The sequence below is a fragment of the Gobius niger genome, assembly GCF_951799975.1.
Source record: "Gobius niger genome assembly, chromosome: 13".
NCBI classification, from domain to species: Eukaryota; Metazoa; Chordata; class Actinopteri; order Gobiiformes; family Gobiidae; genus Gobius; species Gobius niger.
Genome location: NC_136864.1, coordinates 23304392 through 23365339, shown reverse-complemented (window position 1 = coordinate 23365339; position 60948 = coordinate 23304392). Strand labels below are relative to the sequence as shown.

Sequence of the window (60948 nt, the reverse complement as noted above, 5' to 3'; positions counted from 1 at the left end):
GCATTGCACTGGTCTATAGTCTGTAAGCTTCAGTCGAGAAGCTTTAACATTTGGGTAAAGCCAAACTGGAGAAAGTGTGCTCTGCTTAGGCGGGGGTTAAGAAGTTAATCAAATGGCCACGCTACAATGAAGGCCTTTTAGCCATTTATTTTCTTTGATCGCCTCCGTTTTGTATCTTTTTAAAGTCATGTGCTGATCCCTGCTCTGAAGAGCACCAAAGCAACATTCAATAAGTATATCCAAGAATCACTCAGTTTTTTGTATGCCTCTTCTTTGCTTGGTAAGTATGAATGGCATGTGTTTGCTTAGTTGAATATTTCAACTAAGCAAAGGATTCCCAGGTCACCAGGTAGATCAACAAGCAGAGTTCGTTGAGTCAATACAGCCGGACAAGTGTCAAGATTGCTTCCAAAATGTTGAACAACTAACACGTTTGTTAAGTGGTGACGTCACAGCTCTACTCCCGTTTTTCGCAGATGTGCGAGAAGTAGAGCTGTGACGTCACCGCTTAACAAAAGTATCTAGGCTCGGTGTACGGAGTGTAGCATAGCAACATGATGCTATCTTCCGAGGGTAATAACATGTGTTTTATTTCTATGGAGGGTTGGCCGTGTCTCTTTGAAGTAAATAAATATTTAAACAGGTCTTAGCTGATCACAAGGGATGTAAATACTTCACTGGAGGGGACTTCTGTGTATTAAACTGTAGCTGTTTTAGCCTTGAAGCTAAAGGCTAACATTAGCGTAACGCTAACGAATGACAAAATAGCAACACCATCTAAAATATTATTTATGAAACACACTTAGCTCTACATTTGTTTAAATTGCAAGTCTGTTTTTTTTAAGCTTATTATGCTTTTGATATTTAAAAATGCGGACAGGAAGTCGTCTTAATCATACACTGGCAAACAGGAAGTTAGCTAAAAACATTCTGTGCACCGGAAAATGTCCTGATGCATCTCGATTTCAACGGCCCCGGTTTAATATTGTGCTTGTGCTGTAATTTCACTGAAATGTGAACTACATATAAACAAACACTGGATTTTTTCCCCCTTTTCTTTTAAAAACATCAAACAATGAAAGATAAAATAAATGATAGAGCCCAAAATGGAGCAATGGGACAAAGTGATCCTTACTTTGTCACTATGTGTTTGAGATTTCCTCCTGCATAAGAAGTCCTGGATGGCGACAGTTTGCTTCATGTTTCTCCCCAGTCCATTTCGACAACTCCGTCCCGACTGTAAAGCCTACAAAAAAATTCTGGTTGGTTTTTTGGGGTTCAGACTGATGTGTGGTTTAATTTCACAGCAGATTGTTGAGACTTTGAAGCCATCACTTACCACATGGCGACGGTGAAACGGTGTGTTTGATATTGTCGCTCCAGTCGGCAGCCACTCCAGTTCTGAGCCCGAAACCTCTGCGTGGAACTGCTGAGGGAACAAAGTGAATATGGATGAAGAGAGTGAGTGAGCGCACGGGCCGCTGGCATATACGAGAGGATTCAGCACTGCTTTATATAAGCCTTTCATCTGATTCTGGTCTGATAACTCCCCGTTTTAATTATAAGGGCAGCATCATAAGGCTCAGCGGGCAAAAAAGAATTTAGTTATTGAATATAGGAAGTAGTGAGACTCCATAAGGAGACTCCAAAAACTGATGAATCAAAGGGAATTTGAAGCTTAGAGTCTTTAGATGAGAAACATTAGTTTATCAATGTTGTTTTTCAAGAAATAAATCATTTTCACATTTTGTTTAGGATACATCACTCATAAAGCTGCACATGGGATGGCCTTCCTTTTAGTGCTAGTCTGTAAGTTTGCAATCAAAATCCTCCACTCTTGGACCAGAAAGCCCTTCTTAGTGTGGATGTATGTGTCTCCATGTATTGTTTTTTATGACCAGACAGCAGTGAACAGAATTGCCCATTGGGATGAATAAAGTTGTTTTGATTTGATTTGAAAATGAGGAGAGCAGAAACTAAACTTTCCCCCTCCCCCTCCCTCCTGATTGGACATGACAGGCTGGTTCACAGGAAAAGCTCGTCTCATTGGTCGACACGGGAGGATACTAAACTCTGATTAGTTGCTGAAATCCGGAAAGGAGGGACTTTACAAAAAATAATAAAGATATATTATTTAGTGCTGTCAATCAATACAAATATTTCATCGCGATTAATGTCAAGAATGTCATAGTTAACTCATGATTAATCATCTATTTTAAATGTCCCTTGAATAATCATTTTAATACTCTTATGGGGTTCCTCAAATATGCGGCTAACTTCAGAGGCTTGCAGGTTAGAAAGCACACTTTTCTTTCTCCTTTACAGTGTTTTCTTACAACATGAAGTGCATTCTTATCCATAAATGCCTCTCAAAGTATAGGCTTTGTTTTGTTGAATGTCCAGTTTTATGGGGTAAGCATGTCTTAGTATGTTTTGTTTTTTCAAGTTTAGATGTAGCCGACAGCTCCTCTGCTCCAAATGCGGCACACCAGCAGCAGAGCTAAAGCACAGGCGTGAAAGGTACATGTGATGAAAACAATGCTGCAGCAAGAAGCAAGGTCCACTCAAATAACAACACGACAACTTGTTACTAACCTGAGGAAAGCTTCACAAAGGCTGCTCTACTTTAGTCCAAACTTTTTTTGGTTTGACAAAAAGTCAGAGTAAGTAAAATTAAAGCCTCGGGAAAGTTTCTGCTCCTTGTTTCCTGATAAGTCTATAAGCGATTTCAAAGGTGTCCTCAGTCAGTGGTGCAATAGCAAAACATACCATGTGCTATTTCTCCTGTAAACCCGCCGCGGTCATGTGACGCGCTCCCGTTTGAGCAGCAGAGCAGCTCAAAAAAATGTATGCTGTTAAAATTGATTTGCATTAATTGGTTAATAATGCGATATTTTGGACAGCACTAATATTGTTACTTACTTTACATCAAAACGCAAGACCAGGTGGTCAATTTTGCACATTTTATAAAATTTGTAAAACATTTAGACTTCCAGACTATCACTTTAAAGCAGTACTAAGTAACTCATCCCCCTAGAGCCCATAAGCACCACTGCAGGTGTCGTAGTATGTTGTGTTTTTTTACTCATTAATTGAGAATAAATACTACGCTGACAGAAAAGACAAAGGGAGAGAGGGATATTGTTCATCCAATTACACTATGGAGATTATTTTTTTCACTCAAACTTGGCTGTAAATATTGTCTAACAGGCTAACGGGTTAGCTTTACCAGTTAGCTTCTTCTTTGTGATTCCATTTGTGTGAATTGGTGACTTCGACCCGTAGGCAGGAAAGCTGCAATTGTGGTTTTCTGGCCAGAAACACCAGGGGGAGATGAAAGAGCATCTCCCCATTAGCACTTGTATTACCCCCAGAGGGACTACAAAAAGGATTTATTAAGGTAACCAAGTTACTTAGTACTACTTTAAAACTTCCAAACAATTTATTGGTAATTCATTCCCTAATCAAATCACTTATTTATCATATATTTGACAGCCTGCTCAATAGTAGCATCCAGAATGCACTGCTTGAGTCTTGACTAGTACAAGGAAATAGGAGTCCAGTGCTCAGGTGCAGCAGTTTATGTTCAACAACTACATTGGAAGTCTAATCGCATTCGGAAAACTTTAGCTATTTCTAAAAACGTTGAACATTTTCATCTATCAGAAATACCAGCACTTTTCGATTCACACGAGAAGCAAGAATGCGCAGCATAGCTTAGTAATTACGCAGCCGTCTCCCGCTGTATAAGCAAAGACCTACAGCCAACTGTGCCTCTTCATCACCAGGCGCGCTTTTCTAACCTATAATGATGTGAGTGGCGTTTCCATCCAGACACCGTCACATCCTATTACAGCAGACACAATGCATGAACGGCACTCCGGCTAAATATTTAGATCACAGGCAGCCTGCCGTTTTATTTGCACCACCACAACCCCGCTGCGTCCGTGCCAAAAAAGACATAGATTCAATTTTCCCAAGAAACAATGGAGTGGAAAAGTACAACTCGACAAAAATGAAAATCTCCCTCCGTTCCGTCAGGAGGAAGAATGCTTTGTGTACAGGCAATGTTTGGAGAACTTATTGCAAGAGTGGCAGAGGTTGACGAACTGAATATTAACTGTAATGCTGTTTTAATTAGGTGAGTCTCAGGAGAGTACATGACGCCAACAAACCACTTAGCCCCCAGACTAATTGAATTGTACCTTTACATTACATAGACGTTCGTGACACAGTGAAGAGCTGTCAGACGCCGTTTATTCTCCATTGGTATAAAATGTGAGAGCGCCGCAGTGGTCGGAAAGCTTTCAGAAACAGCACCGAAAAGGGACATAAAACTAATGAGAGAAATAATGTTTCGTCAAACAACAGCGGTAAGCGTCTTTTCTCACCGGTGAAGCTAACGAAAAATGCTGTACTAATAATGTTTAAAAATTATTAAAAATGTATCGTTATCCATTGCTCTCCAAGAATGTATGCTATTTATGTGGCCACAGCTGGAAAGGGGCAGCCTACACAAGCTAGAGTCTCATTGGCCCCTGGATTCCTTCTTTTCTGATGGCGCGGACATATTCCAAGACGACAATGTATCTTTTGACCTTGTAGAAACAATGGCACAGAAACTTTTTAACTTAATAATTGCTACAGCTGGAACATTGAAGATGTCTTGTCTTGTCATGTTATATTACTGTTGACATTATCGAGAAAAGCAAACGCAATCATACAATCAGATCTTGCGAACCAATTCAAATCCACTCATAAACCTACATGCTGTACTTAAAGGGATTTTTCAAGTTTATTTTCACAGGGCCTCATTTCCCAGTTATCTAGAATGTTGTGTATTTCTGGAGATATATATATTTTTTTGATTAATGCAGTCCTTATATTTGAAGAGTTTCGTGGTGCTAGGCTAGTGCTAGGCTAGCGCATGTCTATGGTAACTATTAGCCTGCATTAAAAACAGTCTGACCCAAGCACAGTGCACCTGAGGCAAATCACCTGTAACACCAGACTATTGATATAAATGTCAGTGTTGACTGAATATTTTTTTTTAAATATAGCCATTTTGCATTTAAATGAACTTATATTTGAGCAGCACCAACTTCCTGGTTGTGAGCTACGCAGCTGCGGAGTGATCTGCTCGGTTACCGGATCTACAGTAGTTTGTTTACCTGCGGCCGGCATTACTACACGTGGAATTCACAAAGGAGCTTTCTACAAATCAGATATGGCAACGTTTGGAGGACGACCCCATGATTTTGAAGAGGTTTATAAAACAGGCTACTAGTTACCATAGACTGCTATATAAACTCTTCAAATATAAGGACTGCATGAATTTTAAAAATATATATCTCCAGAAATCAACAATACTCTGGATAACTAGGAAAAGAGGCCCTTTGTCAAAAATCCTGAAATATCTCTTTAAAGTATATACTGCCAGTTGACTTGATTTGGCACAAGCACTATCATTTGGTAGTGAGTTATTTAGATCAAAGCGTATGTTTATGTTGATTGCAAAGTCGTTTGAGACACAAGATCTGGCAACCCCGAGTGTGAAGCTCTTTCTGTTCTTGGATCGGATGAACCGCATTTAGAATTTCGCAAAATCTCCTTCACTCCCGTCAGTGTTAATTTCGTCGACTAAAATATTTAGTCTTAATTTTAGTCAAGGTGTTTTTTTTGACGACTAAAATTGGACTAAAACTAAATTAAAAGTTTTTCATGAGACTAAAACTATGACTAAAATGTCCAGATATTTTAGTCAACTGAAACAAGACTAAATAAAAATGAAAAGGAGAGACTAAAATCACCCAAACTTCTATTGACCGTCTGAAAGAGCCTCAGATCATATAAATTCTCTGCCAAAGGATCAGCTCTGAGCTTTGTTCATGTAGAGCAGCTCCATGAAGCAGAGGACCAAGATTAAATATGATTATAATGAATATTATCAATGCAAAGTCGACTAAATTCGTCTTAAATTTAGTCCACTAAATTTGCTTGCAAGTTTAGTCGACTAAAACTAGACTAAAATTGAAGATATTTTTTTGACTAAAATTAGACTAAAATCGAATTACATTTTCGTCAAAAGACTAAGACTAAACTAAATTAAAATATGTTGTCAAAATTAACACTGACTCCCATTGTCTCCATCATCATACGTACTGTAGCTTGTTTCAGCTCAGCCGCTCCAAAACAAAATGTGGGAAGTGTGAAGTTGCTTCATTTTTTCGGTGTGAAATTAGACTTCATTTGCAAATAATAAATTCACAGTTTACATTTTCTTTCTTTTTCCTTTTTTCTTTTTCTTTTTTTTAAGCGAGGCTCTAAAGAAACAAGACAGACCCCACAGAGGCTATTACGCAAGACAAAAATCCTAATCAAGTGGCAAAACACTGGGTGGTGCAATAAACCCACGCTGCTTTTGGCAGAGGAGCTCATTTCAGACAAAACGTGAGAAATTAGACCATAACGCATTTCAAGGGATGTGAAAAATGATACTCTAATGGTGCAGATAGTTTAGAGTTGATTTTGCTACTACTTTCACCAGCACAACCCTGGTGGTTAAAGGAACAGGCCACCCACCGTTTTTTACATACTGAGATATGTTCTCACCTGAGCTTAGACGAGTTGATGCGTACCTGTCTGGTCTTTGTGCGTGCGCTCAGTCACGCAAAACGACCATTGATGTTGTTAGACATTTGGCCTCTCCCAGCAAATTCCAATTGTTCCAAACGGGGGTGAAGTTGGAAGCTACCACGAGCTTCCAGGGGCACAAAGACCAGACAGGTATCAAGCTCAGGTAAAAACATATCACAGTATGGAAGAACTGTGTGCCCTCAGTTACGCAAAAAGACCAAAGATGTTGTTAGCATTTGGTCTCTCCCAGCATATCCCTATAGCCCGGGGTGAAGTTAGAAGCGACCAAGCTCTTCCACGGGCACGCACAAAGATCAGACAGGTACGCATCAACTCGTCTAAGCTCAGTTAAGAACAATTTTTCAAACTGGCAACAATAAAGTACCTTGACCCGGGCTCAATCTTTATAATTCACATACAGTTACTTCAGGACTCATAGTGCTTATACTTTTCACCTACACAGTTTCAATCAAATGCTCTTTCATACTTGAGGTTATCCATTTCACCTTTAGTTCGGGCATTCCATGGAGACATTCAGCCACACAGCTCTGCAGGCATTCACTGCACCTACGCTGTCATTGACTTTGTAGCTGCCAAAAGTTTCAAGAACCAATTATAAGTGCAAGTGTCCAGGTGTCGATTGTCCGCTTTATGGACAGTCATGGACAGTCGCCAGAAACTCTATTCACAGCAACAGTTTACACATCCTCCTCCATCTGCGTGATGTCTGGATGATATGTCAGTGAAGTACACGTCCTGTTTGAAAAGCGTTGTCAAATTCCAAAAGGCGCACTGTGCACTCCGTGGCGCTTACTCCGTGGCGCTTACTCCGTGGCGCTTACTCCGTGGCGCTTACTCCGTGGCGCTTACTCCGTGGCGCTTACTCCGTGGCGCTTACTCCGTGGCGCTTACTCCGTGGCGCTTACACCGTGGCACTGCTGTACGTACTGAATAGACAGTTATAGCACCTTTGCTCCACACAAAGCCATTGGATACCACTGACATTGGATTCACATGTTTCTATTAATAACAATGGAGACTTTTCAATGTGAAACGTCACAGTCACCATGGGATACCCTATGGAAAGAGCAAGCAAGGACGACATACACAGCTCAATAAGTCCTAAGTCCCTCGTTCTCAGTTAGCATTCATATTGATGTATTTATGTACTTTCAAGTGGATACACATATCAAGCATTACTGAGGGGTAAAAGAAATATTCTTTTGGGTACCCCGGCATTGATATTTTGCATTTTATTATTTGAAGTAATATCCTAAAAGGGGCTAGATGCAAGTTCGCCATTTTATACTCACTACTGCCACCTCAGGTCATATGTTTAACTGCACCTTCTATATTAAAGGGGGGGTATTATGCAAAATCGACTTTTTCGAGCTTTCCATCATGTTATTATGTCATTCCCTCATTAAAAACATGCCTGAAGTGTTGCCTTGGCACATTCACGTATTTTTGAGTAATCTGTAAAAACTGATGGCGGCCATTTTAGGGATAGCTTTGCCTGAGTCCTCCTAGGAACGCCCCCACCTCCTGGAGACGCCTCCGACCTTTCGTCACCAGCCGAGTAACCAACCACTGCTCCTCAGCAGAACCCCCTCCCCACTGATGCCACAGACAGCGTGTGGAGGTGGCGTGTCGGAAAGGGTCAGAGGTTCTTAAAGAGACAGAGGCCTATTTCAAGACATTCGCTACAGCCATTTTCAAAGAGCAATTTTATACAAGGCAGTTATTCTAATTTACTGCATTTACAGACCAACAGAAGGTTTCATCATCATTGTAGTGTGATATAGACTGGTGCAATGTGATTGAAAAAAGCATAATACCCCCTCTTTAAGTGCGTGCATGACGGCAACTCGGACCCGAAGTGACACCGTTTTGAGTGACAGTGCAGGATTTTAGAGGCAGTTGTGGTGAACAGGTCTGAGCTCATTCTACACCTTAGGACATTGTTGGAACATGTATGGGGATGAAAATACAGAATTTTACCATTTTTAAACTCTCTATAGTCCCTTTAAGTCTGTTTGAATGGGTATTTTATAAGGAAGTCTCAAAAGAACAAAAAAAGCTCTGTCTATTTGTGATCATCTCTACAGGAATACAAAGGGACAGGACGCAAAACCGAGCTCATGTCATAAAACAGTTAATTGTTATGACGACATTTCTGCCTGAGGTTTTAGCTGTAGCTCTTGTTTATATGAACTGTTGATCACCACTAAGCAACACTTCAACATTGAGTTATTTTTTGAAGTTTCTTAGTTCTTTAATTGTACTTGTTTGTTCCTTACTGAACCAATTAAAGGCAGCCTGAGTGAATAGATTAACATGTGTTTTTTTTTTTTGGCACGTCCTTCATATTATTCCTCACTCACAAATATACAAAAAGGAATCTGATAAATGCACTTTACACAGTATTATTCATCCATTGTTCTGTCACTCTTGTTTTTAGTTTATAGTATACCAAAAGCTCCTGGTGAGATATTCCACACTGGAACATGTCAGACAGCTCCTTCTGCACCAACAGTACGGGTCCATCATGGCCCTACATCTCACACTACAGTTAATAATACAGTTATTGGAATGGTTATTATAATTCATAACCACCGTTTTTCCATACTGAGATATGTTCTTACCTGAGCTTAGGCGAGTTGATGCGTACCTGTCTGGTCTTTGTGCGTGCCCGTGGAAGAACCTGGTTGCTTCTAACTTCAACCCGTTTGGAGCCATAGGAATACATTGGGAGAGGCCAAATGCTAACAACATATTTGGTCTTTTTGCGTGACTGAGCGCACGCACAAAGACCATATAGGTACGCATCAACTCGTCTAAGCTCAGGTAAGAACATATTTCAGCATGTAAAAACGGTGGCCTGTTCCTTTAACATAGTCATAAAAGTAGTTCCCACAATAATATTAATTATATTTCAATAGTGTCCCACCTTACCCAACTACAAGTGTCCCACCTTAGCCATAGCATATTGAAAAAATTGTCATTGGACCAACATGTGTTTGAGGCAGAATTCTGTGTTAAATATTTCACTTTTTAAAGCTTTTAAAATATATATAACATTAAAGACTTTGGCATTTTATTCTGAACAAAAAATTAGGTAGAAATAGAAATTTCAAAAAGTGTCCCACCCATATTCGCCCGACAGCCTTTATGAGGAGTCATGGGACAGATTAAAACACGGCTCTAACTCATTTTAAAAGCAGTTGTTTTCCCTCTAAACCAGTCTGGGAATGACTTACACGACAAGTAATCAGTTAAAGCTCACATTTTAACTGCTCACTAAACACTCAGGTCGTGTAAAGTTGACATAAGGTCCGTGTAGGGTTCCGTTTTGGAGGGCGGGGGGCGGGCGGGGGGTTTCGCTCCCCGGCATCTGATGTTGATTCCCATTCATATCCCCCATAAACGAAAACCAGTAGCCGTCTCGGGGGCTGAAAAACTGCATTCATCAATTCCGAAAACATGTGCTCCGGAGTCAGGCGGGCAAAGATCGGAGGTCACAAAGTCAGCGCGTCTTGACGTTTCAGATGGATGTTTGGATGAGGTTTTTTTTTTCCTCCCTTTTTTGCGTGTTTGTTAGTAGTGTGTGAAAAAAAACGAGGTCAAAAACTTCCGCGGTGGTGCGTGCTTTGATGCGTAAACCACACAAAAGTCGTGACACGTCATTTGTCATGGCCGTTCCCTGCGCAGAATTAACCCGGCGGTGTAAACTGTTATGGCTGGTGTCATGTCTTATCAGCATTGGTATTTCGCAGGCTTCGCCATTGGCCCGGCGCGCAGGTTTACTGTTTGCATTGCTCTTGAAGGATTTATGCTTAAGCCTTATTTGCAGTCCGCTCTTCGTGTGAGAATAAAGGCTTTACGCGAGTCCAAGAGGTGGAAAGATCAGGCTGGGAGCGGAGAGCTGCCTGTCGTGTGCAATTATAACACTTGGATGGCATGAAAAGAAAAAAAAAAAGCGCCTTTTTTTATCATGTACTGATATAATCGGGTTAAAATACTGACATTTTTTTATTTATTCATTTTTAGTCAATTCTGCAAGACCCGAGTTTGACCAAAGTTTAAGATCAGCCGTAAGTGAACACATCTTTTTGCCATTAATGTTCGCCATTAGTCATGAACAGTGGCCTTTTCCTTTGAAGAAATGTACAAAATGCACACTGTTGCTGCTTTTATCATGTTAATTAGAGAGCCATTATGCTTTCAGATTCTGGATTTGATATTTTCATCTTTTCATTCCTGGCAGCGAATGCGGCGTTTAGCCATTTTGACCTAAAACCATCTCTGACCCGACATTCTTCATAGCAGCCTCTTTTTTTTTTAACCACTGCGTTGCAACTAAAGCGATGTCGTGTGTTATCAGCACGGGTCTTACGCAGGCTTTGCTTTTGGGCCGCTCATGTTTAACTGCTGTCATACATCACTGACCGCTCTGTTTGCATCGCTTACAAATGATTTGTGTGCAGGTCATGCAAGTGGGGATTACGTGGTTTCAGAAAGAATGGAGATGAAGGGGGGAGGCGGTGTATAATCACTATAATGATTAGTAAACATTTGGGTAGCACTTTATAATGACAACACCTTGTTCATCCATAATAAAGGATGAGTTAACACTTAATTCATCATGAACAGTTCATTAGTTAAGTGTGGCTAACACTTTAATAATGAATACGTGAAGTATGTGAAGAACTATTCATTCTGAGTCAGGCATTAACTGTAGTAGTTAAGTAGTTATTAAGTGTTAGTCACGCTTAACTAATGAAGTGTTCATGATGATTTAAGTGTTAATTCATCATTTATTAGGGCTCAATAAGGTGTAGTTATTATGAAGTGTTACCAACGACTGTGTATTGCAGACTTTGCAGTGGTTCTCAACCTTTTGGAGCCCCATTATAACCCCCGCCCGGGTCACACTGTGGGAAATAGGGACAGTAGCCAATATCTATTATAGAAAACGCTATCTTAATGGCCGCCGCCTGGGCGCCGCCATGTTTATTTCCCATACCGACTTTGAAGCTAAGCAGGAAAGTGCCTGGTTAGAACTGGGATGGGAGACCGTTCCTCCGATGCTAAGCAGGGAAAGGCCTGGTTAGGACTGGGATGGGAGACCGTTTGGGAACACCAGGAAGCCTGGCGACAGTACTGAGTGTGTGCGTGGTTGGTGTTATTACATCCGCGGCCGGGCCCCACGTGACGAGTCCCACCGCTCGCGGGCATTGACAACGGGTCCATATGGACCGCGGTGCTGCTGTCCGAGGACAACCCGCTGTCACAAAAACCCGAGTGCACGAGATCTGACTGCCGTGCGTGTGCGCGCGTACAAACAGGGCGATGTGTGTGTGCGTGTGTGTGTGTATGTATGTGTACGCGTGCGCATCCAAACAGGGCCATGTGTGCGTGCGTGTGCGTGTGCGTGTGCGTATGTGTGTGCGTGTGCGTGCGTGCCCAAAACCTGCTCAAACACGAGCCTCTAATCACACGCGCTGCTCCGACTGATTTATCCTCCGTGTGAGTAACAGCGAAAATGACACTACAACTTAACAAGCGCATGGCCTGCACTGCGTAGTTTTTTTTCTTTTTATCTTTTTTTTTACTGCTGTACCTTTTGTTTTCTATTTTGCTTTCACGTATTGAGCCCAGAGGTACATTTTATTCTAAAGCAGCTTGGAAAGCATTGCCAATTTTATTGTAAGGTTATAAATACTGTCTAACTACGATAATTAGGCTATTTCATTTCTAAACCTACTCATTATTTTTTGGATTGTAAACTACCGTGATGCACCAAACCACGGGTCCTGCACTTTGAACCAAAGCGTTAGAGCTGAACCCCTAATATTTATCCATAATTATTCCACTGTCTCTTGAATTCTATTCCCTGAATTTAGCGAAAATATTGTCGTTGTAGTTTATAAGAAAAGAGTACGGGTGCATCAAACACTCCAATTGCAGTTTGTTTGACATTTTTTTTTGCATTCATTCTTTTACTCATTTGTAGTGGCCATAGTTTTTGGCATGGGTTGGGAACCACTGGTCTACAGCTGAACTGTGTGACGGGTTGGACATTTCTTTGTAATCACTCATAATCTCAGAATATCAAATGTGGAGACTAGCGAGGCCCGGCCGAAGGCCGGGTCTCAGCTAGTATAATTATAAAAAAACAAAGGAAAGAATCAAATAAATCACATTAAGAACAAACAAAGGCACTTTGGTAAAATAGCACACACATGCTACCATAAAATGATAATAATGTATATGTTTTTGTCATCTACATGATCTGGAGTCTTTGCATGTGTAGCTCATTCTGTCAGGAAGGGCATCTAATATATAAAAATGTGTATATATATATATATTTTTTTCTTTACAAAGCCTTCTCTTTTTATTGCTTTTACATGCGGGCTTGCGTGCTGTTGAAGAGGTTGTGGTTGGTGGAGACGGCACACATTTAAAAGAGCTTACCGCTGCGGCTCTCACTCTGGCTTTGATTGTCTCCGGGCTTTGATCTGGTTTCGGGGCGGCCATGTTGTTGCGCCCCGTTATCCTGCCCTAATCTCCTCTGCCATCGTGCGGTGGAAGAGACATTGACTGGAGGGTGTCTGGGTCCCGCCGGTGCCCTCGTCGTCCCCTTCCGGGAATGAATCACCTTATCTATGAATAGGAATCAGGCAGAAATTTATGCTAGGCTGCCCAAATGCAAGTGATTTATAGTCGAGATAACTTCACCAAGGTCTTTATATATTCAACACTACTTAGAGTCTACTTAAAAAAAAAGTTGCTCTAAAGCAAAACTTGACCCCAAAGAATAAAATCTTTATGATGAAATATCGGCTTTTGAATCAGTCTTAAATTCTTCCACAAGTTTTGACCTGACCTCGTTCTGCGGCGCGGATCATTTTTAAGGCGCCCATCTTTTCTCATTTGGATTTTGCCACTGATTTAGGGCAAATGACACAGCAATTATTCACGAATGCTAATAATAAGATGACCAAAATATTATTTAAGTCCCTCGGTAAAGACCATGATATTCATGAAAATGCCTTTAGCGAGCTGAGCATAATCCAACAAATGCGTACATTTGGTTGCTGCTTAAATTGAGTATACTATAGAGTTCGGGAATGTGACGTCATATCGCTAAGTATTATGGGATTAGCAGCAATTGTAAACTAATGGAGATTTTAAAAGTTAAAATACAGGAGTTATTGTTCACATTAAAACACTTGGGCACCACAGTGAGTCCGATGTATTTACCAGCAGTAACTCAGCAGCTAGAGTTGTTCCACGGCTTTTTTCTTCACTTTTTATACTGTTTAGTCAATGGAAATGTATGCTAACAGCTGCAAAGATGGTGGATCTCCATGGTAACTGTGGAATTTCCCGAACTTTATAGTTCTATAGTATGCTCAAAACATTTGCTCATAACTTGCTATGTTTGATGGCTAATGCTAACGGCTATAGTAAAAATGGGTGCGTTTCCCGGGTGCAATTTTTTTTCCGTAGGTGAGTTGGTACATCAACCAATCACAAGTCATGAGAGTGAAACATTATAATCAGCTTAACCCTGACCCTGACCTAGCCACTAACCTTAAAGGAACAGGCCACCGTTTTTCTATACTGAGATATGTTCTTACCTGAGCTTAGATGAGTTAATACGTACCTGTCTGGTCTTTGTGCGTGCCCGTGGAAGAGGGTGGTAGGCTTCCAACTTCACCCCATTTGGAGCTACAGAAACATACAGGGAGAGGCTAAAGGTAAGAACATATTTCAGTATGTAAAAATGGTGGCCTGTTCTTTTAAGGATAGTGGGCTGGTGCTTAATCTTAATACATCAACGTTACCCCACTTCTATTGACAGGGGAACATAGGTACCGGGGACCCCGGAAAACCACATTGAGCAGGCTAACAGACTCTGGACTAGCTGACTTGCTAACTGTCCGCATACATTCAGACACTGCTTCTCCTTTTAATTCATTTGGTAAAGAGACAACTTTCTGTCCACATTTTAAATAAATAATAATTATTTTTTAAATGCACAAAAGCGAACTTAAAGCGTCAACCCGAGTGTTGTTAAGATGGCTGTGCTATTTTATATGATAGCATTAATTAACGTTAGCCTGTTAGCTTCAAGGCTAAAACACTTACTGTTATAAAAACACCTCCTGTGAAGTCCTCAGTGAAGTAACATGTTATAAGTGACATTCCAACAGCTGCTTGTTTTCTGCCACGTACTGTTTAAGTATACATTGATCTATATTCATTTCCGTGAGAAACAGCTAGCTCTCCATAGGAATAAAGCACAGGCGGGAAATCCTTCCACAGAAACCAGATGCTGCGTGCACAGAGCCAAAAAGCACCAAATACATGTTGGTGATAAATATAAGACGATTGCAGGATTTGTTTTTCTAAATTTTGTGATTTCAGAAACACTTAGGGGCGCATCAAGACAGGTGCTAAATAACAAGCGCATGCTGGAAAATAGTCGATGGCTATTAGAGGGCATGTTGCGCCTAATTTACTATTCAGCATTGGCAGTAAAAAAAAATTCAAATTAAAAATCAGCAATGGGAGCGCTGCACTGGGTCGTGATCCGTGTGTGATAGAGTAAAAACATCAGGTGCTCTTCAAGGACGAGGGCAGTGGAATATTTGTCGGTGTTCAAATCGCCTGTATTTAAGTTTTAGGGCCACCAATCGTGAATGAGAGAATACTGTGTGACAAAAAAAAGAAATCAGTAATGACTCTGCTGCTGCTTTTCCCCTTTTCACCTTCTCGTCTTGCACATGAGCAAACACTTGGTAACTGACCTCTTTAATACCGTGCTAAAGCTGCACCTCCATGATTGTAATGAATATTGTGCTAATTCCCATTGAAATACAACTCATGCGGCATCAAAAGTGTCCGAAAGTGAGAACAGATGTCACAGATCGCAGCTTGTTTTCCAAAAGCACAATAGAATTAATGCCTCAACGCCACAAATCATAACATTAGAAGAATTATGTGACTTCCTAAAGAGACAGCTGTTATGCCCCACCCGTTTAAATGATTGGTGATTGAACCGAGGGCCCCGGGGGGTTATGGCCGTACGCATTTTGGCAACGGGACCACATTTTCCCGACCCCGCAATGCGCCGCTCCGCTGGAAACGGGGCTTTTCTGTGTGTTGACATCATGACCAGAATGTAATACGCTTGACATATTGACAAATTGCAGATTGAAACCGTTTGGAAACAATGACCGCAACAATAGGCGCCAGGAGATGCATTCGCTCCAACTTGGCAAATTCAAAGCTCTGTTTTATTTGATGTGGTTACGCGTCTTTTATCAAATTCGGCATCGTAACTCCGAGCTTGTCCACACGCGCACGTCATCTGCAATGTATATAAGCTGTGCATAACGTGCTAAGTGTTGGCGAAAATGTCAGCTTTAAAGAAGTCGGTAACCAAGGTGGAAAAAATGTCCTTCATGACATGCAGGAGACAGGCCGGATCGCCCAGCCCGAAGCCGCCGCCACACGAATGCATCACAAACATGAACGTATCTGCCAACAATTTTATTCAGACAAATAAAAAGAAATTGGAGGGGTTTTCCGCTTTTCCAGTCAAACCAGTCGCATTTTTACTGTCAAATAATACTTGTTATGACCTGACTTGCCCCAACAACGGATCGGAAACCACTGATCTAGACCTACACTTTGGTTTCCCCATTCACCTAAAACAAATTACAGTGGACTTAATAGGACAGACAAAAGGTATTATTACGCCTGACAATATAGTACCCCTTTTCATTTTATGTTTAGTTTTCTGCGACTGGACTTGGATCGTGTAACTCTTCTCGTAACCGTATTTAAAAAGAGGAAACGCTTCCAACTTCAACCCCGTTTGGCCCCATAGAGGAGAGGAGGAGAGGCTCAATGCTAACAACATCTTTGGTCTTTTTGCGTGACTGAGTGCACGCACAAAGACCAGACAGTTATGCATCAACTCGTCTAAGTTCGGATAACAAAATATCTCAGGATGGAAAAACAGTGGCCTATTCCTTTAAAGGGACTATATGGAGTTTAAAAATGTTATAATTAAGTATTTTCCTCCCCCTACATGTTCCAACAATGTCCTACTGTGGAGAATGAGCCCCGACCTGTTCACCACAACTGCCTCTAAAATCCTGCACTGTCACTCAAAAAGTTGTTACTCCGGGTCCGAAGCTTGATATACAAGCTGCAGTTACACATATGACCTGAGGTGGCAGTAGTGAGCAATGACCAACTTGCATCTAGTCTCTTTAAAGAACATTTTATGCGTGTGTTTGATTATAATCCCAAGTCTTACGCATTTGTTGGTTAGAAAATGCAATATTTATCTAAAAGAGCTGAAACAAAATGTCGAGAAGTCTCACAGCAGTTTCAATAAAGAGAAAGAAAAAAAATTGTCCTTGTGGCTCATGTGGCTATGGCGGGTGTTTTTACACTTCAACGAAAGGATCAATCTTAGCAGATGATCGAGAGGTGAGGAGAGCATTTCCTGGATAATGTAGGACCTCAGGAGGGGCTTTTCGGGGGCTGTTGCTGCAGTGCAAAGAATAGCAGCTGTAAAAGATTCAGAGATTGCTCAAAGATGCGCGAGCGGCTCGAAACGCAGATCCAGGTGTGTTTTCTTTGAGAACATTGGAACATGGTGAAAAGTACATTTTTAAACCGCTGCGAGATTGCTCTTTTTCTATCATCCATTTTTCATGAATACACGATATGTAAGCCTTCAAATGCCTCTAAGACATGAACAATAGAAAACTTTATCCAGCCACTATAACACTCTGCAATAAAAAGAAAAAAAAACGTTTCGCTTCGGCTCTACTTCGGCACGACTTCAAAGGGAAAAGGTGCACCCATCCCAATTTAGATGCGTATACTCAACTGTCTATACTTCTCATCATTTCGACGAGAATGCAATTATACTGGCGTTCTATTTTGTATGGCGCGTTACCCCGGCAACAAACAAAAAAACAAAAAAAAAGAGACTGTGAGATTTTGGGCCCATTCAAGACGAGCCTGTATGTTTTTCAGCTCAACATTCCCAGACAGGCGTTTATATGCTGTGTATGATACGTCTTCTCGGTGCCCAGAGCGGCCTCCGAAACGCACAGGAAAAGGGCACAGGCTGGTTACATTAATACTTCATGCCTTGAACAAAAGAGAGAAAGAAAAAAAAAGAAAAAAAACTACAGCAGCAACAAGAGTGAAACGTACCACAGTTTTGTATTGGGAACGACACAATAGTACTGCAGATATTTCTCTTGAGTGTGAGTTTTGCGCGGCCGGACAATGAGGTGATTTTGGGGGGCTATTGCGTGCTTTGTGTGTGGATTACCATTATGCCTAAGAGCCAAACGTGGTAAGGTTTGCATTTTTTCAGACCCTTTTTCTTTTTCCTCTTTTGAAAAACTGTTGTCAAGACTTGAGAAGTAAAAGAAGCGTCATGCAGTCCCTCTAGCTGTATATTTCGGAGAATACTTAACAAGGATATTTGATCCATTTTGTTCCGTGCTTAGAAACATCCTTGAACAGCCGAGCGGTTGAAATAATTTTGAAGGAAAGAAAAGGTGCTTAGTTATTGCCACCATTAGATATCTTAGTGAAAGTCAATTACATGATGAAATAAATGAAAAAGATCGTGAAAATACAGGACCACGGTTGTAAGAATAAACATAGCCTTTTGACTTAGACTTTCGATGCATTTTCGTGTAAAGTTAAGTTGCAGGAAGTTGTACATTTTGCCGATGGCCTGAGTGTCCGAACTTTCGCATACCGCTGTAAATGTAATTCTGTCAAACCACAGGACCACGTTGTAGTTCACTTTCCTTGTCCTGCAGGCAAACACAGACAGAAAGTCAGATATCCCGCTGTTAGGGAGTGATAAAACCTAACTAGGTGTTCCTTACAAAGTCGAGGCCCTTCGCAACACATCATTTGAGCCACTTGTCCGGCGTCCAAGAACCATTTTCACCAGAAATGTATTCAGTGGGAGGCTCTGTCGATGTGCTGACACATCTTTGGAGGAGCCCACAGTGTTCGCACTTGATTCATATCACCTGCATGCCATTACATTACAGTACAGAAGCATAAGTAACTCCACCGAAATGCACTCAAATGCATTTAATCCTATTTGACTTACAGTTTTTTGGTGATGTTTTTGTGTACCATTATCAAACAACACTTCTGTCAGAAATCAAAAAAGACTGTTAAGGTTATAAGCCAACTAACTGCGTTTTATTCTTAAGTTATTTTGCAATTAAATGTGTGATTTATGCTTAATAACGTCAGGGGAAGGCAAGTTTGCTTTGTGACGGGCCAATTTTCTTCCTTGTCAAAAGTCTGGGGAACAAACAAACCTCCCAATTTTCGCCCCAAAGCAAAGCCCCACTTTCTCAGAACCCCAACGTAGTAATGATTTCAAACACATCTTGAATCACTGTCTGTCTCATAATTTTGTTTGTTAGAAAGGCGCTGTATCGATCCAAGACTTTGACTGGCACTGCAAATCGCCTCTGTCCCTTTAAAAGCCCCGCTCTGCCCCCTAGTGGAGGAGTGTTGTATGTCAGTATAGTCAACCCCAAAGTTACTCAATAAAACTCCAGATCGGACATGACGCTCGTTGATATGCCAAACATGGCAGCCATCTTGTGACTGGCCTACAAGGCCGATGCAAGACATACAAGGAGCTAAATTTTCATTGATCCAACGACAGAATGTGAGACGTGCTCATTGTTTATGATTGATTTCTCACTGTGTGAAATGTCTGTTTTTGTAGTCGTGTTGTTTAGCCGTGTTAGCATTGTTTTCTCCATTGATTCCCGGGGTTCAGTGGTTAGCATTCCTGTGGTTAGCATTCATTGTATCAGTGTCCCATGTTCAATAAATATTGGTCATGTGGTGTGAAAAAGTACAGAAATACTGTTATAAATGTGTTATAAATGAAACAAATGTTATATTTGATAAAAACTGAAAAGTGAATTTGAGTGTTTGAAAATCTATGAACAAATGTAGCTAAATGTAGCTCTATGCCTCCTGAAAACTGAAATAACATTTGAAACACTGCAAAAACATTTTTTTTCTTGCCAGATATGACATAAGGTCAGTCACAATGATCCAGGAGTCATGAAAACACTCAAAATAGGTCAAAACAGTATCAAGGAAATAAGTGGTGTTTCCATTTGTTTCCATTGCACTGGGTTAGAACATAGAATTATATACTGTACAGAAGCATAGGTTAGAAGGGCCAGGCATACGATGGCAGCCAGAACTGCCTTGTCCTATCTAGAGTTTTATTAAAGATCTTTGAGCCAACCTACAGATAAGCCTAAGACTATTCAAATCTGTGGCCTAAACATGGCTCCAAACACACGTCCAAGTGTGTTTTTGATGAAAGACCATTTTAATGTGGCGAAAAAGGGAAAAAAAGCTCTAAAAGTTTATTGTGCGTAGCATCCCCTCTTTACAGTTGTGACTTTGTTGAGTTCAAGGAATCACGTATTTCAGAACATTGAAGCTATAAGATTAGCACATTTTCAACATAAAACCTCGTCGAGACAGGATATTTTTGTATTTGCAAAGTATATACAAGTGCTGCCAAACTGCTAATTGCGAGGATTCAAATTATTGCCAACCTGCCGAATCCATACTACCGGAAGGTCCCATATGGTCAGGGAATTGAACATGGGACCCTCTTGCTATGACGCCACCGTTCCCGCCTACGGTGCCAACTTTCAGAGGCCGGGTAAGTTCACCAAGTGCAAGAAATGCTTTCCCTTACAATGTTCGCACTTGATTTACATCACCTGAATGCCATTACACTCCCACAAAAAAAAGGGGGGGTGAAAAAAAAATCCCCACTCCACGCGGAAATATCTGTCTCGCCGGCTCTTGTCGTCTTAATTACATAAACAAATTTGTGATTAAAGATCCTACAGCTGTTGGAGTCGGCAGCTGTGTACATGCGTCTTCGCGGCGCTAAATCAAATGTCCTATTGTGATCATCTGGAGTGAATTAGGGTGCAGGGAAGGGAAGGGAAGGCGGGGCGGTGGGGGGGGAGTGGAGGGGGGCCAGCTTTGAAATACAGAGGAGGAAATGGGTAATGTCCTCCAACCACATGCAGCATCCTAATAGGAGCACGGGGACTGATAAGCCACAGATAACCGGATCGCCTGTGTCTGTCCGCCGCTGATAATCGCGCGCAGCACTTGATAAAGGTGGCACTTTGCGTGGATTAACAACATGGATTTTGAATTTAGAGCAAGTTGAAGAGCCCACGACATGCTCCATCGACTTTTTCCTCTTCCCGACCTTTTATTTTTTACCCTGTTACGACACTGCTCTGCCCGTGAAAATAAATAAATAAAAGAGAGGTAGGCCTACTCATCCATGTTACTCATCCACGGGGTCGTTCCGTCCCTGAATCAAGTATCAACTTTTATGCCGCAGATTCTCTGGCGTCGGCGAGTGCTTGATCCCGCACGAATTGGAATACGACATCGCTCAACTATTTTTACTGCGTGCATCTGTCAAAAACACAAAAAACTGCGGCCTCAAACTAATTCCGCTGCAGCGCTGACGGAAATCGTACACAGCCTTTAGCGCAAAAGGTGCCCGTCGTGTCCGAATTTCCCCTCATTCCCCTGTTTGATTGAATGTTTACAAATCAAACGAAATGGAACATGCCAAGATTTTAAGATTTTTTTGCATTTGTAGCTTTTAAAATATAGTCTTTAGGCTTTAAAATTGCATTACATTTGTCTTGCTGTCACCTGTAGAAACCCTGCATAATGGATTTCTAAGAGCATCCACTAATGTGAGCAACAGTTGTGCCGTGGTTAATGCTATTGCTATTGCTAATGCTAATGCTAATGCCCAGAGCAGCTTGAGCACTGATTTTGAAAGCTCTGTACACACTACTAACACAAAAACTCACATTGGATTATTTTTTAAAAATAATTTCATACACAGGGATGTCAGTCTGGGCAGGGTTCTCGCTTATTTGTTTATTTGTGGACCAATGTTTTTCGCGAGCTGCGTCACTCTTGGGATGTGGAAGTCCCCTCAAAGACAATCTACGGACGACACACAAGTTTTTTTTCTAATCAGCGGTAAATTACCCCAAAACACATCAACAGTAGGTGAGTTTTGTCATTCATAATTCTGTTTGGATATTAACGCAAAACCGCTAACAACGCCGCTGACTGCCCTTCTCTGATTGGTTTGCACCACTTCCTGTTTGCTTTTCCGCTCTGGAAATCAAGTTGATGCGGACTCTTATTTTTCCAGGCAACTATTTACAGGCCTCACCATTGTTGTACTCGGTGTATTCGGTGGCTATACTATAGGAAACGCTCCTCCTTACACTTTCAGCTAATCATTTCAGCACTCAACTGTCTTCACTCCATGTTAGACATGAAATACTAAAGTTGTCCGAGAGTACGCCTGAATAAAGCCAAATACATTGGGTTATGGGGTTGTTGAGTTACTAAGTAGGAGCAAAGATGGGTAACACTTTCATAACTACAACTTATTCAGCCTTGGTAAATGATGAGTCAATGCTTAATTCATCATGAAGTTAGTTAAAGAGGCATTAGGTAACTTTTTATGCAAAATAAAAGATGACATTTGTGCGTATTTGACCTTGTAGTGGCCCAGTGGCTGTGTGAGTGGTCAGCATGACGCCTTTACTTTCCATCACACTGGTCTCTAGGAAGATCCAGGATCAATTGTTTTGTGCGTTTTCTGTCGAGAGGGTCCGTCAGCAGTGAAACCCTTCCAAACAATTGATCCTGGAGAGTCATAGAGACCAGTGTGATGGAAAGTAAAGGCGCCATGCTGACCACTCATATAGCCACTGGGTCATATACACACAAGTATAAACTTTTTTTTTTCCGCATGAAAAGTTGCATAATGCTCCTTTAAGTCTGACATTTAAAGAGACTATACGGAGTTTAAAAAAAATTAAGCTATGTGTTTTCCCCACATGTTCCGACAATGTCCTAAGGTTTAGATACAGCCCAGACCTGTTCACCACAACTGCCTCTAAAATCCTGCACTGTCACTCAAAAATCAATTCATGCAGTTCTTATATTTGAAGAGTTTTGTGGCGTTAGGCTAGTGCATTTCTACGATATCAGCTAGCCTGCATTAAAAACAGTCCGACCCGCTCCACAGAGCACCTGAGGCAAATCACTTATAACGCCAAACTAACCATATAAATGTCTGTGTCGATAGAGTAATTCTAACCATTTTGCATTTAAAATAACTTATATTTGAGCAGCATCTGCTTCGTGTGTGTATAAGCTACGCGGCGGCGGAGTGATCTGCAAGAAAATAGTCCCTCAAAATGTGATCATTCATGTGATGCAAGGTCAGTTATATTCCAAAAATTATTCTATCAACACAGACATTTATATTGTTAGTCTGGCGTAATCATAAGTGATTTGCCTGAGGTGCACTGTGGAGTCAGTAAGACTGTTTTTAATGCAGGTTAGCTGATACCATAGAAATGCGCTAGCCTAGCACAAGCCTAGCGCCACGAAACTCACTTCAAACATAAGAACTGCATGAATTACAAAAAAAAATATCTCCAGTAATCAGCAACACTGGAAAACTAGGAAATGAGGCCCTATGTCAAAAATCCTGAAATATCTCTTTAATGTAGAAGGTGCAGCTACACGTATGACCTGAGGTGGCAGTAGTGAGTGTAAAATGGCCAACTTGCATCTAGCTCCTTTAATAACTACTAAGTCTGGCCATCCACTAGGCATTAACTGTAGTCTAGATATTGAGTGTTAGTCAGACTTAACTAATGAATTGTTCATGATGAATTAATTGTTAATTCATCCTTTATTACGGCTAATAAAGGTGTACTTATTACAGTGTTAAGTGTTCTGTCATTTACGATGTGAATAAGCCTTAAATAAATCTTGAACTTATTTGTGAGGAATAGCTTACACAAAAGCATTTTACTTTGGATGTTGTTTTATTTTATTAACACGTGCTTGAAATTTCAATATTGTTCATGTTTTGCTATGTTTGCTCCTTGTTTGCTCCATGTATTATGTATTTCTTACTGTTCTTGTACTTTGCATCTGTACTGTTTCTTCGCACATCATATCACTCGCCAAACAAATGCTTATGGTTTGAAACAGCATTGATTTCCGGGTTAGTAATAGACTATTGTGGATTATTGGAAGGGTTTAGTCGTCACATGTAGCCTTATGGAATATTTCGAATACATACTCATTCACTTCGCTCATAACTTTTTCAGACAAACGTAAGCAGGCGATGTATCACTGTCATTGTTTATATCCCTCATGTTTCGACGCGACCCCTAATGCGCTCTCTCATATCCACTTTTTATGACCGGCCCGTATATCTTCCCCCTAAACTGAGTGCATCCCAAACCCATTGCTTGTCATTGGAGTTGACAGTGCACTGAAGGGAGCTGCAGGGAAAGGATTTAGAGATCGAGTGACATTCAGAAGAAGCACCAGTGTTACAGATATCACACAGCAGAGCGGTGCCTATAAATCCTCCAGCGTCTGCGTCTCCCAAAGGCAGGAGGGCAGAATGTGGGGCTGTGTGAGCCGGGAGTGACCAAAGCATCCAAAACAAAAGTGATAACAGAACTGCTTTGTTGAGTAAAAACTGGAGTGATTTGGAGCTGTTGAAATCAAGGCCTATGTCAGTATTTATTTATTAACTACATGATGTTATTTTATTGTTAAAAAGGTCCTTTACCAAACTTTTTCCATTTTTATACACAGGGGGAAAAAATGAGCAAACAAACTCAGGATAAGCTTACAAGCATGCTTCAGCTTCACTGCTCTCAGGGAGTAATGTGAGGGTAACAATATTAGCCTCCAACAGGCTAATTGTTTTTAGCACTGGCACTACTTCTGGTTTACAATTACTCATAACAGACTGCAGACGCTACAGTCTCTTCATTTTCACAAATGTCTGTGAACGCAATATACTGCAAGCAGGCAAAATGGATTTCACTTCACTGTGCTTATAAAAGTAGACACAGCCCTCTGATAGCACAGCTTATTTTGGAAGATATAGTACCCATATATTGGCTTTTCTTTATTTGCAACACTTTTTATTTACATAGTGTGATTCTTATTGAAGCTTTGAATGAACACATGGGATTTTTTAGGAAACAAAAAAGGGTGAAATAAGCCAAAATGTGTTTTGACTACATCATGAAGCCCATTGAGAAAATGTCCAAAGGGTGCAAAGCCGTAATCAAAGTAAAAAGCTTTGAAAACACACATATATTATACATGTGTACATTCAAAATACCTTCAGTGAGAATCTACAATGTAAATAGTCTTGAAATAAAAGAAAAGGCGATGCATGAAAAAACTGTACTGAAATTTACATATATTTTTAACTCTCAACTTTTACTCATAATATGAAACAAAACACTTTTTATTTTACTGAATGGTCATGTCTATATAACACTTTTCCACCTCCACGGGCACTGCAAGTGCTTTACATCAAAGACGCATTCACCCATTCACACAGACACTCAAGGACACAACAACCTCAGTGTCGGGATCTGTGCCCATGAAATGACGAGCCCATTACAAAATGCGCATTCATGTTTTATAAGAGCTTGCTATATATTCTTTAGGCTTTTGCAAAATCTGCAACAGTTACTTTACCTCATCATCATACCTGTACTTATCTTACTCTGATTTCTTGCTCCAGTGTGACACCATATAAAGTTGTATTTTTTTTTTTTCTTTCTTTTTTTTTTTTTTTACATAATTACAAAAAAGGGAAAACTCGTATTTATTTTGTCTGAGAAATGACTCGTATATTTAGTATTTAGTATTGTTGAAATGACTTCAGACTACACTATACTATACTGTTCTGAGCAAACATCTGTGACTGTGACTGCTTTATTGACTCATGTCGTCATGGCAGTATCTAAGTGAACAAATGTGGACACATAAAAGACACAGCGTACCGTTCATTCATTTACAGACGTGGATGATTCTGTTTGAAGCCGGGCCGAGCGTGTTTGTGAGAAGAAACGCAAGAAAAAGCCAATATGGAGCACAGCCGGTCAGTGCAGGAACATGACGTGCCCCAAAGATTAAAGACATAAGCAGATGAGAATCACACTCCACTCATCAGCATTACTTAGGATTGGATAAACAAGCCTTTGTGAGACTTTGTGAAGGCAGGGCTGACATTAAACTTTCACATATGAAAACGCCGAGTGGCACAGGTCAAAAGTACACTTTTAAAGTTCTTTCTGGAGGCATTTTTGCAAGGCCTTTTCAGTGAATCTGTGTAAATGTGTAAGTGTCCTGGAAGTAGTTTGTAAAGTGTTTCTTCTTTTTAGTATGCTAAACCCTTAAAGCCACACCGCGTAGAATTTTACCTAACAAATACATTTGAAATACAAGCATTTATTTTATGACAGATATTTTCATCATTGAAAAATACTTCATAAATGTAGAAACAAACATGAGCCTTTGCTGTGAGCGGCTCAGCTCTCCTAAGACATGACTATAACTTTACCGGGAGTGAGTACGTCTCCAGCTCGTCTCCATGGAGATGTGACTTAAACTTGCTACATGCAAGTTCGCCATTTTATACTCACTACTGCCACCTCAGGTCTTATGCATAACTGCATCTTCTATATTAAGCTTGTGCATGACGGCAATTCAGACCCGAAGTAACACCTTTTTGAGTGACAGTGCAGGATTTTAGAGGCAGTTGTGGTGAACAGGTCTGAGCTCATTCTACACATTAGGACATGGCTGGAACATGTAGAAAGAGGACAATACTTAATTTTAACATTTTTAAACTCTGAATAGTCCCTTTAAGTCAGTAGAATTTGAGATTCAAACAGGTTTGTTTCTCATCCAAGTCCATTATCCACTGCAGTGATATCATGTTCTGTGTAGGAGCATGTTATGTGTTGAAGACAGTATAGTCTAAAATGTTACGCAGTGTGCCTTTAATTACAAGGGTGACATTATGATCATTTGTAATGGTAGTAACAGTTCATTTTAAAGGCAAAATATCGTTTTGTAATATGTCACAATATTTCTTAAAAACACTGGTGAGCTGCTTGGTTTAAACAAAAGACACTTTTTTTAAAAATACGTCATGCTGCCATTTGCACTTTTCAAAATGTTTTACTCAGTGTCACACTGATTTATATTTAATCTACAATTTCTGGAAACTCAATTTGTGCTTTCTTATTGAACTGAAAAATCATAAAATGAATACTTGACTAGGACACTGTATCATGATATGTATCGTATCAAGCCCTCTGTATCACGATACGTATTGTATCGCTACCCAGCCCTTGTAAACTGTAATGGTAGGAAGTAAAGACCTTACTGGAATAGAGGTACAACATCAGTACAATACTAGTACAAGCGGTGTGTAGAGTAGCCAAAATATTTACTCAAGTAAGAGTAACGTTACTTTGAAATCATTTTACTCAAGTACAAGTAAAAAGTAGTGACCCAAACAATTACTCGTGATATTTACAAATATAATTTCTAATCCTAGAAAATGGAATGAAAATACAGAAAACAAAATAATTCTAAAGAAAAAGGTGAGACGATCTACATCAATTTTTTATAGATCAAAATGAAGCCTTTGCCACTTAATTATTTACTCACAGGGGAAAAAGTAACCATTATTTTTACACCTGTAAGAGTATAGTGAAGTACAGATACTTCATTATAATTTTGCTCAAGTAGAAGTAAAAAGTTTTGTATGATAAAACTACTCTTAAAAGTACAATTTCTTGTACAATTGTACAATTTCTCTTCTCACATGTACATGTGAGTAAATGTAGCTGAGTACTACTCGCCTCTGCTCAGTACTAATCGTTTCGACTAAACCAGAATCTAAACAAGACACTCATCTGAGCAGGCCATGAATACTGCATTTTGTTACAACTGAAGATGCTGGCAATAAAAGCAGAATCCCCAGAGTCCTAGCAGTGGATGTAGTCGCCTAATTAACTTAACTTTACGGTAATAACACGGTCGATTTAATTTAGCTAATTTATTTATCAAGTATATTGGTACAATCATAGCAAAACAAAAAACAAAAAAATGTTTACTCTAAAGACAGCGACGAGCAATAACTAAAAAAGCCTTTATTGCGGACATTGCCCTGACAAAAGCCCAAGGTCTAAAAAAAAAGACAATATTTAATTCTCCTTCTGGTCCCGCTGCAATAAAAGCTTTTTAAACATTACTTTTTTTTAGTGCCTCAGAGTTGCCTTTCGACAGTTTTATTCTAATCCCTGCAGTGGAGAACATTCTAGTAGAAATAAATAACATCCAAGTTCACTCTTGCAGGACATGTTTACTCGAAAGTATTTGGAAGGACAAATGAATATGTGCTTTTACTTTGTATCGGCGTGAAGTGAGTGTGATATCATTAAGAGGACAGGATGAGCTCAGATGTGACGACAGTAGCTTAAAGAGCTTAATTGAATAAAGTGACTTTGCAAACGTCTCGGCTCATAAAGGGGACATTAGAGTCTGCTTTCATCCCGTTTGTAATGGAGATCTGCTGCCCTCTAGCGTGCCTGTTCAGAAGTGCAATTGCAAAGGAAACTAATGCCTCTGGTACTCTGGTTTATTGTAATGAAGTATCTTTACTCTTTCTTGAGGGAAAAAAAAAAGCTACTTGTGCCACTGTGAGTACGTTTTAAGGTTACACAAGCTTCAAGTCGTAGTTTGTGTGTCGAATAAATATAGATTTTAATACAATTTTGTATTTTCTTTGGAAATATTAGGGTTTTCACATTATTACAGGTTCTGTTTCTCATAATTTATGTCACAAACTGAAACATGAAGCTGACTTTTATGCTCAGTTACTCAGTACTAAGTAACATTGTCTCCAACTTTTTTTACTTTTACTTGAGTATTTATTAGGGCCACTACTTTTTACTTGTAGCCTACTTGAGTAAACTTATTTCAAAGTAACGGTTAGCGCAACGGTTAGCGCAGCGGTTAGCAGCAACGGTTAGCACAACGGTTAGCACAATGGTTAGCACAATGGTTAGCACAACGGTTAGCGCAACGGTTAGCAGCAACGGTTAGCACAACGGTTAGCACAATGGTTAGCACAACGGTTAGCACAATGCTTCACATCTAGCAGGTCCCGGGTTCGATTCTTTCTGTGTGGAGTTTGCATGTTCTCCCCGTGTCTGCATGGGTTTCCTCTACCACCGAAAACATGTACAATAGGTGAATCCTCCAAGCAGGTGGTTCTGACCATCAGTCTGGCTCCACATTTGGAGATGAGTCACCCACGGCTCCTTACGGGTCGGGTCGTCCCAGCGGCGTCGGAAGGATGGGTCGAATGCAGAGGACAGATTCAGTTGTAGAGTTGTTGTGTAATGACAAATAAAGCAGGCCACCGTTTTTCCATACTGAAATATGTAATTACCTGAGCTTAGACGAGTTGATGCGTACCTGTCTGGTCTTTGTGTGTGCCCGTGGAAGAGCTTGGTCGCTTCTAACTTCAACCCGTTTGGAGCTGTAGGAATATATTGGGACAGGCCAAATGCTAACAACATCTTTGGTTGTTTTGCGTGACTCACACACAAAGCCCAGACAGGTACACATCAACTCGTCTAAGCTCAGGTAAGAACATATTTCAGTATGGATAAACGGTGTTGGCTACTCTACCCACCTCTGCCTGACTTGTTGAAACTATATCCTCTTTTACACTCTAAAATGTACTATGCAGAAGACAAACATGAGCCAACATTATCTACATTCAAATGTCTCCAAACACTAAAGCAACAAATTCTAAACATTCTTGTGGCCATATATATGAGCAGCAGATCAAACAACACCACCACTTTTGACATCCCCCCCAGACTTGTAAAAATAAATAAATCTGTCTTTACTCAGGACGGTCCTGAGACTGAGAAATGTGTTTGCTGATGTGCTTGGTTCGGTCCATACACTGATATTCTACATGAAGGATTTGTGCTTACATACATAACTTCACAAATTGTTTCAAAACCAGGATTCGGAATCACGATGTAAATTTTGCATCCGCCGTTCACAAACCGCAGTCCACCCTGACCCCCAGAAGGACATTGGACTCTGCCCCCCCCTCCTCAATTGTGTAAATATTGTGTACATATTTTCAGATTCTGCTCTATGCGGTTTACAGTGCGGGACTGCGGCGTGATGTCCGTCTCAGGTATGTACTTTGCATGTGGTGAACTTGACATTTAAGCTAACTTTGACTTGACAAGAATCGCATGCATTTCAGAACATGTTGGAGTTGTTGTTGCTGTAGGGGCTTTATAGGCGAGGGGTTAGCGAACTTTTCACTCCACGCACTGCTAGTACCATAGATCTAAACCTGACGGAATCATGTCTAAAACAAGTCTAAAACTGGATATGGCACAGTATATGGACAATACAGGATCCAGAATTCATATCATTTATGACAAAAGAACATGTGAGACATTTTTAAGCCAATATTTAGAATTTATTAAAAGTTGTTTTCAAGTTATTTGGGTATAATATCTATAATAAGAGTTCTTAATATGATCAAAACAAAGATTGAACCACAAATAAACAGCTGTCTAATTTCTAATAAAAAGTAATGAGATGTGTGTGTGAAGTGAACATATTGTGCAGTGGAGCTTATCAAAGGGTGCATGTGACAGTTGGCAGAGTGCAGTGGTACCTCCCATACCACACGGTGGTGATAATTACAACCTGATATCTGCACAGAGCTGACAATCCATCACACACAGTGCTCTCCGCTCTCCCCCGTCTGCAAACATAAAAGCACTCAATTAGTTTGAACTCTAATACTGTGGCTTTGATTCAAACTTAACATTTGTTTAGCCAACTACACAACACACTCACTGTGGATGTAGTTTGATATAAAATAAGAACAGCTTGCTGACAATTGAGTCAAGAGCAACAAAGAAGCAACAATAACAAGGCAAGATGACAGATATAAATTCTTTAGAACCAATAATTAAGCACAATAATAACTCAATCAAAACACAAAATGTTGAAACATTAGTTGCTGTTTGTGGAATAAAAATACTGTAGGATGTTTTATGGTAGCCATATTGTGTGTCCAAATGTGAATGCAGATGTAACTTAATGGTGAGTAGGGACGTTTTTGCCTTCAATATTGACCCTGAAAATGTAATTTCACTCAACACTGTTCAAAAACATCCTGCAGTTTTCTTATGAACAACCAAAGAGCATTACAGGCTTTATTTGAGATCAACACCTGTAAGGAAAGTGAGGCAGAAATAGGACTCTGTCAAAAGCCTATAATGGCAGCACAGTAGTGCAGGAGGTAGTGCTCGTGCTTCACAGCTAGAAGGTCCTGGGTTCGATTCCCAACTGGACAGGGCCTTTCTGTGTGGAGTTCGCATGTTCTCCCTCTGTCTGTGTAGGTTTCTCCTACCACTAAAAACATGTACAATAGGCCTGGATGAATGAGACTGTGTTTGAGAGTGCGCATGGGGGACGACGTAGAGAAATTAACCCAAGGCTACAATCCGGTGTGGCTTGTTTACATGCATGAGACCCAGGTATGTTCATTAACATGCACTGTCCCAACCAATAAATAAATTAGGCATTTCAAATACCTTTGGGTGAACTGCAGCTCAGCTCACAACAGTTATTTCTATAAAATCCTTGCTTTTCAATTATTTCTTATATAAAATCCATATTGCAAGAATATGTATGGGAAATCATAAAGCTACAGACTCTCCACTGCTCAGCATTGTGGCACAGGCTAACTGTGTTTCCATCACTGGACATGACAACCTTTGGGCCATGGGTGCTCAGACTTTTGCAAAGTTAAAACTGGGTTTTACCTTAAGCCAGTTCAGCTTTACCCAAATCTAAAAGCTTCTCCACTGGAGCTTAAAGCCTTTAAAGCCAGAGTAACACCTCAATTGAAAGCTAAGCCCGACAAAACTGTTTGTAACTTTTTTGTTGCTTTCCTCGTCGCTCTCTTGTTGCTGTTTTTTGTCACTTTTTGGATGCGTTTTTGTCGCTCTTCTATGGCTTTTTGTGGCTATTTTTGTTGTTATTTTTCAACACTTTTCAAATGTGTTTTATTTTCATCTTCGTTTTTGTTGCTATTGTGACCCATTGTTCATTTGGGAAATGCCAAGCTGGAGAAAATGTACTCGTCGAGGTGGGAGTTAAGAGGTTAAAAACATTTATTACACTTGTATTACGAGGTAGTCTCACATTCTTGTATTTTAGCCTACTGTATTTAAAGATCCTGAGCTGTTTTTTCCCCTTCTTTAAATAAGAAACAATGAAAGAGGAAGCCACAAAATTACAATGTAAGATGTAGTCCAAACTCCTAACTTTCCTGACATATTTGTGGCACCCCAATTCTTCACAGGGACACGTTTAAGGCACATTTGTCAACTTTAGAGTCACTTTTCAGGGTCTCAAATTCTAGAAAACTCGCTGCAACTTCACAAAATGGTTCCAAATGCTTTAAAATGAGATGCCGTAAATGTCTGAGTTTACAATATACTAAAGAGGACAAAGCGAATTTTGTTCCACATATAGAAAAAAAATATCAGCTATAAGATACAGACGGCATCTTGTCATAGAAGGGGGCGTGGCTTCGCCGAGGGGGAAAACAGAATCTTTAGAGAAACAAAATTTTCCACTCTTTTTAGCCATTTTCTGGTGGAATATGAACTTATTTATCACATACAAATAAAGTAAAGTGTAAATCGGGCCCATATGGATATTTTCTCACAGCAGATTGTTCAGTAGAAGTGAAAAAACGGCAGTTGTAGCTAGCGCTAGCTAACCGTTTGCATTAGCCCGATGCTAACATGTAGCATCATGTTAGCATTCTCAGTTTTTTTTATGTATTTATGGGCTGTTGAACCACTTTGCTCCTCTCCGTGTCTTTGTATCTTTATTTAGTAGAAAACTATATTCATAATTTCGCATTTGTTAAAGTAGTTTTTGAATAATTAGAGAAAGTTTAGATTTTTATCAAAATTGTTTTCCCCCTTAACTGTTTACAAACATGACCATATATGGGCCGTCTGTATCCATAGTGCCTTAAGCATATTTGAATAAAAAAATAAAAAAATAAAAAAAATAATGCTAATTAAGAAAAAGCAGTTTTATCCGGTGATGCGTAAACGCGCGCGCGATGGAGAGATGGTTCCGCTGAAACAGGTACAGCGCCAAATCAATCTGTTGCATCATCCATTACGATTCACATTGCCCACGCATCTTTCTGACGCCTTAGATACGAGGGAGAGAAAGACAAAAAAAAGATTGATCGAGTTCTTTCTCTTTGCCGAGGAAGACAACAGAGAGGGAGGCCAAAGTCACCGCGCGGCACACCCACCTGCGAACACGACCGCGATGCTCCCAAACGCGGAAGCAGGTCAGGTTTGGCTATATCTCTACAGGCAATCTTTGTCCAATCCAAAGAGCCACAGCGTGAATGCAGCTGAGCGAGGAGGGTGGGGGAGTGGAGGGGGGAAGGGGGGGCGGAGAGGGGTGGGGGGGGAGCACAGTCGGAGCAGCAGCAAAGCAATACAAGTGACCGCTGTAGCTTTCATGACAACCGAACTGGCTTAGGAAGAAATAGCCCGAGCGGCGAGAGAGAGCGCGCGCGTACGTCCGTCCTCACTGTTGGGGGGGGAAAAGAGAACGGCAGAAGGAGGACCGGGGAGGGTTGCTGGAAAAAGGGCACCGGGTCTCGTTTTTTTTTTATATTCCCCCCTCCCTTCTACGGATGAATCTTTGCAACGGTTTGTCTAAGGGCACAGGGGCGCAAAGATATCACTGGTGGTGAGGGGGTAAAAAAAAAAAAAAAAAAAACGAACCAAAAAAAAAAAAAAGGGTTAGCTGTAGCCGCCGCCATATCCTCCTCTGCTGAGTCGGAGCATTCGCCTGTCTTCCAGCACGCCATGGGGAACGCTGCCACCGCCAAGAAGGGCAACGAGCTAGAGAGCGGTGAGTTTATTCTGGGGGGGGTGTGGGGGGGTGGGAGAGATATTATTGTGGCGGCCTCGGCGAGAGCGCACGGTAACCTCTGGAAAGTTTGGGCAGGTTATTCCGTTATAACGACCGCGTAAAGTGGTTTGGGTACGGGACCGTGCGAGGGGAGGGCCGAGGCGCGCGCACACACACATCCCCCCGCGTATTATGCACCTTTACGCACAATATTAGGATCGCGCGAACTGAAGCGCACGATAAATAAAGGTGGAAACGGGCCCGCTGTTCGTGTTAGCTCATAGCCCGGAGACCTGTTTGTGTTGTGGTTATCTCTGCTTGAAGGGGGGGTGGGGGTGGGGGGTGTAGGGGGTCGCAGGGGCTGGGTGTCCTTGTTTTTACTCATCATGCCGCGCTCGAACTCGTCATACGCGCTTCTATGCGTCTCCTTTTTGTTATGGGTGCTGCAAATCAGAGTGCGAAACGGTACAAGTCAGTCTTGGTGGTGGTCTCCTAGCCTGCTAGCCTTAGCTGTGGGGGATTAGCCGTCTGAAGGCCCCTCATCCCACTGCCTCTTGATAGTGGTAGCCATCCGCGGGCCTGTTCGCTCCACTGTTAGCCGTGGCGATGCAAGCGCGCACGGCGTTCAGATGCTTCGGAAACGCCGACAATTCTGAGCATCCGCCTTCACTTGTCTTGTCCCATGCGTGGCCTCATCAATAATGTAGCCCTGTAACGTTAGGACTGTGTTTAACGCTCGCCCTGTCCCTTGTTGTAAGCAAGGCTAGCCACATTAAACATTACGCACGCATTCGCGACGGATAGTCTATAAATAGCTCACGCATTTACTAGAAAGTATTGTGCTGCATTTTTTTTTTTCTTGTGTTGCTCCTAAAGCTCCCATGACACATTTTATTCTCGGTTACATAAACACACCAGTCCTCCCAGTGCAGCATCATGCCCAAGTATGGTTAAGAAATGACAAATACTGTTTCCATTCATAAAAAAAAAAAAAAGCCAAAGCCCAAGACTTACTACTTGCATCCCTTCTTGGCATTTGCGCACGTAAACAATGACAGTGCTGCCAAAACTGCACCTGGAGCCTTGTTGGGGCTATTTTCTTCTAATCTGTGGTAGAGGACTCAGTTGTCATTGACTCCAGCAGCTTGTCATCAGACCTTCGTCAGAGGATAAGAGGCATTACAAGCTTTGAACGGTTTGACGTAACTCGGCCTAGGACTGTTACTTTGCTTGTACTAGTGACTGGTCAGCAGATACACGCATGGCAATCAATTATAGAGGGTCTGATATATATAAAGTGTAAATAAGTGGACTGAGTGAATTGACCAGCATCGTTTTACGCAGAATCACGTGTAATGCGGGATGAGCAGCGCAGATTTACATTGGAGGTGTCTCTTTTGCAGACTCTTGACTACATTCCAGGGAAGTTTATTAGCCTGTTAACTAAAGACTACCCATGTAAGCATCTGGGGAGCATTGCCAAGCGGTGAAGACACGAGCTGAAGATTGATTCCTAGATCCTGACAGGCTAACTGCTTAAACCATTTAAGCTGACACTATGGCCTGACCTGCAGCTTTGTAAGGGCGACCCGGTTACCTACTGTCCAGACTCCCTCTCTCTCTCTCTCTCTTTCCGAACGACAGCACAAAAGGAGCAGAGCTTTGTCGTGCACCGTAGCCAGCATTAGCACGGGGAAATCAAGCAGTTGCCATCATGACACCTCTTTAGTTTCAGGGTCTGGCACTGTTGCTCACGGGGCTAGAATCACATAACCCTGCTATGTTATGCCTGAGCGGACTCGGCTCACACACAGGTTCACTTCACTTTTCCATTTCAAGTCAGCCACACGGTAGTGCCAAACGTTGAGATGACGCCTGTGGAAGCAATTGAATAGTGTATAGGCTTTTACTTGTTTTTGGATCCAAAGGGCTGTGCAAAATGTTGTTTATTTGGAGGATTCGAAATGACAGTATTGAGAATAGCGTCGATGACATGATGTTGAAAAAGTTGCACAGTCAATTCTCTTTTTGATCAAAACATTAACCTCTTAACCCCCGCCTTGACCGAGCAAATTTTCTCCAGTTCGGCTTTACCAAAATCTTAAAGCTTCTTGAAAAAAAGCATCGAAATAGCGATGAAAATGAGGATGGAAATGCAACAGAAAAGTGACAAAAAAGTGGCAAAAGAGCAACGAAAACAGAAACAGTAACACAATGAAAAAGCGACAAATACATGACTAGTAAAGAGCGATGAAAAAAGGCCACAAAAAGTGACATAAAATATGATGAAAAACTGACGAAACGACATAAAGCGCCAAAAAAGCAACGAAAAAAGCGATAAAAAAAGACGCAAACACAACTAAAGCGCTTCAAACATGTGATGAAAATGCGACAAAAAAGTCCCGATCAGTTTTGGAGGTCGTCGCTTTCAAATGAAGCGTTTCACTGTTGCACTCCAGTCAAGAAGCTTTTAGATTTGGGTAAAGCCGAACTGGAGAAAACGCACTGGGTTAAAGTGTGGGTTATGGAGTAAACCTTATACACTGTACAAAATGTGCTTGATCATTATCAAGGAAGTTGCTACATTTTCTTGGAACACAAATTGCACACAAAAAAAGGCAGTTACAAAGTAGTTGGACAAGTACGAATAGTTCACAGAACCTTTTCAAAATATCCACTAAAGGAAATCGTTTTCTGAGCTTGAATAGTCTTCTGTCTGTAACATTATTCAAGGAACTAAAGTCTTAGCATGATGTAACTGTCTTGGATCACGAGATTCTCTAATTCATAGCAATGAGCTGAATGATTAGTATTGCCAGTATTGATGAGTGACTCCACAGTATTTCATTCTTCAAACCAGTTACAGAACTACAGCATGAACATTTCCCAAAATGATACAGAGATATATAACAACCTCTTACTACCTGCCTTAACCCAGTGTATTTTCTCCAGTTCGGCTTTACCCAAAGCTAGAAGCTTCTGGACTGGAGCTTTTAACCTTTAGGACAGGGTAACGCCTCATTTGAAAGCTGAGACCTACAAAACTGATCTAAATGAACGATTTTCCCTGCTTTGTTGCTGTGTTGTTGTCACTTTTTTTGTTATATTGTTGTCACATTTTTGCTGCTTTTTTTGTCACTTTTTCATTGAGTTTTTGTCACTTTTTTTGTCCCTCTTTCATCAGTTCATTTTGACGCTTTTTTCGTTGCATTTTCATCCTCGTTTTCTTTCTTTTGTTGCTATTTTGACCCTTTTTTTCAAGAAGCTTTCAGTTTTGAGTGATGCCAAACTGGAGAAAATGTGCTCGGTTCAAGTGCGGGTTAAGAATGAATGTGTTTCATAGGGTGATCCTCTCACCTTACTACAGGAATAAACCCCCCTCAAAACTGCTTGATTGAAAAGCCCTGACAAGCCTATTTCAAAATATGAATAAGTTCTGGAACAGTCACACCACAGACAGTAGAAAATGAAAAACATGGTCACAGTTTGGAGCATCCATAGATTTCTTTCTGTCACATAACTTGGCTGTTGTAGATGCTTTTTTTTATTCACTCAAGACTCATTTTTAACCATTCTAAAACGTTGAGTGTCAGGTCACAGATGTTCACCTCCCATGGCTCCCCCTCACCAAAGCAAACCCGCTGTGATGTAAACAGTATCCACTCCAAACAAAGTCCAAGCCTCAAGCGCGCTCATCTGTGTGTACATAAGCCATGCAGCAACTGTAAAAGTGCCATTGTACTTCATACTGTCATAAGTCTAACACCGCTAGATAGGACTGCACCAAATTACCGCTATCACAATGTCATGTAGCAGAGGTTTTCTTCTTCAGCCAAGACCTTTGAGCAAAAGAAAATGATGAAACAGAAAAAGAAGTGCACTATATATGGCTAATTTAGCTCAGTTATGCTGTTAAATGTTCCCCTCGTATTGTGCAAGATCACATGCATTCTCAGTATTCCACCTTATCTTCATACCAGAACTTCTTATGCATGACCAAAATGTCCGTAGCGTGGCGTTCCGGGTGCTACCTGTTCTTCGGAAACCACCGTATCGGCGAAATCGGTCCGTGTCTAAATTCCCACAGGGCGGCGTCGACTTGTTGTCATTGTGTGTTCACTACATTATGCTTCATGTTTGCATTGATGTCTTATACTTGTACAACTGTATTTCTCTTCTGTCTTCTCTTCATTCCATCCATGTGGGTGATTGTTCCTGCAAAACTTTGGGTGAACAATAAAAAGAGACATTTGGTACGCTCCTGAACAAAAAGAGATGGCCAGATTAGCATTTGACGGCATTGCTGCTCTTGAGTGTGAACTCCTTGCTAGTCGTGCCTTGCCTTTTTCTGCATGCTTTTATTTGACAATAAGTGTGTGTGTGTTTTTTTTTATCTACTTTCTCTCAATCTGGATATCTGCTGTCTGCTGTGTATCCCCATATACATTGGTTTGTCTTTGCTTATACTTTGGCTGTGTGTGTTTTTAGGCTTCCCTATCATTGTGTTACGTGATGCACAAGGAGCTCAGGCGCACTATCCCCGTAATAATGAAGAGTGTTGTGTTTGGTTTTAGACTAACAGCTCCAAATTCTGAGTACCTTGGTTCGCATCACCACCAGTCTGCCTTGTCTTGGATGTAGAGTGACCACCTGTTCCACTTTTGATATTACTGTTTCCAGATGCTGTCAGGGGCCTAGGCAATTGCCGGGTAAGCCCATCACTTTGTGGCAGGCCGGCTTTTGTATGCAACTGTGAGGTTTTCGTTACAAATACGAACACAGACATATTATAATTTATGGAAATGATATGATGCAATGTACAAGGAAGTACGGTAACACTTTATTTTTACACTACCTTTGATGCAGTGTACCTACCATATTTTGTACAATATAATGTGCTGTATGTCTCATGTGCCATAACTTCTACCTATTGGTTAGATACACACTGTACACATTAGGAAAAGGTTAAGTGAGTACACTTTCTTACATTTCTGCCTATATTGGTCATACAATGTGGTCTGATCTTTATTAAAACCCTAAGAATGAGTAAACAGTGTCTCCTTAAACTAATGCCACCCTCACAATTACTTGTTATTATATTTTTATTGGCCAGAGCATGTAAATATTCACAGGACAGGGAGGAATAAGTGAGTACACCCCCTGGCTAAGGCTCCTCAGGTGTGAGCCAGCCTGAAGTCCATTCACTGAGGTGTGGCTTAAAATAAAGTGTTACCGTATTTCCTCCCACTGTATTACTACATGGTAGTGTGGAGTAGGGCTGAACGATATGGACAAAATTTCATATCTTGATATTTATGCCAGGTGGAACATGGAACAATGTGTACTTTTCCCCCCGTTGGTTCAGCCACTGCCAGTCGTCCAAGAGACAGGCGTTCTGCACCTAAAACTAGTGGTCAATAAACCACCACTTTAAGTAACTTTTGTTGTACCATTTTTAAATCTGACACAAGAAGGCAATAAATCCCTATCTTTAGACCCTATAAGTCAGCGTTAAAAACACTTTTTTTTGTTTTTGCCCTATAGTTCAGCCACAAACTTGCCCAGTCTTGATATTTCTTTGGGGTGGTCACTCTACTTGGAAGTTGTCATTTTGTGTTGTGTTGTTTTGTGTTGTGACCTCTTTTAGAGCAGTGCTAACCTCTTTATTTAACTATTATTTCTAAGTATATCCAGATGAGAGCTGAATTTCCTAATGTGCCTTTCCTCTTCAGCATTGTTCAAACTTCCCAAACCTTCTCCTTTCCCCGACTGAAAATCCAGCTCATGCAATTTTCTCTCAGCCTACAGTGTTTTACTAATGTTGTCTTGTAATGTTATGGAAGGAATATTTTCTTCACTAATTGTAATTCTGTCTGATTGTAGTTAAAGAGTTTCTAGCCAAAGCCAAAGAAGACTTCTTACGCAAATGGGAATGCCCACCACAGGTCAGTGCTAACCTTTAGAATCAGTGGTTCTCAATATGCATGTATGTGTTGATGCAATCACCATAGGCTTTGAAGGGGACACATCACTCTGGTTTGAGCTTGTAGCCATGTTATAATGCTGTTCAGTTGTTAAAAACATAGGAATACACTGGATTAGAATTTTGCTTCAGTGCAGCTTTGAGTAATCCTGCTCACTGTGGTAGAAGAAAGCGTCTACCGTTGAAGTTTTACAATCTTTATTCCCTGAAATTTATTGCATCACAGAGGGAAAACAACACTGTCTTCCAAATTTTTAAAGCTCATAATCCATCACCGAACTTGTTCTGTGCGATGTGTTCACCAGCCCAACCAGACAGTCCTTAATACCTGTACATGCTTTACTTTTCATTTAACATACTTAAACTTAATTCTTTAATTGAGATACCCAAAAAAATATGTTTAAGCCTCATGTATGCATGATTATTGTTGATTACTTTCATTTTTTGAACCACACTTTTAAAACACTGTGTAGTTGAATGTGCAGATCTTTGCTCCACACATAATATGTGTTGTGTTGTGTTGTTTGTACAGAGCACAACGTGCCTAGATGACTTTGACAGAATAAAAACCCTGGGTACTGGCTCCTTCGGGAGGGTCATGCTCGTCAAACACAAAGGAACAGAGCAATACTACGCCATGAAAATCTTGGACAAGCAGAAGGTCAGTCTATATCGGATCAATACCATCCTCATGTTTATGTTCATAGGCGCCAGAAATAGTTTGCCATGCCAGCGTCAAAGGGGGTTATTATGTAAAGTTGACTTTTTTTTTTGGAGTTTTTCACCATGTAACACTGTTGTTCACTCATCAAAAACATACCTGGAGTTGCCACTTACCTCCTGAGGTCCTACGTATCCAGGAAACGTGTTCCCGACCTCTCGATTTCACACACATTCTTTCTTTCTTTTTTCTTTCTTTTGTTTTATTGAAACAGCTGCACAGCAAAGGGGAGCAGGAGGATAGAAGTGGGAGGGGCTTATGGGTGGATTGCTTGAAAATCAGGAAGTGAAACGACTGGATACTTTGTTTCAGCTGTTTTAGATTTCCTAACCAACAAAGTGTAAGATTTGCTGTTCTACCAAAACACTTTCCTGTCCAACTACTTTCAGCGCTCGAACATGTACAAGATATACTTTCAGATACTGGCCATAACTTGGCAGGGTGCAAAATGTTAAATGTTACTAATGGGAGATGGGTCCACTGATGCATCAAATATATCCGGTCCGTAAAGGCTTCCACCCCACAGATGTCTCGTCATGGCTGTAGTTTCCACTGCGCTGCCAGTCCATCACAGTCTGAGGTCATGTTCTCTTGTTCTGTCAGGTGGTGAAACTCAAGCAAATAGAACACACGCTAAATGAGAAGAGGATATTACAGGCCGTGAGCTTCCCCTTCCTCGTCAAACTCGAGTATGCCTTCAAGGTAAGCGCGGCTCCCTTTTTTTTTTTACACAGAGTTTGAATTTTTAACCTTTGTCCCCTGATGTTGAGCATATTGTGCTATTTTTAGGACAACTCCAACTTGTACATGGTGATGGAGTACGTTCCCGGTGGGGAGATGTTTTCGCACCTAAGACGAATTGGCAGGTTCAGGTATGACAAAGAGAGGGAATCCTATGAATTTTACACCGCTTTCTCGCATTGATCTAACACATCGCTTCCCCTGTTTCGCAGTGAACCACATGCACGGTTTTACGCTGCCCAGATAGTGCTGACATTCGAGTACCTCCATTCATTAGATCTCATATACAGAGATCTCAAACCAGAGAATCTACTCATTGACCACCACGGCTACATTCAGGTAGAAACCCGAAATACCTTGTTATTTAATCGCATCGATCTCGTATATGACATTTGAAATGAAACTGTTCTTTGTCCGATCAGGTGACAGACTTCGGCTTTGCCAAGAGGGTGAAAGGTCGGACCTGGACGTTGTGTGGGACACCGGAGTATCTAGCGCCAGAAATTATTCTCAGCAAAGTACGCACATTCAATTGCTCTCATGGAATGCTAGTTTTTCTTTCCTAAATGTCACTTTTCATCGTAGACCATATGTAAAGATGTGGAAGATATGTATCAATATTATTTAAAATGGCAGGAAATTGTCCTAAAGTTTGTCACTGTTTTATACTGTGGTTTCTCTTGGGATAATTTTGTGAAAAATCATTGTCATGAATGAATCTCTCATTATAAGCTTTTCTAAAAGAAATATATGTTAAAAAAAATGTGAGATTGATAAATAGAGCTAAACTAAACATGATCTGAACAGAATTATGGAACACGAATTTTGTCCAAACTTGTGCGTTAAAGTCTCAAAGGACGACTTATAGACTTATAGAGAGCGTCATCAGTCAGTATTAAGGCTCATATTACACTATCACATTATACAAATGCAAACTGGAGCTTATTATTTACATTTTCTCAATTTTAATGCAATGCTTAAGAAACTAGGCAAACAGGATATTTAGCCGTTCGTACGTCTTCCTAGCTTGCGCTTCACGTGCCCGCCCGGTCCGCCCCCTCGTACCTCCTGCACCAACGCCTCTTCCCTCTTTCTCTCCTCTCTCTGTCCTTCACATGTTTATCCTAATCCATGCGCCCTCAGCTCCAATGTGAGAACCATTGCGAAACTAAAAAGCTTAGTTGCCATGCGAAATCAAAGCAAAGCCATGTGGTGTTCCACAGTGACGTGCCACAGAGCCCCTCACGGTCAGGACAAGAGCAGCTGCGTCAGGATTTTCAATCCATTAAAAAGACGGACGGCCATCAAAATGTTCCGTCAAAGCAAGAAATATTCCGTAAATGACAGAGATTTTTTTTTAATAATATGTACACATTGAAATGACTTTTTGGGGCGACACTGGTGCAGTTGGTAGAGCGGGCCGTCTCATGATTGGAAGGTCGGTGTTCGAATCCCAGCCTCTGAAGATGCACACTGCGTACATTGGTGTATGAATGAGAGTGAATGGGTGACTGGTTCGTTGCTGTAAAGCGCTCTGGGCCCAATGAAGTTAGAAAAGCGCTTTATAAGTTGAGACCATTTACCTTTTTCTAAATCAGCGGTGCCCATATTGGGGTATACAGATACATATTTTTTTTAATTACAGAAGTGACGATAAAATCAAACGAAAAATACGGTAATAGGTCATAAATGCAAACTGGAGCTTATTATTTACATCCTTGGCCAGCGTTTGACCTCAAAAGACCTGCATTTGCGGTTGAATCCTTGCTTTGTTCTAGTTTTCCGAAAGCCTGTTCAATCTTTCAGGGCTATAACAAAGCGGTGGACTGGTGGGCCCTGGGAGTCCTCATCTATGAAATGGCAGCTGGCTACCCTCCATTCTTTGCAGATCAACCCATTCAGATCTATGAGAAAATTGTGTCCGGAAAGGTACCAACGCTTCTTTAACCCCCGGGCTTTAAAGTCATGTCTTAAAACTGCAAATCACATGTTATGCATTTATTGTTTTAGGTACGATTTCCCTCCCACTTCAGCTCGGACCTGAAGGATCTATTGAGAAACCTACTACAGGTCGACCTCACCAAACGCTACGGCAACCTGAAGAACGGCGTCAGCGATATCAAGGGACACAAATGGTTCGCCACAACGGACTGGATCGCCATCTACGAAAGAAAGGCAAGGGAACGCGCTCATGTCGAACACCAGACACTGTTGACCCTGTGAAAACAGAGTTAATTAGATATTGATTTATAGATTTTCAAGATAGTTGTGTACAGTGGCTGCCAACAGTGATGCAGCTAATGTGTTTTTAAAGCGTTGGATAAGTTTTAATGATTCTAAAAAGGTCTCTTATTATGTTTTGTTCAAGGTTTTTAAGATAAACCTTGTATGAAACCTTGTAGCATTGGTGTTTCAATACATACTGTGTTTAGGCCTGTCTGGTAACAAAATAAAAATGTCAACATATTAGGCAGAAAAAGGTGTTGATAAATTATATTACTGAGGACCATTTTATGCCGACAAAACTTAAAGGCCCTGTACCTGATTTTTTAATTTACAAAGCACATACATTGAATTGTTAGTTGTGTCCAAACTCATTCCTAACTTTCCTCACACATTTTACTTCAAAATTATTCACAGGGACGACTTTATAAGCACTTTTCACAACTTCAGGGTCACTTTTCAGGGCCACTGTCACAGAAATGCCAACAAACTAGCCTGTTCATAAAAGTGCATGAAATGGATTTAAATCCTGTTATATTTAGATGCACAGTATGTTTCCTACACATTTCTAAGTTTACTATACAAAGGAGGACGAAACAAATTTCACTAACAAAAAAAAGCACAGGTATAGGGGACTTTAACTTTAAAGCAGAAAATGCCAAACTTGTGCCTAACCACATCTTAAATCACACACAAACTGAAACAAGTCTTTTACACAAAGTACTTAAAAACGATGAATGTTGAGCCTAAAAATGTGTGGTTTATCTTTCATTTCTGGATGAGTCAATACAGTCGTTTCTGTGACAGGCCTGACTGTGTTTCCGTATATAGGGAAAGTGTAGAGAGGTGAAAGAAAGCTCAGTCCTTATGTCTGAGCATAAACAGCAAAACAGTTATTGCTAGTTATTAGTAAGACGTGCCTTTACAGTTTGACCACATGTTCCTCTTTCAACTGTTCTGCACACAGTGAATTAAGCCTCTGTTCCACTTTCCAGTGGTGACCTGTGATTTGTATAGAACAGTGAACAGTTTCTGTAGGGTGAGAAAAAACATGAAGCATTAAAGCGATTGATGAAAGCTTTAACTGTTATTGAAAAGCATCAAATTGGGTTCCAGTCGACATTACATCTACATTTATTTGAAAATAATAACATTGCTTGATCTTTCAAACCATTCAGAATAGAAAAGTCAAAAAATATAGTCTAACACAGTGGTACACTACTGGTACGGTGTTGGGGTCCACCATCACCTCACAATGACAAGCTGCGACCCAAAGCATATATAATATTAAATATTTATTTTTTCTTACAAATGATTGTTGAATATTTAATACACCTAGAAAGCTGAAATCATAAAACAACAACAACATAACAATCAAATGACAGTCTATGTTCTTTCAGTATATAAACATTGAAAGAATGTTTTCTGGAAAGAGGATTTGCTGTATAAACCCCTGGTCAAATTTGGATAAAATAAATTGTGACTTACTTATATATACTCTCACCTTTTTGACGCCCAACTGGTTTTGAGTATGTTGTGACTGACTGATTACCCATTTTCAGTAAAGACACTAGAATATATAATGTGTTTTTTGTGAAGTAGGCTGTGTGTCCGTGAGGCAGGAGAACAGGGCTGGTGCTGTCTGCTTGTGAGTCTAGTGATTTCACAGTGATAGTCATAGTGGTCATAGTCATTTGGAAATCACCCAGATTCACTGCGCTCTCGGCCACGAGCCATTTAGCCTGGGAGACGACGTAATGGAGGGCTTTGATTAATCAAAATAGTTGTTGTTGTGGCGGATCAAAGTCATTGACCTCGACATCAGATTAAATGAGATGCTGGTACTTGTGTTTATGCCAAAGGTTTTGGAGGATTTTTACTTGCTGTTCTAATGTGTGGTAAGAAAATGTACACTTAAATATTTACACATTTTGAAATGGATATGGTATAAAACTATCTCTATAATGAACAGGGACAGTTCAAGCAATTAAGTGTCTGTTGTTTGAATAGTCATAGTGCTTTGAATTCAAAATCTTGAATGTATTGTCATAGTGGAGGCTTTGACTTTTTTCAGCACTTATATTTATCTTCTAAAGTCAACAGTAGTATTTCTCAAACCAGTGTGATACTCTGCCTCCTCTGAGCTCCTTTTGGCTAGTCCTCATTTAGAACTACTTTAGTACTGGTTTAGCACAGTGGTTGTACCACTAGAGCTACTTGGTTTAATTTCTTTAAGTGGTTCTCGAGGTCATCTACAATCGAGACTTTATTCATTTAAATGTGAGATATTTTAAGTTATGCTTTAGTTAAGTGTTTAAGTTAGGTGTTTATTCTGGTTCAGACATGGTTTACATCTAGTTCAAACATTAGTTAGTCCTATTTACTCTGTTTTAGACCCAGTTTAGTCCTGATTCACTCTTGATATTGGCCTTTAGGTACTTGGAAGATCAAATTTCAGCGTGAAATGTCTGAGAACCACCGGTTACTTCCTAGTTCAGACCGGACTTTTTTTTTGCAGACCTACTTCAAATCTGACGGTGCCTGGAAAGCCAAATGTTTTCTTATTTACCAGGCGGTGCTTGTTGCCAGGTTTGACAGATTTATAACACTAACATTTCTTTACTGGTCTTCTTTAGGTGGAAGCCCCATTCATACCAAAGTGCAGAGGTCCCGGGGACACCAGCAACTTCGACGACTACGAAGAGGAGGAGATCCGAGTTTCTGTTACAGAAAAATGTGCAAAGGAGTTCGCCGAGTTTTAGGATGTGTTACTGTGGATACATCAGGGAAATAAGGGGATCTTTGCACTCTTCTAAAAGACTTTCGGGATGGAGACCATTGATTTTCTTCTGTTCAGATTGACGTCATAGCCCCTTCATTCCATATGGCTCAACTTGATCCTCCGGTGCCGATTCTCTCACTGTCACGTGCACCTGCTCTAAAGGCAGAAACACCGCTTTTACTTTTGTACCCTCACTGTTTTTTTTGTTTGTTCTTTTGTTTTTTACTTTCAAGCAGTTAGTCTTGGATGTTGTATTCCCCTTTTGAAATGTGAGATTTTTTCAGTGTGAGGAAAACTTGAGACAAAGGCCATGCACAGTACCTGAAGTCGCGTGGTGGTCCGGGGTGCAGGCTTGTGGCTCGTGGGGTGTTCCCTCTGTGTCGGACTGTCTGTTACATTGGCCAGCTTTCAGAGCTAGTATTGTCCTATGTGCATATCATGTCAGTTGTGTAAAACATTATTAAACACATTCAGTGTTTTTTGAGATCATGACCAAATCTAGATCATTGGAAGACACCAGAAGAGAGGTTTTGTTCCTTTCTTTGCTTTTGCCTTAGAGAGCCCGGTCGGAGTCACAGAAACGTCGACGTCTGACCTAGGCACAGCAAGCCATTATAGTCAAAGACAAAATTCTGTTCCATTAGCAAAACACACAGGAAAGTATATTTTCTTTGATCCTTTTGGGTCTGTTATAGTTTAAAAAAAAATGTTCATGTTTGTGTCTTTTTTGTTGCTGTGACTAACCTTATATGGTAGGGCTGCACAGTATCTAAAACACATAATATTTAGTATCATTGAAGATGGGGGAATTGATGCTTAGCTGTAGCTTTGGTTAATGACCCTCAAACGGCAAGCAGCCTATGCCACATCAACCATAAGCGGTGTAGCAAATAGGAAGGTACTCCTCCCCTTTACACAATCATATTTTATGATATTGAATATTATTGTTCTAATGTTGGCCCCATTTGATACAGTGCAGACCTACTTAAATGTTCTATTGCTCCAGTATTTCAGGTCTGCTTCTGAAGGCCTTTGTTACACCTGGAACAAAATTGACTAAATGAAACCGAATGAAATCCTTTTATTGGACTATATAATATTGGCTAAAGTCAAGGTTTTGGCTTTGTGCCTCAGCATTGTCGGAGTAAGTTAAAAAAGTAAGAGTTTATACTATATGATAATAAAGATGTTTTAACAATTTAAACAAATAGGAAATAACATATTTATGAGGTTCCCTTTTAAAAGAATGTCGTTTTGCAACCTTTAGGTATTCATGTTTGAAGGCTTTGATTTTTATCTACACTTTTCCGTACAGACACTGGCTGAATAAAATGAAGACTGCTCCTTTGTATCACATGTAACCCTGTCATTGTTAAGCTCATAACATTATACGTATAAGCATTGTTTCATATGTTTTTATTTATACACATTAGAGATGCAAATAAATTTTATTTTTAAAAGTGCTGACGAGTTGAACGTGATGATAATGTGTGTTGAATGAGTGGGGGAAAACAGTAGGAGTTATTGAGTCTATTTGAAATATACAGGAAGTAAAGAGTTGTTTTTTTATTTTTTATTTTTTATTTTATTTTATTTGAATCAAAAAGGAAATACAAATGACCGCAGAACAGGAAAGTCTTAGCAGTACAATAAAACGAAAAAATAAAATAAACATTTGTAGTATAATAACCAAAACAACAGTAGAATTTTAGACACTACAACGTAAAGAGGTTGGGCGTGGCTCGAGGCTTGAAGGCGTGAACCTGCTAAAGACACGACGAGACTTCTGGGTAATGTAGTTTTGCAGCCCACGTGGAGGAGTTGGAAACATGGCGGGTCTCGAGCTTCTGTCGGACCAGGGGTACCGTCTGGATGGGAGAAAGGCCAACGAGCTGCGTAAGGTCCAGGCCCGGATGGGGGTGTTCGCTCAGGCGGACGGGTCGGCGTACATAGAGCAGGGCAACACCAAAGCTCTGGCGGTTGTTTACGGTCCACACGAAGTAAGTAGCATCAAGCTAGCCCGTCCGCGCGAGCTGCTCCTGCGCAGCACAGGAAAACAGAATGAGTTCACTGCTCAGTTTAGTAGTTATTGTGTAGTTATTTAGTTTGGCGATTTAAATGTATTTGGTTATTATTATGGTTCTAAAACTGCAATAAAAGACTGCTCATAGCACATCTGAAAGACATCTTGCCGCGTGTCATAGTCTATGGTTAATTTCATTACGTTATTAATATATAAATGTGATCAGTTAAATGTTCAATGTATTTATTTAATTATGTCATATCATAATCATCAATAGAGTTCGGGAATGTCCACAGTTACCATGGAGATCCGCCATCTTTGCAGCTGTTAGCATACATTTCCATAGACTAACATTAGCTAAAAGCAGTATAAAAAGTTGAGATAAAAACCAGTGGAACGACTCCGTTAGCTTCTGAGTTACTGCTGGTAAATACATCTAACACACTGTGGTGTCCAAGTGTTTTAATATAAACAATGACTCCAGTATTTTAACTTTTAAAATCTCCATTAGTTTACAATGGCTGCTAATCCCATAATGCCTAGCGATATGACCTCACATTCCCGAACTCTATAGGGGTTGGAACCTCTGGGTACCTCACGATTCGATCCGATTCGTGATACATGATTAACGATAATGATTATCTCACGATACACCGATAATCAATGTATTGCACAAAATAACCTATACATCACGATAAAAAAAAACAACACATGCTACTTTTAACATTTATTTTAACATACACCTTATTCATCATTTACATTTCTTTTAATGTGCTTTGTACCCTTTTTTTATGTCTATAAATGATCCCTGTCTTATACGCTGAAAATGGGTCTACAGGTCTGTCAGTGACTTCATTTACATTTAAATAAACTAGAGATCACCGTATTTAAAAAGGATAAATCAGCCCCAATTTAATAATTTAATTAAAAGTCATTTATTTGTGTGACAGTGTTTGGTCCAAGTGCTTAAAACTGTAATGCTGCCCCCTGCTGTCCTGACTGAATTCTTTATCATTATTGGCCTCTATAGAGTTCGGGATTGTGATGTCATATCGCTAAGCATTATGGGATTAGCAGCAATTGTAAACTAATGGAGATTTTAAAAGTTAAAATACTGGAGTCATTGTTTATATTAAAACACTTGGACACCACAGTGTGTTAGATGTATTTACCAGCAGTAACTCGGCAGCTAACGGAGTTGTTCCACTGTTTTTTTCTCCACTTTTTATACTGTTTTTAGCTAATGTTAGTCTATGGAAATGTATGCTAACAGCTGCAAAGATGGCGGATCTCCATGGTAGCTGTGGAATTTCCCGAGCTCTATTGACTGTGAAATGCTGCCTCATTAATATACATGACGTCGTCAGAAGTATCGATATCGGAATAAAAAGTATCGTTATCGTCTCGTAAAATATCGTGATATATTGGAAAATCTATATATTGCCACACTCCTAATCATCAATGTTATGTTGTGCTGAACTATCATCCTAAGTCTACATTATTTTTTCTTCCAGATGAGAGGATCAAGGAGTCGCACTCTTCATGATCGCGCTGTTATCAACTGTCAGTACAGCATGGCGACGTTCAGCACAGCAGAGAGAAAGAGGAGACCTCATGGAGACAAGAAGTCCACAGAAATGAGCCTCCATTTAAAACAGACTTTTGAAGCAGCAATCCTGACCCAGCTCTACCCACGTTCACAGATAGACATCTATGTCAAGGTTAATATGACTAAAATTAATATGTATATTAACAGTATGTCCAGGCATCAAACACAATACCATATTAGATTTAGATCCACTCCAACATGCAGGTTTCTACTCCTCGAACCTCATACAGACCTGCCAAAGAGTCGGTTTGTCATATTAACATATTACAAGGCATGAATAATAAAATGATTGACAAAAATGATGAAATATTGAATAAAACACAAAACAAAACTCAACAGAAACGGTATTACATGTCTTTGTTTCCATCCTTTCAGATCCTGCAGTCAGATGGAGGAAACTACAGTGTATGTGTAAACGCGGCTACTTTGGCAGTGATTGATGCTGGTATCCCAATGCGGGATTATGTTTGTGCCTGCACCGTGGGCTTTGTAGACGAGACGCCGCTCGCTGACCTGTGTTACACTGAAGAAAGTGGAGGTATCAGCTCACTGGCCTTGGCACTGCTGCCCCGTGGTGGACAGATTGCTCTGCTTCAGATGGATGCCAGACTGCATCAAGATCACCTGGAAGCGATGATTGAGGCTGCAATGACTGCTTGTAAAGGTGTGAGCAAGGTACTGGATGAGGTCGTGCGACAACATCTGCAAGAGGCCTCATCGCTCAGTAAAGAGTGATGGAGTCACCGACAGCTGAGTGTCAGGAGAACACGGACTTGAACTGGACATATATAAAATAATGTAATTGTACATTCTGTGCATTCCCACTTGTTTATACTGCATCTTTGAATTGTGATAAAGTACTTTATTTGTTCCAAATAAAATGTTTGTGTCTTTTTATATGTCGGGATTTATTATATAAATTGTATTATCTGGGCTGTAGTGGTTTAGAGTAGCAGAGCAGGCTATAATGCTATTTGTCCTTAGGTTCGACATTTGAAAAGTGTTAATGAGTATGCAGGACAATGAATGCAAAATATTGCCATAGTTACCACACAACAATGTGACTGGTTTACATGCATGTGTCTTGTGTGCTGCACTGAACCCGCCAAAATCTTTAAACAGTGATACGGTGTAGAAATAAAATACTGCAGAAAATGAAGGAGCAAAAAAATAAAATAAAATGAATAATAGCAATTGTATTTTCAGGTGATTAAAGTTTTCACAAAAATAAAAAAATATATTTTCAAAGTTCTATTTTACGCTTTTATATGCAACGTAGTTGATAATCATCATACAGTGGCTGTGAAGAACATATGCAAATAATTAGTTCACCAAAAAGTATAATAAAAAGCCTGTCGTTTTGACCGGAAGTGTGTCCGCTACGTTTTCCCGTCCCCTGAAACAAGGAAATAGCATCAGTGGCACTAGCCGCATCTGGGCTTTGGAGCAAATCTCCACATTTTCTCGGTGGATGTCACCCTCATTAAGGTGTAAATAGGTATGTTTTTATATATGTTCCTCAAACCTTGCTTAATTTACAATTTACATGCTGCCTTTTGTAAATACATGCGTGCTTTAACAGCACAGGTAACAGGCAAACCATTTATGAATGACTGATGGTACACAATGGCAATACAATTTTAAACTAACGCCACAAGATTAACACTTTGCTCAATGCATACTACGTAATAAGGTTAGGACAAGAAAGAATAAGTAGTTTTAAAACATTTATTCACTTGAGTAAATCAGCTGTAGTACATTTACAGTCAGTCAGTGCTGATTCTGATTTCCTTGTTTTTCTTTTTAATAATAGGCAACATGGGTCTCTTGTCTGACCCAAACAGAAGAAGGGCTTTGATCAATCTGCTCACTCGCCTCAATGCCCCTATATGGTAGGTCCATAGTAATAAACAATGTCCAATAGCCCCTCACTCTGTGCTATATTATTTCACATGCTCTTTTCTCTTCAGTGTGGTTTGCTACATGGCGGGTGTGGCTTGGTTCATGGGTCTTGCCTTTGAGCCTTTCACTCTGCGGACATACATGTCAGAAAATGCCATGGGCTCCACCATGGTAGAGGAGCGCTTTCCTGCTGGAGAGAGGGCTCTGGCTACAGGCAGGGAGTTTGCAGCTCACAAGAGGAAAGCAGGGTAAGCAACGAAAACCGGATTGAACAAAGCTAGTCCTAGATATTGTTTCTTTTTTCTAGATATTGTCATTTTTGTCTGTTTCCATTGTTTTCTGTAACTAGAACCAATGCAAATGCAAATACTAATAATTACACTGCACCATTTATTTACACCATAATGTGTATTTGTATATATGATTTGAGTCTTATTCATTGTTTTGGTGACAACATCAGTGCTACAGATCAACTAAATACGTAGGTGTGGTTTTGTCTTTAGTGGGATGCCAGTCGATTGGCTGGTGAAGACTTTCCAGGCTCGAGGGTTGGAGGTTTATACACAGAGATTCTCTCGCACCCTTCCTTTCCCCGATGAAAACAAAGAGAGATTTGTGAGTTACAGCTGACAGTGGTTTTGATGTTATTCAACTACATTTTTAACAGCAATATGTCCAGAAATTGTACTTAAAAGAATTGCTACCTCTTATTTTGTACTGTTGATTTTTAACATGGTTCATTCTTATCTCTCATTTATAATTAACTATTGTATTTGTGATGAGGATTCCTGCAAAGGTGTATACTTTTCTTTTTACTCCAAGAGAGGCCTCCACAAGTAATAAAAAATCTTGAATTTTGGATGTAGATGGTGAAAGGCACAAATGTGTATGGAATTCTCCGAGCCCCCAGAGCTCCGCGGACAGAGGCTTTGGTGCTGAGCGCTCCGTGCAGTCCAGGTGACGACAACAACCAGGCTGTGGGGCTGCTGCTGGGACTGGCACAATACTTTCGAAGTAAGTCATGGTCAAAACGTTCCAGCTAGATTACTGATCATCCCTGCACACATGGCAACATATAACTGTATACATTCGAGCATATGCATTACCGAATACGTGTGATAAGGGTATTTCTTTATGTGTCTCACGATATTTGAGTTTATTATTGCTTTAAATACTGCTCTGCGGGTCATAAATGAGTTGTTTGGCGAAAACCGAAGAATAGCGCTTTGTGACTCCACCACTGGAGGCTGCTATTGTACAAAAAACTAAAGCCATTTTCATTCCAATCAGATGTTATAACTTTTACTGTTTGCTAAGGCATTTCCTTGCCCTTAATACAGGATGTCCGCTAGATCACCAGACGCTAAATCAAATGTTTTGTAGATGTTTTTTCTCTGAATATACAGTATTTATTACTTAAAAAAAAAAGAAAGAAAAGTAGTTGTTATTAAATTGATCACAGTCAGGTTTTGCGCACCTACATTTTTCTTTTCTTTCTGTTTGATAGAATTAGATTAAACATGTAAAAAAGGTTTGATATGTTTGATTGCTTGTGTCAATAACAGATCAGATTTATTGGGCCAAAGACATCATCTTTCTGGTGAACGAACATGATCTGATCGGCATGCAGGCGTGGCTGGAGGGCTACCACCACACCAACACCACAGGTCAACTTTGATCTCAAATACATCATTTGCAATGTGTCCGGCAGGCGTTCGTGTTCAACTTGCCTCGTTCACACCGCTGACCTGTTCTCTTTTAGGCATGGACTGGTCTCCGCTGCACGGTCGCGGCGGCTCGATCCAAGCTGCTCTGTCTCTCGAGCTCAGCAGCGACGTCGTAACCAGTTTAGACCTCGTGTTGGAAGGTCTGAACGGGCAGCTTCCCAATCTGGACTTGGCAAACCTTTTCTACGCGTTTTGCCAGAAGATCGGTGTCCTTTGCACAATACAAGGAAAGGTAGGAACACGGATTGGCTCATGGATCGCTTTTAATAATGAAAAACAGTGCTATACTGCTATACCTGAACGTGCTATCCTCTGTGTGCCCTCAGCTGCAGAGAAACGACTGGGACAGTGTTTCGGGCTACAGCCACGCCGTCCAGACGATGATGCTGATGGTGATGAAGCAGGCCAGCGGTCGACCCTGGGGAGATCACGGCCTGTTCCTGCGCTACCACATCGAAGCAGCCACTATCAAAGGAGTCAACAGCTTCAGACAATACAAGACTGATGTTAGCACTGTTGGAAGGTCAGAGCTCTTGGATCGCGCGCAACCATTGTGGGTTTTCCATCAACAAATAAATGTCTGTTTTTCCTCGTTCCGTCCTTTAGACTCCTGGAAGGAATGTACCGTAAGCTGAACAACCTCCTGGAGCGCCTGCACCAGTCCTACTTCTTCTACCTCATGCCTTCTCTGTCTCACTTCGTCTCCATCGGGTACTACATGCCGGCCTTCGGTCTGCTCGCAGTAATACTCTTCCTTCGTGTATCCTTTCCACTCAAGCCATTGTGAAAGCCAATACGTATTACCGTACTTTTTTTTATAACGTTTTTTGCCCTTAACGTTGAAACAGGCCTTGGATCTTTGGGTTCAACTTACAGCTCCACCTCCAACAGTGACTGAGGACGGGGTCGCTCACACTGAACAGGTACCAAACATTTCCCCTGTTATTTGACCTCTTAACCCCCACCTGAACCGAGCACATTTTCTCCAGTTCGGCTTTGCCCAAATCTAAAAGGTTACAGCCCTTTGGCCAGGGTAACGCCTCCTTTGAAAGCTAAGGCCGACAGAACTGATCTTTTGGTCCGCCTTGTTGTCACTTTTATTTACATTTTGTTTCATTGCTTTTCTGTTGCGATTTCATCACATTTTTGTCACTTTTCATCACTTTTTTGTCACTTTGCGTCTCGTTTTTGTTGCTTTTTTTTAGGTTTTCTTCCAGGAGTTTTTTTTTTTGAACTGGAGAAAATGTGCTCAGTAAGAGTGTGGGTTAAGAGGTTAAAGAACAGACAGATGAATCAAAAAATAAGCCATCAATGCGTGTGTTTCCGCCCCCCCAGTCCAGCCCGGGCGTCCTCTCGGTGTTGACTCCGCTGGTGATCAGTCACGTGACCGGCGCGGCCCTGTACGCGCTGCCGATCCATTTCCAGCAGGTGGCCATAGAGCACTTCCCCGTGTCGGAGACAGAGGCCGTGGTGCTGACCGCGATCGCTGTTTACACGGCCGGTCTGGCACTGCCGCACAACACCCACAGGTACAAAACACACAGCACATCTACGGGTGACCGTTTGGTGCTGTTGGTACAGTTGATAAATATATGTAAAAATGTAATTGTCATATAGTAAATGAAACCTTTGTTTTATGTCCTTCCAGTTCACCCCTAAGGTTTGTGTTGTTAATGTTGAGTTTGAACATTTTTGAATGCACATCTGGCCCATATATGCATGTCAGAAAACGTCTCTTTGGTCAACTTTGGGATGATGAGTTTCTATGTCTCTTTGGACCCGGAGTCATTATAAAAAGTTGCTTTGAAGTGAATTGAATATACTTTGAAGAAAACGCTTGGCTAATTTAGAGGTGCTTGTTTCAGCAGGTTTGCAGCTTTAACGTTATAAGACAGCCGTGTGTAAACCTTGTTGGATTGTGTTTGATGTTTCAAGGCCTCTGATGTTCCTCTTTTCGGCCTGTGGGAGCTGATAGTGTAGTTATTACATCATTGTTGCGTTATTAGCTGTTACTACATCATCGGTTCCTCTAAAGCCTGTTGCATCTAAACTAACCCCCTGCGTAGTTTCTAACAGCAGCACTTTGTTTGAGTAGGAAACATTTGGATCTGACTGTGTGTGTGTCCGTTGCAGACTGCTGGCCGGGGAGGGCACGGAGCAGGGCTGGCGAGTGCTGAAGCTGGTGGCCGTGCTGTACCTGGCCGTGCTGCTGGGATGCACCGCTCTCATCAACTTCTCTCTGGGCTTCATCCTGGCTCTAACTCTGGTGCCGATCGCTGCCTTCGTCACACCCCACGTCCCAAAGTAATAAACCCACATTCACAATCCTGAAAAAAAAGGTGTATCCGCACTTATCGTTTTTTTCCCCCTGTTTTCCTCCCAGGGTGCTGTCGGCCTTCATCCTGGTCCTCTTAAGCCCGGCCTGCACGCTCCTCTTCTCAGTGTTTTTCTTCCAGGAGTTGCAGGAGGTGCCCGTGAGCTTCCAGGAAGGTTGGATGCTCTTCCTGAACGTCATCTCTCAGGGCATCCTGGACCACGCCCTGTACGGCTCCCTGGTCTATCCCCTCATCGCGCTGCTGGTCTACCCCTGCTGGCTGCTCTTCTGGAACATCCTCTTCTGGAAGTAGAGCCCGTTCTGGACAGGACTTTGACTGACCACAGGTTGAGCCATTAAAACTTTAAAGGAGTTTCTGGGCCCCAAATGGAAGAGGACACGTGTCGTCTCGTGGGATGGACGTCAAGTGTTGGTTTGTTAAGGCGAGACACGGCAGGTGAACATTGGTCAATTTTTGAGATTTTAATAGACCAACCCTTTGCGATGTTTATTTTATGTTTTTGTTTTTGCATTTCCATTCATATATACTGACATGTTTGAGAGCTGGATAATATTCGTCGAGGACACTCCAGTATCCGCCATTATTGAAGTTAGTTGAAGAATGGTTTGTGCACATTTTAAAAGCTTGAACACTGATTTTTATACTGTCCATTTGTGTTTGCACGATTCTTGCAAAATGGCTCACAATGTTTTGGCTCTAATTTTGCCTTTTTGAAAATATGTAATTTGAACATGAATGTCTTTGGTTTGCACTGTTTTTCATAATATTGAATGGGAGGATGATTGTGTCTGTTTGAGCCATCAGGACATTTGATAAAATCCTGTGTTACATCCTTTTTATTTATATGGGTATAATAAAGTATGGTGGAAAGTTAAAACATGTTTGTGTTTCAGTGAAAGATGGTGCCTTTAAGGCTGAGCACTGATTACTTGTGCTGTGAACTTGCTTCATATAAAAGGGTGTTTTTGTCTGTAGTTGCTTTACCTACTGGTTTGTGACCAGTGTGTGTGTGTGTTCTTGTACTTACGGCTTTGTGAGGACCAGTTTGAGTTTTTAGCCAACAGAGTGAGGACACTGTTTGAGGGTCAAGATGTGGTTTTAGGGTTAGGATTAAGGCTAGGGTCTTAGGGTTCAGAGTCTGGGTAATACATTATGTATATGAGTGTCCTCACTAAGATAGCAGTACAAGATTGTGTGTGTGTGTCAGGTCAGCTCATTGTTATGAGTTATTTTAGTTAACTTCTGAACCCCCTCCTGAACCAAGCACTTTTTCTCCTTTCTTACCCAAATCTAAAAGCTTAAAAAAAGCATCAAAACAACGACAAAAAAGCAGTTGAAAAAAGCCACATAAAGTGACAGAAACATGATAAAAAACACAACAAAAACGCTTCAAAAATGTGACAAAGTTCCGATCATCTTTGTAGATCTTAGCTTTCAAATTGCTCACCTGTCGAGAAGCTTTTCGATTTGGGTAAAGCCGAACTGGAGAAAATGCGCTAAGAGGTTAATAAGGTTAATTAATTTTACTCTGATAAATTGTATGTTCAGACCTCCTGTTTGAGTTGGCTCCTGGTCGGAGGCAGGACATGGCAGCGGAGCTCACAGTGTAGGAACGGGACGGGAGGCTGACGATTGTTGCTTCAAACTCCCACACATACATTAGGATGTAATGTACCAAGGTCTTTCATTATTATTAAAAAAGTATGACCACAAAAATACTGCTCCCCCCGCAAGACAATCACACAGGTTGATCTGGAACTTAGTCTTCCGGTAAGAATGAGACATTTACTGCCCTGCAAATTATCCACTGGACCATGTAAGTGCACTCAGTGACTCATGTCTTTTTTACAGACTGCAGGAAAGAGGCAACCCATTAACTCTACAGAAGCACCCACTGTAACGAGTGAACTTCTCCATTGTGAGATCAAGTTCCAACTTATCGAATCTCATCTGTCCATCATAAGTTATTTTAGCTACATTTCTAGAAGTTAATTTTGCTCAGATTAATCACATGTAAAGAGCATGTTTGTGATCTCTTACCACCCGCCAAAACCAAATGCATTCTCTCCTCTTTGCCATTGTCGTCACTTTTTATTTCCCTTGTTCCCTGTGTTTTTGTCACTTTTTTATGGCACTTTTGTTCCTTTTTTTTTTTTTTTTTACATTTTTAGCTGGATTTTTGTCACTTTTTTTGCTGGATTTTTGTCATTTTTTGCTGATTTTTGTCACATTTTTTGCTGGATTGTTGTCTTTTTTTGCTGAATTTTTGTCTTTTTTTTGCTGGATTTGTGTCATTTTTTTTGCTGGATTTTTGTCACTTTTTTTGCTGGATTTTTGTCACTTTTTGTTCATTTACATCCTCATTTTCTTCTCGTTTTTTGACGCTATTTTGAAGAAGCTTTTAGATTTGCAGAATTTGGAGAACAGGACTCCCACATGTTCAGGTGGGAGTTAAGAGGTTAAAGGTTCTTAGTTCGCACATGAGTGACGAGTCCCAGGTGTGGGAGGAACTCAGTCTTACCCCAGGAGAAAGAAGTTCTGGCCTACCTTTTAGTTAACTTTAAGGAAGTTAATTAATTTTGCACAGATTAATGACATATAAAGACACAGAGGCTCGACTGGTAAAGCGTTCCGTTTGGACGTCCGACTCGCCTGTAATAAGCAAGGCAAGGCAACTTTATTTATACTACACATTTCGTACTCAATAATAATAATAATAGGCCACCGTTTTTAAACACTGAGTTATGTCTGTCTGGTCCGCGCAGTAATATCGTCGAAGTACTCCAGGTGTTATTACGCCTCACAATATAGTTCCCCTTTTTATCCGCTTAGAAAATCCACATGTTTCATTTGATGTAACTAGACTTGGATCGTGAAATGTTTCCCTTTACTGTATCTAAATAGGGAAAACAGGGAACAGCTTGGTAGCTTCTAGCTTCATCCCAGCTTGGGGCTATATGCTAACAACATTTACGTGACTGAGCACATGCACAAAGACCAGACAGTTGCGCATCAACTCGTCTAAGCTCAGGAACAGATCTCAGTGTATAAAAACGGTGGCCTGTTCCTTTAAAGGTTCTCAGTTTGAATGTCAGATACACTTCCCCGTCGAGTAAAGACAGAATGTAGGCCTACTGGGTAGAAGTTTTAAAGCATAGTATTTTACTTAATAGTCAAGTAACAGAGCCCGGTTTTGATCCCATATTGTTTTCCAATATTTTTTCTTGCAAACCCCACCCAATATTAAAGCTCAGTTATTTATGTATTTCTGAATGTGTGCAGCTGGAATTCTTTTTTTTTCAGGGCCCGGATTAGATTTGAATGAATGCTTTGCAGGACACTGAGGCCTGATTATAAACACAGTAGTAATAATATTAGACGCTAAATAGGAGCATAAAGAAGACGCAGCCTTATGGAAGCGCACAAGTTTGACAAAGCCTAAATCTGCAAAGAAAAAAATCCCATGACCGCTCAGTTGAATTGTGTTTATTGGACTAATGTTTGACTAGCGTTATGAACTCAAACAGATCCTTCCAGACAGAATCAAGTTAAATTAGATGAACAGCAAAATGTACATCTGTTAAACAATCTCCATAGAAATAATACACATAATACAATGTTATAAAAATTAAAAGCACTTCTTGAAATACTTTTGTAAACGCAACATACTGATCTCCTCTCACTCCCACAAGGCGTTCCTCAACAAAAGGGTTGTGGCACCAGCTGCAGTTAATACAGTTTGGTATGAAGGCCTTTTTTTTTTTTTTTTTTTCCCACCTACCGCCTTTTCATTCACATCACAACTGACACACAACATGTCCGAGCAAATCTTCAATTGCAAAAAAAAAGAAAAGACCACTTAAAAATGACCCCGTTTCAAATAAATAGAAATCCGTCTCTGTGTTTCTCACAGGACAGCGAACCTAAAATAAATATCTTCAAAAGAAAAAAAGCTTTGCTGAACCCGGGGGTGGTGTCATGTCATGTGGCTATGAGCGCTGCAGTTCACGTTGATGATTGCAGCCAATTTACATGCTACAGTGTCCTCATCCCCATCAGTGCACGTCTCCATGTAAATACAGGCCGGCTGCGTTCACACTTCGCAAAACATAGAAAATATTTTAAATCAATTCATAAATGTGTCCACAGATACGTTGATTTACATTTACAAAAAACTGTGTTGAAGTTCGGTTGCCAGATCATGTGGCCGTTACCTGTAGGCAATAGAGTTCGACAAGACCGGGTTCTGGAAGACAATTTCCCATTCATTTTTATTAAAGGGATCTCGAAAAGAGTTTCATGGCAGGACAGCTATGTGGTAACTACCTACCTAACTACCAGCAAGATAGGTTTATACATTATTTCAGATCAATCGTGTGTTCATGGTCAAACGATAGCGTATAGCTGATCAGCCTCCGTCTTGCCTTTAAACTCTTGATAAGCTTTTTTTGGGGGGTTTGTTTTTTTGCTTTTAAAAATCCCAGAGGGAACATTGTCTTTCTGAACCTGGTGTCGAGTTCCATAAACCAGAACAGAACAAAGGAACTCAGTTTGTCCGTATGGTTGCTGTTCCATTTGACAACGTTAAGTGTGCTTGCTACATACCGTACCGTAAGGAAAAAAGGTGATCATGAGCGTGCTATGTTCCTCAACAGCAAACTATAGTGCATATTAATGACTGCTTGAAATGATGGTTTGTGGGGATAATATTTAAAGCTGTGCAATCTCGCCTAATGTGCTGTTCATTACAGGGGAAGCCAACTTAGCCTCAAATTCTTTGATTCTTAACAAGGCTTAGTCCACTTGATTTGGAACATTTAGCTGCAGATTATAATGTCCTTCGAGGTGACTGGAAAAACAGGCAAACGTTTTGTGAGGTTATAACTACAGTTTCACGGACAAAGCAACTATTCTAATAAACGTACATTCAGATTTAGATTTAGATTTAGACGTTTTTATTGGCCAAGTAATCACTGATCCCATCACTATGACAGTGACTGGCATGCACAGCTTGGTTGGTGGGTATTGATTATTTATGTTAATCAGAAACTGTAAAAAGGTCTGGGATGGCTGCAGTCCCATGGTCAAACCCCACTGTTTCCCAAACAGGGGTGTGGGTAAATTGGTGTTGTATTTTTCTAAAAAACAACTTTAGTCAGTAACAACTTTTAAAAATAAAAGAGTAATATATACTATATATTTGTCTACTTACCGACCTCT

At 40.6% G+C, this 60948-nt stretch overlaps 3 protein-coding genes and 1 long non-coding RNA gene across 5 annotated transcripts; 3 read left to right on the top strand and 1 right to left on the bottom strand.

Moving 5' to 3' along the window:
• Positions 1 to 1145: 1145 nt before the first annotated feature.
• On the bottom strand, positions 1146 to 33203 carry LOC306972560. Its single transcript, XR_013793506.1, has 3 exons — positions 33068 to 33203; positions 1340 to 1426; positions 1146 to 1246 (listed from the first exon to the last, which is right to left on the bottom strand). It is a non-coding gene; the product is annotated as an uncharacterized lncRNA (long non-coding RNA).
• prkacbb (protein kinase, cAMP-dependent, catalytic, beta b) lies at positions 32962 to 46360 on the top strand. 2 transcript variants are annotated; one of them, XM_079569187.1, is made up of 10 exons: positions 32962 to 33106; positions 39565 to 39626; positions 40197 to 40325; positions 40989 to 41087; positions 41175 to 41257; positions 41339 to 41465; positions 41549 to 41644; positions 42933 to 43055; positions 43137 to 43301; positions 45986 to 46360. In XM_079569187.1, exons 1-10 carry the CDS (start codon positions 33085 to 33087, stop codon positions 46109 to 46111), a joined length of 1032 nt encoding a protein of 343 aa, XP_079425313.1. In that variant the 5' UTR covers positions 32962 to 33084; the 3' UTR covers positions 46112 to 46360. The 2 variants fall into 2 exon arrangements, with proteins under 2 accessions (XP_079425313.1, XP_079425314.1); XM_079569188.1 differs by lacking the exon at positions 32962 to 33106 and adding an exon at positions 33219 to 33681.
• Positions 46361 to 47932: 1572 nt separating this feature from the next.
• Positions 47933 to 50715, top strand: exosc4 (exosome component 4). The gene is made up of 3 exons (XM_079569202.1): positions 47933 to 48131; positions 49669 to 49875; positions 50139 to 50715. The coding sequence occupies exons 1-3, from the start codon at positions 47961 to 47963 to the stop codon at positions 50496 to 50498; spliced, it is 738 nt and encodes a 245-aa protein (XP_079425328.1). The 5' UTR covers positions 47933 to 47960; the 3' UTR covers positions 50499 to 50715.
• An 866-nt stretch (positions 50716 to 51581) lies between these two features.
• Positions 51582 to 56577, top strand: gpaa1 (glycosylphosphatidylinositol anchor attachment 1; the record flags this gene model as incomplete). The annotated part of the gene is made up of 12 exons (XM_079569024.1): positions 51582 to 51655; positions 51734 to 51913; positions 52169 to 52280; positions 52532 to 52679; positions 53231 to 53332; positions 53428 to 53624; positions 53719 to 53915; positions 53999 to 54152; positions 54241 to 54315; positions 54728 to 54921; positions 55526 to 55696; positions 55776 to 56577. 12 exons carry the CDS (start codon positions 51582 to 51584, stop codon positions 56017 to 56019), a joined length of 1848 nt encoding a protein of 615 aa, XP_079425150.1. The 3' UTR covers positions 56020 to 56577.
• Positions 56578 to 60948: the final 4371 nt, after the last annotated feature.

Coding starts and splice junctions, on each gene's coding strand:
- exosc4 (XM_079569202.1), top strand. CDS start 47,961: ATGGCGGGTCTCGAGCTTCTGTCGGACCAGGGGTACCGTCTGGATGGG. Junction 48,132..49,668: donor TTGTTTACGGTCCACACGAA/GTAAGTAGCATC, acceptor TTTTTCTTCCAG/ATGAGAGGATCAAGGAGTCG. Junction 49,876..50,138: donor AGATAGACATCTATGTCAAG/GTTAATATGACT, acceptor CCATCCTTTCAG/ATCCTGCAGTCAGATGGAGG.
- prkacbb (XM_079569188.1), top strand. CDS start 33,636: ATGGGGAACGCTGCCACCGCCAAGAAGGGCAACGAGCTAGAGAGCG. Junction 39,627..40,196: donor AATGGGAATGCCCACCACAG/GTCAGTGCTAAC, acceptor TTGTTTGTACAG/AGCACAACGTGCCTAGATGA. Junction 40,326..40,988: donor AAATCTTGGACAAGCAGAAG/GTCAGTCTATAT, acceptor TTGTTCTGTCAG/GTGGTGAAACTCAAGCAAAT.